We start from the raw sequence: 72,089 nt of genomic DNA, 5'->3' as shown, positions 1-72,089 counted from the left end.
CAGTATTGTAACTGACTTGGTGAGCCAGATGGACCCACAAGGCAGAAGGACCATCTTTGTGTTGACCAAAGTGGATCTAGCTGAGGAACATACAGCTTATCTTGCTAACGGAAGGATGGTGGAGGGAGACCAGCGATCGAGGTAGGTTGGGGGTGTGCTCTGCCGAGGGGGACCTGCCTGCCAGGGGGGTCTGATCCCCGTGGGCGGGGGTTGGGGGGGGTGTCTGCCGGGGGGACCTGCCTCCCAGGGGGGTCTGATCCCGGTGGGCGGGGGTTGGGGGGGGTGTTTGCCGGGGGGACCTGCCTCCCAGGGGGGTCTGATCCCGGGTTTGGGGGGGGGGGGGTCTGCCGGAGTGGTTAGCGGGTTGGTCCGCGAAGGATGGTCGAGGAGGATGGTGACTTCACAAGGGCAGAGAGGGCTTCGGAGGTTCCCCTGCAGAATAGAAATCCGCTTCGGAGTTTTATTCTGCAGGTCGCTAAAAGCGCGGATTCGGAACGGACCAGAAGACGGTAAAGTAGGATTTGGCGGTAGGGTTGGGTGTACGGTTCATTAAGTCGATTTAAATGCATGCTAATCGGGTGCAGATCATGGTATAGACCCGATGCCCAACTTTACTGCGATTTCGTGCCCGAAAACGGACGCAAAGTTTTGGTAAAATCGGGCCCTAAGAGTACTGAGTGTAAACTGTAATATTTCCTTCAGTAAGTAACAAATGGGTATCATTGCCACTGCTTAAAATCAAGGTGGAACGAAGTGAACATTGATAAATGTGTTGTGCGTGTGTGCTTTTTTTTAATTGTAGGAACGCCTGCCTGAATGAAAGCAAGTGCTTAGCATCCAAGGTCCTTTGCTTCTTTGCACCCTTTATTTAATGGTGTGTCTCACTGGGAATGAAGACACCAACAGATAATCATGTTCTCTGATTCAATCCATCTTCTTTCATCAGATGCAGTTGGTTTTGTGTGCAAACCTTCACCTTTGGAGATGGGTTGTACATTGTATTTCTATTGACATTATCTCTCCCAGTAATGTGCATTAAACGCTCTCTTAGCTCACTCAGTTGTGGCTCAACTGGAGGCTGGAAGAGTTGCCATGGCAGCAAAACACTCAGATTAACACATGCATCCACTTGGTTTTGTTTCATCTCAAGGTATTTTATTGTTTATTCTGTCGGTCTTTCAGTACCTTTAGATGGATAGAGAGCAGGCAAGCAGACTGATTACCAGCCCTCTGCCATCGACTCTGTGATATTGGCCTGCAGATATTTGAGAGAGTTCTTTCGTCTCTTCTGACACGGGGGTGACCTTACCAGAATTTGACCGAGAGTTGGTTCAGCGAGAAAAACAGCGGGGTGATCTTACCAAACAAATTCTAAGTGCCGAACAAGCGTGAAAACGGGAGAGAATTGCACCCATTTTTTGGGTGAGCTCCCAGACGCAATCGTACGGCACTCAGAAAAAATAAATGAGCCCGAGTGTGATCCTTTAAGGACGCCTGGTTTGGCAGCTTGCGTGTCTGACCAAACCTCACGGTGCAATGCTGCATCCACTGCACGGCACGGTGGCACAGTGGTCAGCACTGCTGCCTCACAGCACCAGGGACCCGGGTTCAATTCCCCGCTTGGGTCACTGTCTGTGTGGAGTTTGCACATTCACCCCGTGTCTGCGTGGGTTTCCTCCGGGCACTCTGATTTCCTCCCACAATCCAAAGATGTGTGGGTTAAGTGGATTGGCCATGCTAAATTATCCCTTAGTGTCAGGGGGACTAGCTATGGTAAATGTATGGGGTTAGGGGATAGGGCCTGGGTGGGATTGTGGTCGGTGCAGACTCAATGGACCGAATGGCCTCCTTCTGCACTGTATGATCCTATGACTCTGTGACATCAATTTCAGAAAGAGGTCTGCAGTGGACGTTAGGCCCCAGATTTGTACCAGTCGCAGGCCTAATCCTGTTTCAGACAACTACAACCTTCCCAAACCGATATGGCATGAGACATTCTAGCACCATGCACATGCATTATGATGTATGTAATATTGAGTGATTTAGTGTCTGTTTTTCACCTGGAGAAGAAGCCTGCAGAAACAACTATCAAAGCTAATGTGCCTAGCACGGAATAACACGCAATCCACATGAAAGAGCACATTTGCTGATTTACTATACTGAATACTTCTGGCCATGCAAACACTGTGCACTTAGAAAACATGGTTGGAAAATGTGGCTGCTTTTTTGTTAATTCTAATTAAGGTTCACAGCAGGTAGTTCACTGAGCAAGTTTCACATCCTCCCAAAACTAAACAGCATCATGTTGCTTGTCTGCTGCATCAGAGCTTCCTGATGAATTACAGTAAGTGCTCACTCCGTGTGGCTGGTAATCAGCACCATTCGTCTGACTCTGATGTGATATTAGTTCATTATTAATTCATACTGAGCACATAGATTGAATACTATTCATTCCCTGTTTCATTTCTAACTTTACTTACTTTGAGTGAAGTTCTGCTGTTAGATCTTAGACTAGCTGTATTCACGGTAAAACTGGGGAACAGATAAGAATGTGGTTGCAGGTGTTGTATCTGAAGGTGAAGGCAGCATGGTGGCACAATGCTTAGCACTGCTCCCTCCCAGCGCCAGGGACCCGGGTTCAATTCCGGCCTCGGGTCACTGCCTGTGCAGAGTCTGCATGTTCTCCCCGTGTCTGCGTGGGTATCCTCCGGGCACTCCGGTTTCCTCCCACAGTCGAAAGGTGTGCGGGTTAGGTTGATTGGCCATGCTAAATTGACTCTTAGTATCAGGGGATTAGCAGAGTAAATATGTGGGGTTACGGGAATAGGGCCTGGGTGGGATAGTGGTTGGTGCAGACTCGATGGGCCAAATGGCCTCCTTCTGTACTGTAGGGATTCTATGATCTGTCCAATTCAGATACTTGAACTGGCTTCTTAATCAAAGTTTTACCCAGGTGACTTTAATTATGAGTGGAACAAAATACGGACACAGATATAACACAACAAACTTTATTAAATATAGTTAACCCGTAAATTCCCCATTATGTACACAAGAGACACCCAGGATTTGGCTATATTACCTGTAAAGATGGATTGGTAGGCTGTATATCCAGTCCGTGAGTCCCTCTGGTTCATCTTCGCAAAGGTGATTCTCGCTGGCTGTTTCTTCCTTGCTTGCTTCCTTCCTTCTCTGATCTGGTCCAGTCTCGGTCAAAGAACAAAAAACAAAGAACAATACAGCACAGGAACAGGCCCTTCGGCCCTCCAAGCCCGTGCCGCTCCCTGGTCCAAACTAGACCATTCTTTTGTATCCCTCCATTCCCACTCCGTTCATATGGCTATCTAGATAAGTCTTAAACGTTCCCAGTGTGTCCGCCTCCACCACCTTGCCTGGCAGCGCATTCCAGGCCCCCACCACCCTCTGTATAAAATATGTCCTTCTGATACCTGTGTTGAACCTCCCCCCCTTCACCTTGAACCTATGACCCCTCGTGAACGTCACCACCGACCTAGGGAAAAGCTTCCCACCGTTCACCCTATCTATGCCTTTCATAATTTTATACACCTCTATTAAGTCTCCCCTCATCCTCCGTCTTTCCAGGGAGAACAACCCCAGTTTACCCAATCTCTCCTCATAACTAAGCCCCTCCATACCAGGCAACATCCTGGTAAACCTCCTCTGTACTCTCTCCAAAGCCTCCACGTCCTTCTGGTAGTGTGGCGACCTGAACTGGGCGCAGTATTCCAAATGCGGCCGAACCAACGTTCTATACATCTGCAACATCAGACCCCAACTTTTATACTCTATGCCCCGTCCTATAAAGGCAAGCATGCCATATGCCTTCTTCACCACCTTCTCCACCTGTGACGTCACCTTCAAGGATCTGTGGACTTGCACACCCAGGTCCCTCTGCGTATCTACACCCTTTATGGTTCTGCCATTTATCGTATAGCTCCTCCCTACATTATTTCTACCAAAATGCATCACTTCGCATTTATCAGGATTGAACTCCATCTGCCATTTCTTTGCCCAAATTTCCAGCCTATCTATATCCTTCTGTAGCCTCTGACAATGCTCCTCACTATCTGCAAGTCCTGCCAATTTTGTGTTGTCCGCAAACTTACTGATCACCCCAGTTACACCTTCTTCCAGATCGTTTATATAAATCACAAACAGCAGAGGTCCCAATACAGAGCCCTGCGGAACACCACTAGTCACAGGCCTCCAGCCGGAAAAAGACCCTTCCACTACCACCCTCTGTCTTCTGTGACCAAGCCAGTTCTCCACCCATCTAGCCACCTCCCCCTTTATCCCATGAGATCCAACCTTTTTCACCAGCCTACCATGAGGGACTTTGTCAAACGCTTTACTAAAGTCCATATAGACGACATCCACGGCCCTTCCCTCGTCAACCATTCTGGTCACTTCTTCAAAAAACTCCACCAGGTTAGTGAGGCATGACGTCCCTCTCACAAAACCATGCTGGCTATCGTGAATGAGTTTATTCCTTTCTAAATGCGCATACATCCTATCTCTAAGAATCTTCTCCAACAACTTCCCCACCACGGACGTCAAGCTCACCGGCCTATAATTACCCGGGTTATTCTTCCTCCCCTTCTTAAATAACGGGACCACATTAGCTATCCTCCAATCCTCTGGGACCTCACCTGCGTCCAGTGACGAGTCAAAGATTTGCATCAGAGGCCCAGCGATTTCATCTCTCGTCTCCCTGAGCAGCCTTGGATAGATTCCATCAGGCCCTGGGGATTTGTCAGTCTTTATATTCTCTAACAAACCTAACACTTCCTCCCTTGTAATGGAGATTTTCTCCAACGGTTCAACACTCCCCTTCGAGCCACTCCCAGTCAACACGTCCCTCTCCTTTGTGAATACCGACGCAAAGTATTCATTTAGGATCTCCCCTACTTCTTTGGGCTCCAAGCATAATTCCCCACTTTTGTCCCTGAGAGGTCCGATTTTTTCCCTGACAACCCTTTTGTTCCTAACGTATGAATAAAATGCCTTGGGATTCTCCTTAATCCTGTCTGCCAAGGACATTTCGTGACCCCTTTCTGCCCTTCTAATTCCCCGTTTGAGTTCTTTCCTACTTTCTTTGTACTCCTCCAGAGCTCCCTCCGTTTTTAGCTGCCTGGACCTAACATACGCCTCTCTTTTCTTTTTGACCAGTCCTTCAATTTCCCTGGTTATCCACGGTTCTCGAATCCTACCCTTCCTCTCCTTTTTTATAGGCACATGCCTGTCCTGTAGCCCTAACAACTGTTCCTTAAAAGACTCCCACATGCCAGATGTGGATTTACCCTCAGCAGCCTCTCCCAATCAAGAGCTGCCAATTTCTGCCTAATCCCACTAAAGTTAGCCTTCCCCCAATCCAACACCTTACCCTTGGGACACCACTCATCCTTTTCCATTACTATCCTAAAGCTAACAGAATTGTGGTCACTATTTGCCACATGTTCCCCTACCGAAACTTTGAAGACCTGACCGGGCTCATTCCCCAGTACTAGGTCCAGTATAGCCCCCTCTCTAGTCGGGTTATCTACATATTGTTCCAAAGAACCCTCCTGTACGCATTTTACAAATTCCTCCCCATTCAGAGTCCCAGCTCTCAGCGATTTCCAGTCTATACCAGGGAAATTGAAGTCTCCCACTACAACAACCCTATTTTTCCTGCACCTATCCAGTATCTCCCGACATATCCGTTCTTCCACTTCCCTTGGGCTGTTGGGGGGCCTGTAGTATACCCCCAACATAGTGACTGCGCCCTTCCTGTTTCTAAGCTCCACCCAGAGTGACTCGTTACACGACCCCTCTGAATTGTCTTCCCTCTGCACCGCTGTAATATGCTCTCCAACTAATACTCCTACTCCCCCACCTCTTTTGGCCCCTCCTCTGTCTCGCCTAAAACACTTGTACCCCGGAATATTCAGCTGCCAGTCCTGTCCCTCTTTCAACCAAGTCTCTGTCACCGGAACCACATCCAAATTCCTCGTGAGCATAGAAATCATAGAAACCCTACAGCACAGAAAGAGGCCATTCGGCCCATCGAGTCTGCACCGACCACAATCCCACCCAGGCCCTACCCCCATATCCCTACATATTTACCCGCTAATCCCTCTAACCTATGCATCTCAGGACACTAAGGGCAATTTTAGCATGGCCAATCAACCTAACCCGCACATCTTTGGACTAAGGATTTTGCATTAAGGCCCGATGTTCCTGTTATCCCATATCTTGTTTTGAGTTTTCCTTCCCAAGATGTCCGGAATTCCTATTTGATCCCCCTGTGGCCTTGCACTTTTTCCTTTGCGTTCTGCCAATGGGGCTTCGAGAGGGGGTGGGAGGGAATCTCAGCGCCCAATGGTCTAGTTGATGACCTGTTGACAGGACACCTGAGTCTGCTCCAGGTGCCTTGGAGTCTGGCCTCATCTAGGCTGCGGACAATAGGCTGGTGAATATCAAATAGGAGCGATGATCACTCGATGGGTTATCGATAGGGCGGATCCAGACATGCCCCGGCAGCCTGTCTGAGTTCTGCATATTCAAACTTTGGCCGGGTCCGATTTTCTGCAGGCTGGAGCTGACTGTAGTTTAATTTAGAGCGTCCAATTCTTTAATTTCAAATGTCCAATTTTATTTTGGGCTCAGCACCACACAGGTTGGGAAGCAGTGGATGCCGATTCGGGGAGGGGGGGGAATGGGTAGAGGGAGGGATGAGTGCAGTGAGGGAGCCAGGCAACACGTGTGTCAGCATAATATATAATTTGCAGAATAATGGTATGAAATATTATGCATTAGGAAAAAAAAGTTTGGATGAGGAAAAATCCACTGTCATTCCCTCAGCTTAATATACCCATAACACAAAAGCTACAACAGATGTGTAAGCATTAGTCATTTCTTTCTGTCGCCCTCTCTCTCTCGCACACACACATGAAGTGTGACATTCATGCCACACAAGTGCCAAGTAATGACCATCTCCTCTTGACCTTCAACACTGTCCCCAACACCAAATCCCTCACCATCAACATCGGAGTGGGTTAATGTATGTGTCAAATCCAGTCTATCCACAGAACTAAACTCCCTTTCTTTTTCCTCCCACCCTTTATTCTTTCATGGAGTGGGGGCGTTGCTGACAAGGCCAGCGTTTTCTGCCTATCGCAGATCGCAAAGTCTCTTTCAAAAATCTCACAATGTAAGCTTCAGCTGAATAAAGCAACTGAGCAGGAAAGGCTATACGGTTGAATAAAAACATTCCAGTGGGTTTCTCTGACTGTGTACAGTTCTGGTCACCCTATTATGGAAAGGATGAAATTAAACTAGAAAGAGTGCAGAAAAGATTTACTAGGATGCTACCGGCACTTGATGGTTTGAGTTATAAGGAGAGGATGGATAGACTGGGACCTTTTTTCCCTGGAGCGTAGGAGGCTGAGGGGTGATCTTATAGAGGTCTATAAAATAATGAGGGGCATAGATCAAATAATCAACATTTTTCCCAAAGGTAGGGGAGTCTGAAACTAAAGGGCATAGGTTTAAGGTGAGTGGGGAGAAATACAAAAGGATCCAGAGACAATTTTTTCACACAGAGGGTGGTGAGTGTCTGGAACAGGCTGCCACAGATAGTAGTAGAGGCGGGTACAATTTTATCTTTTAAAAAGCATTTAGACAGTTACATGGGTACGATGGGTATAGAGGGATATGGGCCAAATGCGGGCAATTGGGACGAGCTTAGTGGTTAAAAAAAGGGCGGCATGGACAAGTTGGGCCAAAGGGCCTGTTTCCATGCTGTAGACCTCTATGCCTCTAAATGGTACTACGTCATGCTGCAAGCCTGCATGGACACTGCACGTGCACAGATAAATATTTTGTGAGGTGAAAATAACTCAAAATGCTCAAAATCTGAAATAAACATTGAACGCTGGCCATGCACAGATGTGGGGGCAACTGCAGAGGGAGAAATGTGGCTTTCGCAAGACAGGTGTTGCCACTGTTGAACCGCGCATGTGGTCTTAATGTTTGACAGGGTAGATGCTCAAACCAGTGAAGCTGGTGCTGTGAGAACATCAACAAAGATGCAAGCTTTTTGAAATAAGAAGATACGAGCTTCTTGAAAAATATTGATTTTCATTTAATCATTCCCATTTGCAGCAAACAGAAGTGATATAACTGGCCAACATCAGCACATAAATCCATTCCCGCCCACCCTCCCACCCTGACCAGCACATATAAATTGTGTACTGAGATACACTTGACATCTCAAAAAGCATTAAAACATATTTCATACTAAAATTGTTCACATGGGTTCTAAAAGTAGAGACAGTCCGGTCGCCAAGTCTTTCTAGCTGTTTGGCGAACCAATACAGAGATACGATTTTTAAATGGCTGGAACATTCCAAAGATCATGGGTGGATAATTGCTTTGCAAGGGGCAAGCGCATGGCTTGCAATACTGCCCAAGTGACCCTCAATTCGAGTCATATTTCAATGTCCCAGAAGGTTTTCTGAGTGACGTCGGCAGGTCTTGTGAGTGAGGGCTACTTTTTTCTTTGTTTTTTTTTTGGCAAATAACACCTGAAGACCGACAGGAGGAATACTGCCTTTCATTGATTTATGCCGTTGCCATGACAACATCTGTGGCCTAAATGAACCGAATGCCATTAGGCCCAAAATGGCTTTGAACACTTGTGCCTCGATCTCTAGGGTTGCCAACGTTTCAGGGGTCTGGAGGAATTAAAAGATTGTGACCTTCAAGACATTGTCGTGGGCGACGCAGCAGAAAAAAAAATCATCTGGGGCCTTCAAAAAATGTGTTTTCTTTTTCTTTATTTTTATTTATTGGTTGCAAAAATATTCGCAACTGGAAAGAAAAAGGCCGTTTGGTCGGCAAGGTAATCAAGTGTCATCCAATTGGGTAATGAAGAACCTCATAGAATCCCTATGATGCAGAAGGCAGCCATTCAGCCCATCGAGCCTGCAATCTATTTGCCATCCAATTGATGTAGGAATGTGGTAAGCTCCAAGGTTGGGCATCTTAGGCAATCACTTGACGGCAGCAGTGTTGGGCGAGGGGTGGTTGGATGCCCGAGATCTCATGACAAAACCTCCAGGCATATGTCCGACCAGAGTTGGCAACCCGAAGCTCTCTAGTTTTCTTCTCTATTTTATTTGGACTCACAAAATATTTATCAGTGCGTCACATGCATCAAGGAACTAAACTCTGGGTTTGTGTGCAAGTTGCAACTTCAGCACACCGAAGGTGGAACTATCTTCATGAGAAAAATGATGACAATTTTTTTTTTTAGGGGGGGCGTCTTTGTTTTCCAGCACAACAATGCGAAGCACATCACAATGTCACGAGGGCTTTGTGACAAAGAGGGTGCAAGATTCTTATAATATCTGACCATATTCAGAGTTCGTGGAAGGATACAGCAAACACTTTTTGACAGTATTTTTGTAACAAAGACAGTAACCATTTAACCTTTGCCCAGGAGAGAGCTCATAAATAATCGGCTCTAAAACTGTGAGATAATCCCCTGAGGATGCGGGTCCAGGAGACATTCACGGCATGCTCTTAATTCTAAGGGCATTGCCCCGTTGAACCATGATGCTCACTACTTGCTTGGATTGGACTCTATCTGGCCACCAATTGATGTCTATTAGACAATGTTCCAAAGATGTGACTGAGCCTTGTGGTGCTCAAGAAAAGGGGCTGGAGGTTTTTGCAGGACAAGTGATCATTGTGGAGCACAAAAACCTGATTACTGGAAAAGGTAGTTTGCACTCTTCAGGACAAATGCAAGAATACCAAATTTCAAAGCAATTTATGCTGCATGAGAAGACAATGCTGATTGGTTGACAAGGCGACTCTGATTGGTCGAGGCTTTGTCATGGAGAATGCATCTGGGAAATATCATGTCCCATGCTTTTGCTTAATTCAAAAATGGCACAATGCCTGGACATGTTCCTTTTGCCTGCAGAGGACAAGTCCCTGTGTATGAATCTATGAAGTTTCTCGCAAGTGAAAGTAAGTCAAATTATGGTCCCGGCTAATGATCTTAAATTGATCTTTAGTGATTCTCAGTACACTCAGGATTGTTCAGCAAGTACTGTCCAGTTGAGGAATCACATATAATATTAAACATTATGTTCCGGGTTTTGCAAACACGCAGTACAAAAATTTGGTATTCTCACATCTGTCCTGATGTGTGCTTGACAAAGAGCTTCATTGGATTGTCGCTTTCAGTAACACCCAAGTTCTTTACTACCAATACATTATAAAAAGCTGTCCTTTACTTAGTTAAATCCTTAGCTCCTGAAAGATGTTTGGGAGGACACCATGGATAGGATTCTCTGGCCTCCCAGTCGCGTGTTTCCCGGCGCTGGAAGGTGGCACGCTGTTTGCTAGCGGCGAGGATTATCCCAATGTTGTCAATGGGATTTCCTATTGGTGTTATCCCACGTCGCCCCGACATCCAGGGGGAGGGGGGGTACGCTGCTGGCGGGACCAGAGAATCCCGCTGGCGTGAAATACTGGAGAATTCCATCTCACATCATAGAAATCATAGAAACCCTACAGTGCAGAAGGAGGCCATTCGGCCCATCGAGTCTGCACCGACCACAATCCCACCCAGGCCCTACCCCCACATATTTACCCGCTAATCCCTCTAACCTACGCATCTCAGGACTCTAAGGGGCAATTTTTAACCTGGCCAATCAACCTAACCCGCACATCTTTGGACTGTGGGAGGAAACCGGAGCACCCGGAGGAAACCCACGCAGACACGAGGAGAATGTGCAAACTCCACACAGACAGTGACCCGAGCCGGGAATCGAACCCAGGACCCTGGAGCTGTGAAGCAGCAGTGCTAACCACTGTGCTACCGTGCCGTCCACATCTCCATGTGGACATGACAGTGAATTTCACAAAGGCTTCAGCTTGCCTTCAGTGGCATCCACTGGTGGACAGCTTAATGACCACACTCATCACATCAATGCTCACATTGTCTGATGGATTATTTGTTTAGACGTAATGGAGGCTGTCCAAATAATTTATATAATTTCTGTTGGCTTCCCTTCCTCCAGAATCGGGCGCTGCAAAATGACGCAGGCTATTTCATCCATAATTGTCCACAATAACAATATTCCTGTTCGGCATCGAGTGGCTACACCAGAGTGACTTTTGCTGGACCTCCTCCCAGCTTCTTCTCACAATACAATCAACCTGAGCAGGTACAGCTTTATCATGAGACAAGACAGCAAGCCTCTGACAAGACGATGCTCTGTCTACAACGACACGCCTGCATTGTAACGTGCAAAGAGATTCAAGTAACATATATTGCATTCTAAGTGTCTAAAATATTTACAGTCACGTAACAGCGCCCCCACCTCCCCACCCTCCTCAAAGGTGAGGGGCAGGACGAAGAATATTTCTGTCACGTCGCACGAGATCATGAAAAATACAAAGTACATTTCACCTTAAATAAATGTTTTGCTTGCATTGATTTTTGCTTTGTGTCTCACCATTAGCCATTCTCACGCATTCTCAGACATGAGCAGTGAGGGCAGATTGGCCTACAGTCAAACAAGGGTAGGGTTGTTCTGTATTTCGCGTGTGAACTCTGGTTCTCCCCAGTTCCGTCGAAAATGTTGACTTTACTTATCACTTTACCTTGAAAGAGCAACTGGCCCTTTCTCAGCACCTTTGAGCAAGAGATTCGGTTAAACTCATGCTCGTCCATTTGGTGCCTCGGCTTTCAAAGTCCCATTTTGATGGTTAGCTCTCGAGAGGGAGTTAGCTGAGGGATAAGGAAACAAAAGCTAACAGGGGTTAGATGGGGTCGGCTAAGGTGGAAGGAGATCCACGTGGAGCTTAATTACCAGTGTGACGTGGGATTTAAGCACACAAGGGTTATAAAACAGGGTTAATTTATTCCACTGGCATCAAAGCTGTATAAACTTTCAAGAGAAAGCTTAACTTAAGGACAAAATTCAGTTGGGCAGTTCTCTGCATTGCAACTTTTACAGAATACAATTGTCTTGTTGAAAATCCACAGAAGTCTTCACCACAATCGAGCTGGCCAGCAGCTTTTCTCCCGAGCTCAACCTTTATCCCCCGACCGGATAACAAAAGGTAGATCATTTTGCTCTTGACCACTTGGGGCGAATGGGAACAAAGGTTATGGGGAGAAAGCAGGATCAGCCATGATCGTGATGAATGGCGGAGCAGGCTCGAAGGGCCAAATGGCCTCCTCCTGCTCCTATCTTCTGTGTTTCTAAAAAGGAAGCCACTAAGCTCTGTGCGACTCTCCTGATTCTTTGCTATCCCGATCCCAAAATTGACCTCACCTCTCCTCTGCCAACTGTTTTAAAAGTGAAGAGGTCAGTGTTGGAACTATTGGCACTCGATGTTAGCCTCAATCACTCCTGAGGTAAATGTGGAGTGATTAACTCTGGAATAATTCTTGACACTAAACAGAGAACGGTGCCTTCCATTCACCGTGACCTCCCATTTTGTACACCAGCTGATCCCGTGGCCCCTCTGAGTAAAAATGACGGAAAAAAAGCACGGGGGATTCTGGAAAGGTGAAGATTAAATAGATACATAAACTAATGTACACTTCGCTATATGCCTCGCTTGCGAGAGCTTCAGTCAGGCAGGGAGGGAAGTGATGGCCTAATGGTATTATCGTTAGGCTATTGATCCAGAAACATAGCAGGTGTTCTGGGGACCCGAGTTCAAATCCCACCACAGCAGGTGATGGAATTTGAATTCAGTAAAAAATATCTGGAATTAAGAATCTACTGATGACCATATAACCATTGTCAATTGTCGGAAAAACCCATCCGGTTCACTAATGTCCTTCAGGGAAGCAAATCTGCCGTCCTTACCCGGTCTGGCCTACATGTGACTCCAGAGCCACAGCAATGTGGTTGACTCTCAACTGCCCTCTGAAATGACCGAGCGAGACACTCAGTTCAAGGGCAACTCAGGATGGGCAATAAATGCTGGCCCAGCCAGCGACGCCCACATCCCATGAATGGATTTAAAAAAAACACCTGGGAAACTGGGGTGATCGGATCAGCTGTCTGGTTTGGAAATCTATCGATTCCAAATTCAGGAAATTTAGGCAAAGGATTTCCAACTTGGGACTAAAGAATTCGTCTCACGGAGTGAGCTGAATCTTTGTGCTTGCTCCGAACAAATTCCAAGTCGGCTCGCTAGCGAGTGCCAAGTTCAAGATAGCGGAGGCCGAGAAAGCTGCAAGGAGGCCCAACTCCCATCTGGGAGTGGTGCACGGTTACGCTGCACAGTGTGACCTGCTGCTTTTACAAAATGTGGCAATGACTTTTAATTTCCACTCCCCTGAAGCAAAGCTGGCCAGCAGCTTTCCTCCCGAGCTCAGCGTTTCTTTACCCCTGACCGAATTACAAAAGGTAAATCATTTTGCCCTCGACATCCAGAATTGGATGGCAATTCTATTGGGTGCTCCCATGCAGCAGCTCTGTCCTCCTGTGCCTGAGGGGCCAACCATGATGGCATGTTGGGTGCTGGGAACATTTGGCACAATGTCAAAATCAGACATTTGGAAACAGGATATCAAAGTGGATTCTTTTTTTTTGTTATTTGACTGTGGAAATGGTCAGGAAACCAGACCCCAAAACTGGGATCTCAGAGTCGAGAGTTCAGTACCAGAGGGGGAGGGGGGGAGGAGGGGCTGTGGTTCAGCCATTTTAATTCTATGGCGGAGTTTCCCTGAGGTGCAAGTGTCACTGCAGTGAGACAAGCTGAACTGCTCAACATTGGTGGTGCCCAATGACATCTGCCTGGTTTACCTCTCAGCCCGGATCTTATACCTTAACACAAAATAGGCTATGAGGCGCAAGGAGACAAAGAAGATCCCCAGGACGATGAAATCCAGGTAGAGTTTGCCGTGTTCCACATCGAGCTCTTTCAGAATGGCCTGCGACTTCTGGAAGTGGCAGGTCTCATCTTTCTCGCAGTGGAGATCTTCACGGTCAAGGCCGTAGATGGACAGGATGACACCCTCAAAGCCATACCTATGGGAAAGACAATGATCCTGTCAGCATCTAGGTGAATTATGGCACCACAAGAACTTAGCAAAAGCAACCTGGATTGGAGATGGCCATTCAGCCCATTAAAGGGGCCATTTCTTCGACAGATCATGAGGAATCTGGCCTCCATAGTCCCTTGCCCTAATCTTGGGCCCCCGCATCCCCCCCAAGACACTTCACAGTTAATCAAATGCAGTTCATAGAGTAGTCATTGTTGTAATATAAAAAATGTGGCAATTGATTTGCACATAGCAAGCTCCAGAAATATAACACATAATCTGTCTTAATACTATTGAGTGAGGGATAGATGTTAACCAGGACACTGTGGAGAACTTCCAACACTTTAATGTCATGTCATGGGATCTTATACTCCCACCTAAGAGGGTGGATGAGCCTTGGCTTAACATCTTTACATCTGCAGAGATGTAATTCTGAGGCTGTATAAGGCTCTGCTCAGACCCCATTTGGAGTATTGTGAGCAATTTTGGTCCCATATCTAAGGAAGGATATGTTGGCCTTGGAAAGAGTCCAGAGGAGGTTCATGAGAATGATCCCTGGAATGAAGAGCTTGAGTATAAGGAGCAGTTGAGGATTCTGGGTCTGTACTCATTGGAGTTTAGGAGGATGAGGGGGGATCTTATTGAAACTTACAGGATACTGCGAGGCCCGGATAGAGTGGTCGTGGAGAGGATGTTTCCACTAGTAGGAAAAATTAAAACCAGAGGGCACAACCTCAGGCTAAAGGAACGATCCTTTAAAACAGAGATGAGAAGGAATTTCTTCAGCCAGAGAGTGGTGAATCTGTGGAACTCTTTGCCGCAGAAGGCTGTGGGGGCCAGGTCATTGAGTGTCTTTAAGACAGAGATAAATAGGTTCTTGATTAATAAGGGGATCAGGGGTTATGGGGAAAAGGCAGGAGAATGGGGATGAGAAAAATATCAGCCATGATTGAATGGTGGAGCAGACTCGATGGGCCGAGTGGCCTAATTCTGCTCCTGTGTCTTATGGTCTTATCTCATCCCAGAGATAGCAGCTGAGAGAGCAGCTTAGTGGCGTATGGACATCGTCAACTTAGATTATGTCTCATGTCTCTGATGCGATTCAGAGCTATCACTGACTTATGGCTGACACTCTATCATGACACAAGGACCCTTTCCCACCAATCTGAAGCCACCTGTCCCTTTCCAGCCAGACACTGACAGACAATGGCTGGAATTCTCTGGCCGTTCACGCCGGAGGGATTCTCTGGTCCCATTGGCAGCGCACCCCCCCCCGCCCCCCCAACCCCCCAGTGGGTTTCCCACTGGTATGGGGTGATGTTAATTGGAATTCCCATTGCCAGCAGCGGGTCCAGAGAATCCCGAGCAAACAACGCGCCACCTCCCATTGGCGGGAAACACGCGGCTAGGAGGCCGGAGAATCTCGCCCAACATCTCCCTACATCTCCCTGTCAGGATCCCATTGATAGTGAACCCTCACTATTCAAACCCCTCCGATAGGGACAGCCCTGCCTTAGGGCTCCTCCAATCAACAGTCTCAGCACAAGGTTCCATCTTAGAGTCTCATTATTAGGACTTGTGTTTAACCATCACAACCCCTCCTACAGAAGGAACCCTGCCATTGCACAGAACCGAACTCAACTGCCCGAATATTTACACTGGACTCTTAAATAAATCTGCTATGCTAGCAGCAGTTTGGTTTGTAAATAAAGGAGTGTCAGTAGTGATATTCCCTCTTTCATGTCGAAAGCATTACTGTGGTTGAGTTACCTGACGTAAGAGATATATGACATCCACTGGAGGTACTTGGGAATCGTGTCGAAACTGACAAAGAATCCGGAAAACAGCAACACCGGAATGGCAGTGACAGGGCCTACAAATGTTGCCACCTGCAGACAGAAGCACAGAGGTCAATTCACAATGATATTAACACACTGCTGAATTTGGGGCAACATTCTTCACCCACAGGGGATGTCAACAAAGATTTGATGGTGTGACAAATGAAAACATGGTGGAGATGATGAGAAAAGGAATGCCAGCTATCATTGCATAATGCAGGGTGGCACGGTGGCACGGTGGTTAGCACTGCTACCCCACAGCGCCAGGGACCCAGGTTCGATTCCAGCCTTGGGTGACTGTGTGGAATTTGCACTTTCTCCCCGTGCCTGTTTGGATTTCCTCCGAGTGCTCAGGTTTCCTCCCACTGTCCAAAGATGTGAAGGTTAGGTGGATTGGCCATGCTAAATTGCCCCTTAGTGTCCCAAGATGTGCAGGATTAGCCATGGTAAATGTGTGCAGGTTACGGGAATAGGGTGGGGCAGTGGAACTGGGTAAGATGCTCTTTTGGAGAGTCAGTGCAGACTTCTGCACTGTGGGGATTCCATTATTCTGGATATATTGCCGTTCCTTCACTGGGTCAAAATCCTGAGACTCCCTCCCTAACAGCACTCTTGGTGTACCTATACCACATGGACTGCATTCCAGGGGTTCAAGAAGACAGCTCACCACAACCTTATCAAGGGCAATTAGTGATGGACAATGCTGAACTCTGGAGGGATGCCCACATCTCAGCAATACACAAAAAACTCAGCTGTTTGACAAGAGTTAAGAAACATCCAATTGGGTAATCAAATGTCTGGTTGTTTCTACTTGGCTGAGAAGAATAACCATAGAGGAGTCAGGCAGTTGATTAAAGAATAAAAAATATCTGATGCTTCAGCCAGTATTTGTAGCATCAATACTGATGTTGTGTGTGGCTGCACCACCATGACATTAATCCAAGCAACAAACGGGTCTATTATTCATACAAGATAAAAGCAAAATGCAGCGGATGCTGGAATCTGAAACAAAAACAAAAAATGCTGGAAAATCTCAGCAGGTCTGACAGCATCTGTGGAGAGAGAATAGAACCAATGTTTCGACTCCGGATGACCCTTCGTCAGAGCAGCTCTGACAAGGGGCCATCTAGACTCGAAACGTTGACCTATTCTCTTCCCACAAACACTGTCAGACCTGCTGAGATTTTCCAGCATTTTTTGTTTTTTGATCTAATATTCATGTTTGGCTCAACTCCTCAGGTGATGCTCTAATACATTAGCTGCGAGCCACATAAGAACGTAAGAAACAGGAAAAGGAGTCGGCCATTTAGCCCAAGATCCTGCCCCACTGTGCAATAAGATCATGGCTGATCTCCTACATCAACTGCCCTTTCCTACCCGATCCCCATAATCACTTGATTCCCTTTATGCCCAATACTCTATTGATCTCAGTATGGAATGGCCTGAATGACTGAGCAGCCACCGTTCATAGAATCATAGAATTCCTACAGTGTCGAAGGTGGCCATTCAGCCCATTGTGCCTGCACTGACTCTCCAACAGAGCATCTTGCCCAGGCCCTATCCCCTTTGTCTCTTTTCAACTTTGAGCTGTGGGCACCCTCCACTTCCCTTTCCAAGGCACTGACAGATGTGTCTTCAGCTGCCCAATAGAGAGAGAGGCAGAGAGAAAGAGACAGAGAGAATGAGAGAGAGAGACAGAGAGAGAAAGAGAGAGAGACACACAGATAGAAAGAGACAGAGAGTGAAAGAAACAGAGAGAGAGAGAGAGACAGAGAAAGAGAGAGGTGAGGAAGAAAGTGGGAGGTGAGAGAGTGAGAGAGAGAGAGAGAGAGACCATGAGAGAGAGAGAGAGGGAGAGAGACCACGAGACAGAGAGAGCGAGAGAGAGATCGAGGGCAGGATTTTCTGGCCATGCTCGCCTCAGACAAGAAAGGCAGAGGCAGAGACAGAGGCAGACTGAGATATAGACAGATGGACAGTATCTTCCACAATCAAACAGATACACTGAATGATTCGGCTGTTATAAGGGATCCAATCAGTGACCTCTGACCTGGAGGGACGTCGATGCTGCTCCAATCAGGAGACCCAGAGATTGGGCCACCAGTGATGTCATCGTCCCTAAAGCTGCAAACAGAATGAAGCGGAGAGCGTCGCACGGTTGTGATGTCATCCAGTAAACGATGCTGCAGTAGGCCACAGGAAACATTACCTACAAAACCAAATGGAAGCCATCAATTGCCAACATAATCCCATTGTCACGAGTCAGTCCCTCTATACTTTGCTTTTAGGTTCGTGTAAAAACTACCCCCCCCCCCAAGATATCTTCTCTTTTCCAACAAGATTCAGAATTCCTGCAGCTGGGAAGGAGCAGAGAGGTGATATGAGAAGCGGAGTGAGTTACCAGTAAAAACAGGAGATACCTGGCCTAATCAGCCCTGAGGGGGTGGCACGGTGGCACGGTGGCACAGTGGCACGGTGGCACAGTGGCACGGTGGCACAGTGGCACGGTGGCACAGTGGTTCGCACTGCTGCCTCACAGCGCCAGGGACCCGGGTTCAATTCCTGGCTTGAGCCACTGTCTGTGCAGAATCTGCACATTCTCCCCATGTCTGCCTGAGTTTCCCCCGGGTGCTCTGGTTTCCTCCTACAGTCTAAAACACGTGCTGGTTAGGTGCATTGGCCATGCTAAATTCTCAATCAGTGTATCCGAACAGGCGCCGCAGTGTGGCGGCTCGGGGATTTCCACAGTAGCTTCGTTGTGGTGTTAATGTAAGCCTACTTGTGTCTAAAAAGTAAACTTAACTGAGTTTCTATCAGTATAGATGATAACAAATGATAAAGTATTGCTTCAAAGTAGACTGACTATAGAAATAGTGCGGGGCGAGGGTTGGCTAGAGAAGCAGATTCAAATAAGTAAAAAAAGTAAAGTCAGCACTGACTCGAGGAAGATCAGGAAGTTTTTCCACAAGGAGTGATGAATGTGCAGAATGATTCCCAGGTAGTGTGGTGGGGATCATTTAGGAAACAGCTGGCTGCTACTGTGAGAGGACACTTTGCTTGTTCTGTGATTAATGAGGACAGGTGAGCTACAAACTCGCTTATTCATCAAAGCTATGCTTTGTAAACTAGGCGATACAGCGGCTCCCCATTGTCATTCCTTCCTTGGACTCTACCTCAGTAGGGGAGGGATGTGGGTGTGAGCCCCCATGTCCTGCAATTCTCAGGACCTGAACTCTGGTCATCCATTCACAAATCTTAACACTTTGCCTTTTCAGGTGTTCTTTGGCATCTGGTTGCCACTCTTCACAAGTGGCTGGACAGTCATTGGCAACTGATAGCCTGATGGGACGATCCCTGGTAATGCCTCTACCGCCCCCCGCCCCCCCCAACTGTGAGCAGCACATAGACCTGGAATCTTTCTGATAAGTCTGGCACCGCAACCCAACTGCTGTTAACCTGGTCCAAGTCTGTAAAAGACAAGCTAACAGAATTCTAAATTTGTCACAGGGTGAATGTGTCATATTCAATGGTTAGCACTGCTGCCTCACAGCGCCAGAGACTCGGGTTCGATTCCCGGCTTGGGTCACTGTCTGTGTGGCGTCTGCACATTCTCCCCGTGTCTGCGTGGGTTTCCTCCGGGTGCTCCGGTTTCCTCCCACACTCCAAGCTAGGTTGATGGCCATGAAAAATTGTCCCTTAGTGTCAGGGGGATGAGCAGGGTAAATACATGGGGGTACAGGGACAGGGCTGGGTGGGATTATTGTTGGTACAGGCTCGATGGGCCAACTGGCCTTCTTCTGCACTGTAGGGATTCTACGATTCAATTGTCCTGTGTTTGATTATGTGCGTCTGGTAACTGATCCATGCTCAATGTGCTTGATTAATTCAGCCTAGATGTTGACTCAGGGAAAAAAAACAATAAACAAACACCACAGAAGGAAGGAAAAAAAGTTTAGGCTTTTTCATTAGAGCAGTGGAGGTTATGGGGTGATAGGACAAAAGTGTTTAAAATTACAAAAGGAGGAGAGAAGTAGATATGCAGAGAGTATAGTAGAGCAATGATTGTGGAAGTGAGCTGGCAATCCAGTGAAACCTAATGCCATCAGAGAAATGGGATTCAAGAAGGGCCGATGCCTCTTTCCCTACCTGGAAGGGAACATCTGCCATCGTCTTTGCTAAATAGTAGGCCTTCAGGCTGTACCAGTAGTTAAGATGCTCCCGAAGGAATACCCCCATCTCCAGCGGAACTACATGAAAGAATAGCAACACAATCAGATTGACCCAGCTGCCACACTCGGGCTTTGAAACAGCTTACGGCTGACCGACTCTTCTCCCGTAACTGTTAGCATCACTCTCAGTTTCTGAGCTGTGGGATGTTAACTATCGGGTTCAGGGCTGAACTTCTCCTTATGACAGTGAGGGTTGGTGGAAAATTCCTTACAATGACACACGACCATAGCCAGATGAATGCACGGTGGCATGGTGACACAGTGGCTAGCACAGCGTCAGGGACCCGGGTTCGATTCCTGGCTCAGGTCACTGTCTGTGTGGAGTTTGCGCATTCTCCCCATGTCTGCGTGAGTTTCCGCCGGGTGCTCCGGTTTTCTCCCACATTCGGAAAGATGTGCTGGTTCGGTGCAGTGGCCCAAACAGGCATCAGACTGTGGCGACTAGGGGAATTTCACAGTAACTTGCAGTGTTAATGTAAACCTTACTTGTGACTAATAAATATACTTTTAAAAAAATTATCCTACTGTTAATAGTGAAGGAAACCGGCATTCTGTCTTTTGATTATTGGGAGAGGACTTCCAGCAATTTCCTTTCCTCAGGTTACACACTGACAGCCGAGTTTTGAAGATGGAAATCACACCTTTCAAGAGTTATGACTCTGAAACCATTTAACAATGGCAAGTCTTGATGTGCACTTTAGCAAAACATGCAATCAGAAATCTCCCTTAAAAAAAAGCTGTTCCGACATACAGGAATTGAAAGAAACTGTTCAAAGAACGAATTATAACCTCATAAAGAGGTCACCTGCCCCCTATGAACTGCTCCCAGGGTCAGCCTGGAGGCAACCTCTGACAGCAGGCCGAGGGGTTAGCTGAGCCTCCTTTGAACCAATTCTCCCCCATCTCCTCCCACCCCTTCTCTCAGCCCTATTCCCCCTCTCACTCACTGCCCCTCCACAATGATGAACTGACAGCTCTGGTCTCACTTAGATTTCACCATTTCACAAATCTTCAGTGGGCACCTCCATTTTGAGGCATCTTCATGATTTGCTACCTGCATTGGCAGTGCCCCTTCTCTCGATACGGCTGCTATAGCTACCCAGGAATTCAGGCATTCCAATTGGCCCTCTCCCCTGTGTTCTGATCCTAATTGAATGGGGCTCCCATCCAATCGTGACTCGGACACCACCTGAGTGAGGATCCGCATATGGTCCTGACATCAGGGTCCCAGTGCCTGCTGGGAAATTCAGCCAATGTGTTAGAAAAACCGCAATCAGTAAATTAATTAAATAACTCTGAAATTAAAAGCAAAAGCCAGTGTGCGTAATGGTGATCCTGAAACTAGATGATCAGACCATCCACAAATGTCCTTTCACCATGGAAATCAGCCATCCTTAGCTAGCCTGGCCTACAATCAGACCCAGAGCATTGTAGTTGACTCTTGGCACAGTGGTTAGCACTGCTGCCTCACAGCGCCAGAGACCCGGGTTCGATTGCCGGCTTGGGTCACTGTCAGTGCGGAGTCTGCACATTCTCCCCGTGTCTGCATGGGTTTCCTCCAGATGCTCCGGTTTCCTCCCACAGTCCAAACGATGTGCTGGTTAGGGTGCATTGGCCATGCTAAAATTTCCCTCAACGTACCCGAACAGGAGTGTGGCCACAAGGGGATTTTCACAGTAACTTCATTGCAGTGTTACTGTAAGCCTACTTGTGACACCAATAAATAAACTTTAAAAAAACATGAGGTTTCAGACCCACAGCAATGTAATTTGACTCTTAACTTCCTCTGGAATGTTCTAGCAAACCACTCAGCTGTACAGGGATGGACAATGAATTGTCCACATTCTGTGAATGTATGCAACAGACAACGTAAGCCTAAAGAGTTCTCACTCAGCTAGAGTGACCAAGCCTTCAGAGACAAGATACTCACAGGTAAGGACAGTTGGCATGAGTGCTGCGAACATCAGGAAGAGCATGGAGAAGAAGAGGAAGCCAGAGTTGCTCAACACTTTCTTTGCCTCGTTCCCAATGCCCAGGTACAGCAACCCAATCAGGAGCCCGATCCCAATGTGCGAGGTGATGCGGAGGTGAGTTAGAACCTGGTGGAATAAAGAACGTGCTGTAGGCCCATTATGGGGGGAAATAAAAATCAATAAAGGCGGTGTACGCTTCTACTATCACAGCAAGTTCAAATAGCAACAGGAGCCCTCAGATTTAGAATCTTAGAATCTTAGAAACCCTACAGCACAGAAAGAGGCCATTCGGCCCATCGAGTCTGCACCGACCACAATCCCACCCAGGCCCTATCCCCATATCCCTACATATTTACCCACTACTCCCTCTAACCTACGGACACTAAGGGACAATTTTAGCATGGCCAATCAACCTAACCCGCACATCTTTGGGCTGTGGGAGGAAACCGGAGCACCCGGAGGAAACCCACGCAGACACGAGGAGAATGTGCAAACTCCACACAGACAGTGACCCAAGCCGGGAATCGAACCCAGGTCCCTGGAGCTGTGAAGCAGCAGTGCTAACCACTGTGCCACCGTGCCGCCCTTATTTTTTTTTAGTCCCAATTTTGAGAGCGTGGCTGGGATTTGCTGGGCTCACTGTAATGGGATCTACTGGGGGCAATGCAACAGGCCAGCTAAAAGCACATTGACTTTTCGGAGGCAAAGGCCAATCCCAACACAGGCATGGCTGGAACATCCCACCCCCTAACTCTCAATTTACAGTCTATGAAAACTTGGATTAATGCTTGTAAAAAGAATCCCTTACTCAGCGACAGTGGGTGGCCTTCTCACGATCTCCTCTCTTCACCCACCCCACCTCCTTTCCTCCACATCGACCAGGGGCCGGATATCCCAGCTATGCTCACCTCAAAACTGGAAAATCCCACCCGAGGTCAACGGACTTTTGCATGGTCTCCCCCCCCCCCTCCTCCCGCTACGATTCCTGGGGCGGGCAGGACAGGAAAACTCCCTCCAAGGTGACTCTAGGCTGGGATTTCGCAGGTGCAGTATAACGTAAAACTCACTCATGAGTCCAAAGTCTGCAAAGATCTATTGTGTGAGTTATTAGTTGGTCACAGTGGCCAGGTAAGTGGGGGGTGGGGTGGGGGGGGGGGGGGGGGGCGGGGGGATGGGGTCTCAGAGAGGGGATCTAGCTCCAACAACGAGAAGAGTTTATTCAACTAGCATAATTATTTATACACTTAGGACGGGACTTCCCGGTTTTGGGCCAGCATGGCCGGAAAATCCCGAGGTCAACGGACCTTTGCATGGTCTGGGTCCCGCCCAGCAAGGGTGGTTGCAGAGGGAAGTGGGATCGGCATCAAAGGGGTTGGGGTGGTGACTCTCAGTGTTCTTTCCCTCACTGGCAGTGGGTCTATCGATCAGGCACCAAGTCCCTTTGAGGCCTTCCCACCTTCAACTTAATCAGCACAGTAAGAAGTCTCACAACACCAGGTTAAAGTCCGCGACAGGTTTACTTGGAATCACGAGCTTTCAGAGCGCTGCTCCTTCCTCAGGTGAGTCTGACTTCACCTGATGAAGGGGCAGCGCTCTGAAAGCTCGTGATTCCAAATAAACCTGTTGGGCTTTAACCTGGTGTTGTGAGACTTCTTACTGTGCCCACCCCAGTCCAACAATGGCATCTCCACATCAAATGTAATCGGGGCAGAGGCAGGAGGAGGCAGTATCCCAAACCAATACTCTCTTGCCAAATTAAAGGCGCTCTTTAACCTCTGAACTTGTCTTGGGGAGGACATTGATTTTCCCCCCCATTCTTTTTGTTGTGTGTTCAGGCCTCCCTGACACTTTTTCATGGGATCTTGGCTAAGCAGACCTAGCATTGCTAGATCTTGTATCGTAACGTGCAGCTATGTGCCTAATTTTCCACACCCTCGGCCACATAGCTACAATCCCATTGACTCTTAAAGTGAACAAATCCCTTGTCTGTAAAGATTTGGCAAAGTTGGGCCAGAAAATCGCACCCAAAAAATAATACTGGAAATGCTCAGCAGTTCAGGTGACATGCGTGGAGAGTAACAGAGCTTCGGGATGACGGCCTTTTATGGTGTGATAACGTGGCCCCTTTCAGGGACAATCCTATGTGGGCCACGGGAATCGTAGCGGGCGGGACCCAGACCATGCAAAGGTCCGTTGACCTCGGGATTTTCCGGCCATGCTGGCCCAAAACCGGGAAGTCCCGTCCTAAGTGTATAAATAATTATGCTAGTTGAATAAACTCTTCTCGTTGTTGGAACTGTATTGAATCACCTCCAATCTTTTACACGTGGGAACACCAATTCATCGACCTGAAATGTTAACTTTGAGAGATTTTCCTGAGGCAAGGGTGCTAAGATGGATCGATGGAGTTAAAATACAGATAAACCATGATCCAAATGGATAGCAGAAGAGGCTTGAGGGACTGAAGGTCAACTCCTGTTCCTATATCCCAAGTCAATGAGAGTTGTTACTCATTCATGACATTCTTGAGTAATTCAGACTGCCGTTATACACAAGAACATAAAAAATAGGATCAGTGGCAGACCATACGACCCATCTATTTGCTCCATTGTTCAACATGATCAGGGCTGATCCTGGGCTTCAACTCCAGTTTCCTGCCCACTCTCCATATCTGTTGATTCCCTGAGAGACCAAAAGTCGGCCTATCACAGTCTTCAATATATTCAGCGATGGAGCACCCAGAACCTGGGGTCGAGAATTCCAAAGATTCACAACCCTTTGAGCGAAGTAATTTCTCCACATCTCTCATTCCTTGATCTGCCCCTTATCCCAAAACTGCGTCCCTGTGTTTTAGATTCCCTGACCAGGGGAGACATTCCCTTAGCATCCACTCTACCCGTTTTGAATCTTGTATTTTAATGAGATTGCCTCTCATTCTTCTAATAGAGAAAAGAGACCCAATTTACTACTAATTATAGGACAACTCCCTCATCCCAGGTACCAACGTTTTCTGTATTGCCTCCAATGCAAGTATATCCTTCCTTAAATATAAAGACCAAAACTGCACACGGTGTCCAGGTACGGACTCACCAAAGCCCTGTATGATTGTAGCAAGACTTGTTCCCCAGTATCTCAGAGCACTGCTATTACTGAGCATTGGACAGTGTGGTTGTTGCTGGATAACATAGTAATTACCCAATAACTTGGAGCCCAATAATTGTTCATAACCATAAAGCGGAAGTACTATTATTACCGAGTCTCTCATGATGCTGAGGAAGGTCCTTTTGAAGAGAATGCAGAACTGGGTCAGGCAGCTGGCAGAGAAACTATGGCAACCTTCTGAGGGAGATGGATCCTGTAAAACAGAAAGACCAATCTCAAGTGATGTTTAAGTATTATTTCCCGCCATACAACCCTTGACTCTCGCCTTTCATTAGAAAGGGAACTGTTTATCAAGACAAAACATTGTGGCTCTCTTCCAGTCCCAATATCCAACACGTTCAGGTCAGGTACAGAGGTAGGCCTTGTGATCCAGTGCGTTAACACACACTGTGATAAGACCCACTGATTCCCACTTACTGCAATACTGTCTGAATCCAATGCACAGCGAAAATGTCAGTATCTAAGCAATTAAAATAAATCCCTCACCCAATGAATAAAGAATTTTGACTATAATGTAACAGTTTCACCTCTATTTCACCCCCAAAATGTGCCTCATCCCTAACATATACAACAGGGTATCTCTCAGTTAATTTAGTGGAGATGAAGGGCCTTTTGGCCATCAGTGGAAAAGTTGGTGAGAGGGGTGGTAGGAGAATCTCTTTGCCTCCTTTGGGGATTTTGTGCCACTCAGACAATTTACAGGTCACTGGCCTGACTTCCGCAGGGTCAGGGCGCCTGGGCTGGGAAGCCCCACTCGAAAAATCAGTGGTTGGCAGCTCTTTTGCTCAGCAGTGTCACTGAGGAGGCGGCGGGAGAGGTTTTGCAGGGTGGGGATCACAGGGTGAGGATAAATTGGGGTGGGGGAGGTGGTCAGCAGCAAGAGCCAGGGTGTGGCTGTCATTGAGACCACCAGCCTACCCAATACTGGGTTCTTCCATCAGGGACCACCCTGGGAGACCACAAGTAACCTGCATAGCTCTCCCATCACTAAGTTAATACCACCAGAGGCAGAAGGAGGACCTTGGTTGGGCATTAATTGCCCCTGTAAAGTCTCAAATGGAGGCAAGAAGGTGGATGGAGTCCTCCATCCTCCTGGTTGATTAAATGCCCTTCTCATTGCCACGAGGTGAACATAAAGCCCAGTCTCAGATATCCTCTCTGTATGCCTCTGTGATTGAGTGCGAGTTAGAGCGAAGTCAGAAGCAGTTTTACACTGTGCCTACTCTTGCCCACTGACAACAAAATTGCACCAAATCAAATTCTTTCACAAAGCAATGAACTCTAATCTAATTATTGGCCCTATAGATCCCTCCCTTGCCTCCTCACTCAAGACTGGAGGCTTAACATGTGGAGACTAGTCCCTCTGCAAAACTCTGCAGTTGGCACTTTAGTACGCCAACAACATGTGCCCGTTGGGCATCGCAAGTACAGTGACTTTACGTGCAAGTTTAATTACCAAAGAGGGGCATTGGGGGAAGGGGTTGATGGTTGCAAGAAAGCAGACACTAGTTTTTTTAAAAATTCATTCATGGGATGTTGGCATTGCTCGCTAGACCAGCATTGCCCACTCAGCATTTTTAGCTGAAAATTCTTGCAAATGCTTGGCTTTTGCACTGATGTGCTGCGCTCCCCCTTCATTGGGGATGGGGATATTTATGGATCTCCTCCTCCAGTGAGTAGTTGAATTGTCAACATCAATCACGACTGGATGTGCTAGGACTGCGGAGCTTAGATCCGATCCAAAGAATCAAAGCAAATTACTGCGGATGCTGGAATCTGGAACCAAAAGAGAAAATGCTGGAAAATCTCAGCAGGTCTGGCAGCATCTGTGAGGAGAGAAAAGAGCTGATGTTTCGAGTCCAGGTGACCGCTTTGACGAAGGGTCATCTGGACTTGAAACGTCAGCTCTTTTCTCTCCTGACAGATACTGCCAGGCCTGCTGAGGTTTTCCAGCATTTTCTCTTTTGGTTTTAGTTCTGATCCATTAGTTGTGGAATTGCTTAACTCTATCATTTGCTGCTTATGCTGTTTAGCACACAAATAGTTCTTCATCAGGTTAAAGCCTCAGTTTTAGGTAGGCCTGGTGTTACTCCATGGAGAAAACAACACAGCAAAACCTCGGCCAATCCGAGTCACCTTGACAACCAATCAGCACCCCGATCTCCTGTAGTATAAATAGTGGATTAATTTGACAGTTGCCATTCTTGTGTTTGTCCGGATGAGTGCAAGTCAAAAAGCTTTGGCAACATGTCTGTCTTTTCAGCAGTATTGAAATACTTCACTGTTTGGGGTCACCTTACCTCAACAGATGGTCTGTGCCAGAGGAAAGGGTTCAGGTCCTTGTCTTCATTTTCATTTGGTTTGCAGTCAGTGTCGCACTTCCCATCCTGCACTGCTTTCACCAGTCTGGGGTTCTGCTCCCCGTACTCACCGGATGCAATCTCCATCACTATGGAAACAAGCGTGATGTATTAACGTGCGTTACCATCCCAGCTCCCGCGAGATAATTGATTGCATGTGCAGCGCCAGCAGCAGTTGGAGACTGCACCTGAGAGAACCAGCGCATCTGAGAGATCCAGCCCACCCTCCCCGCAGCACTGTGGGAGGCTGATTTAAGTGTTAATTCCATCATGGGGATGAGACACTTGGAAACACCGATATCTGCAAACACACTGGAGTCAGTTCCATGTATATTTAACTGTTCCCAACCCTTCCCGCCCATCTCTGGGGGCAAGGGGGAGGTTGACGGGCATGCCTGCGTTTAATAGAAAGGCCCAGTATCTCTGAGTCAGAAGGTTTTGAGTTCAAATCTACTCCAGGGATTTCAACACCAAATCGAGATTGACACTCCAGTGCAGTCCTACGGGAAGTCTGCACTATTGGAGGTGTCCACTTGCAAACAAGATGTTAAACCGAGGCCTTGTGCGTCCTCACGGGTAAAATATCCTAAGGCACTATTGTGAAGACAAATCAGAACATTCTGTGCACAGCATCAGTTCATACCAAAGTCAGCAGGGTTGTGGTAGGTTGGACAATGCAGGCCAATCTCCTTGAGATATGGGACAAGACTGCACACATTTCCACGGTAGATGCACTGCCCCTGGCTCAGGACGTAGAGCTAAATAAAAACAAAAGAACAACACCATATGAATAACTGTCATCCACTCTGTCAAGTCTCAAGTCACTGATCATTACTCAGTTCGAAATGAAAAGGATAGCCGATTTTGTTCCACTTCACTCCATGTATCTTAGAATCACAGGGTCATAGAATGATTACTGCACAGAAAGAGGCCATTCAGCCTGTCTTGTCCATGTCAGCTCTCTGCAAAAAAAACTCACTTAGTCCCACTGTCGCAACCTTTCCCCTTAACCCGACAATTCCTGTCTCTTCAGATAATGATATAATTCTCTTTTGAAGGCCATGATTGAATCATTCTGGATCCTAACCACTCACTGCATAAAAAACACCTCATGTCGCCATTGCATTTTTTGCCAATCACCTTAAATCCGTGCTCTCTGGTTCTTGATTCTTCCGCCAATGAGAACATTTTCTTCCTATCTGCTCTGTCCAGACCCATCGTGATTTTGAACACTTCTATCAAATATCTTCTCAATCTGCTTTTCTCCAAGGAAAACAGTCCCAACTTCTCCAACCTATCCACATAACTGAAGTTCTTCATCTCTAGAAACATTCTCATCAATCTTTTCTACACCCTTTTTACCTTCACGGAGATGAGGAGACATTTCTTCACCCAAAGAGTGGTGAGCCTTTGGAATTCATTACCACAGGAAGTAGTTGATGCCAAAATATTGAATGTATTCAAGAGGGGGCTGGATATAGCAATTGGGGTGAATGGGATCTAAGGTTATGGGGAGGAAGCAGGATTAGGCAATTGAGTTGGACGATCAGCCATGATTGTGATGAATAGCAGAGCAGGCTCAGAGGGCCGAATGGCCTCCTCTTGCTCCTATCTGCTATGTTTCTATGTTTCATAACCTTCTGAAAGTGCACTGCCCACAGTTGAATACAATACTCCAGCTGAAAAGGAACCAGTGTTTTGTATTGGTTCATTACAACCTCGCTTTCTGATACTAATAATCATGGAGGAAAATAATAGTCATCTTAATAACTTTGTCCTATGAAAGGGTTAACCGAGACAAATCACAAAAGCCCACACAATGTTTAACTGCAGGATAGTAAGCAGCTAATTCCGGACACCTGACCTTCAGATGAGAAAGGGAGAAAGATACTATGCTGGGAGAAGGCCATTTGGACAAGGAAGTTGATTCATGTTTTAACATCCAGACATAGCTGGAATGGTTAAAAGATAGTTGAAAACAATACTTAGTTGAGGCAATTAAAAATCTCATGCTAATTGGATATTATAATTAAGTAAGTGTAAGGTGATTGTGATTGGTTTTAAAAGCTGTACTTTTATATGATGTAACCTTAATTAATAACAATGATTGGATAGAGATAACTCCCATCAGGGGGGCACGGTGGCACAGTGGTTAGCACTGCTGCCTCACAGCGCCAGGGACCCAGGTTCAATTCCTGGCTCGGGTCACTGTCTGTGTGGAGTCTGCACGTTCTCCCTGTGTCTGCGTGGGTTTCCTCCGGGTACTCCAGTTTCCTCCCACAGTCTGAAAGACGTGCTGGTTAGGTGCATTGGTCATGCTAAATTCTTCCTCAGAGTATCCGAACAGGCGCCGTAGTGTGGCGACTAGGGGATTTTCACAGCAAGTTCACTGCAGTGTTGATGTAAGCCTACTTGTGGCACTAATAAATAAAAACTATTCTTTTATTGATATATGCTAATTACTCGTAATCGAAGTTGAGACTGTAATTTTTTTATTTATTAGTCACAAGTAAGGCTTGCATTAACACTGCAATTAAGTTACTCTGAAATTCCCCTAGTCGCCACAGTCCAGTGCCTGTTCGGGTCAATGCACCTAACCAGCACGTCTTTCAGAATATTTGCCTATGGAATAATTGCCTATGTATTTCTGAATTTTTCACTCTGAATGGTCTGAATGATTTCATTCAGAGCCCTATAGCTATGTTCTTCTTTTAATAAATTCATCTTGAAACCACTCCGTGACTTTGCCTGGCTACTTGAGGGGAACGATAGTTTTAATACAAGAAGAACCATCGTACCAGCCCTGTAACACTCTCTGTCCCATAAATAGTATGCGGTTGGTTTTGTGGCTCATGAACCTCCTGCATTTCTCCACAAATTGACAGTTCCATCCTAATAGTCCGTGAACAACATTTAATCGACAGACCAACATACTCCTGTCCATAAGCAAACAGGTGCAAGTGGAGAAAGCGGGAGAATGGGATTGAGAAACTTATCAGCCATGATTGATTGGCAGAGCAGACTCAATGGTTTGAATGGCCTAATTCTGTTCCTATATCTTATGATCTTATGGCGCTTTCTTAATTACAGAGAGACAGGTGCCAAATTGGGCTGATTTGTTGTGCAGTGTTACTTATTCTAACAAGGTGAGAGACATTGAAACATAACACAGCTATAGCATTCAGCTGCCAAGCAGTAGGTGCCACCAGCATGCATCCCCTTTCACTGGCACTATCACTGGCAGCGAATCAGGGAATCAAGCCAGGAACAATATTTAAGGCAAAAGTACTTAGCTCATCAAATTCACTCCTTGGAAAGATGACGAGTCAGCAAGCAGCATCATCACAGGTGGAGGCTTTTTTTAAAGACTGTGTTATGTCACAAGCTTGTGTAAGATGGCACCCGTCTCTCACTCTGCCCTGGAAAGAATCCCAATTCTCTAGCTGGTTTGCCCAACTTTGGCAGGCAAGGCTGCAGCGATATATATGATCTTCCCCATTGCTTTAAGGGACTTTGCAGAATCGTGTGTCACAAGGAGGATTATCACTGGCACCTAGAGTTAGCCCCGGGACAGACGGCGCTAAGCGGTGTCTTGGGCGCCAACACGACAATGCTGACTGAGGCGGCTTTGTCATTTTCAACCAAGATGAGCAAGTGTCAGGTGACAAAGCCATTGTCAAACAAGATTACAAGTGGGGATTGTTTCCAACAGAGATTTGTAACCACAGGATAATAGTGAAAAGAAAACCAAGGAGGGCTATGAAGAGTGATATTTCAATGCAGCAACACATTTCTTGGTGGGATGGTTGAAGCAGATTTATTAGTAATCAGCCAGGATTCCCATTCTCCTTTTCTGAGGAAGGATGTTCTCGCTCTCGAGGGAGTGCAGCGAAGGTTTACCAGGCTGATTCCGGGGATGGCGGGACTGATGTATGAGGAGAGATTGACTAGGTTAGGATTGTTTTCGCTGGAGTTCAGATGAATGGGGGGGGGGGAGGGGGGGATCTCATAGAGACTTATAAAATTCTAACAGGACTAGACAGGGTAGATGCAGGGAGGATGTCCCCGATGGTGGGGGAGTCCAGAACCAGGGGTCACAGTCTGAGGCTTCGGGGTCGACCATTTAGGACAGTGGTGAGGAGACATTTCTTCACCCAAAGAGTGGAATTCATTACCACAGGAAGTAGTTGATGCCAAAACATTGAATGTATTCAAGAGGTGGCTGGATATAGCACTTGGGGCGAATGGGATCAAAGGTTATGGGGAAAAAGCAGGATTAGGCTGTTGGGTTGGATGATCAGCCATGATCGTAATGAATGGCGGAGCAGGCTCGAAGGGACAACTGGCCTCCACAGGTGCTATCTTCTATGTTTATTCCTCCAGTGACTCTTGACCATAAGACCATAAGACATAGGAGCAGAAGGCCCTTACAGACTATAAAATCTCACAGATGACAATGAAATGATCGACCAGTTAACTGAATTGTTTCAGTGAAATTGGTCAATGGGAAAAATAGTTGCCTCTGCGCTCCTCAGCTTATCGCATTTCTCTACAACAAAGTCTACCAAATTTCATGATTGTGTTTGGGCCAAGGCTGGATTTTCATTATTGCCGGTAACTCAATGGCTGCAAATTAACACCAGTCCAAAAATGCCAACTCACACCTTATACAGTTTTAGCAAGACTTCACCTATTTTTATACTCCTAAGTGTACACTCATGAATCATAAGCAAAGAATAACCTACACTGTTAACAGCCTGTTCCCACTCAAGGTCAAAGTTCACACCAAAAAAACTGGGCACTTTGTCAAACACTTACCACAGCTTGAATCAGCGCCTTCGAGGAGGGAGTTGACAGAATCACTTCTCAAGGGTTTTACATAAATTGGAGCAGTGACATGTACTCAAAGTCAGTAAGTGGCCATCAATCAGTCACATATAATGTTGGGGTAAGGTCCCAAGATTTTCTCTATCAAATAACAGAGTGAAAATACATTTCTTACCTTGTCAAACAGCTCAAACAGTTTGGCACTGGGCTGGTGTATGGTGCAGATGACAGTTCTCCCACCCTGTGCCAAAGATTTCATCTGAGAGACTACCTGGAAACAAGATGAACTGTCCAGGCCACTGCAAAACAATGGATGATGAGATTAGGCAAGTGAGAGGGTAATATATTAGATTATCGCTTCAGAAGGGCAATGTGCAGTGCCCCACCATGGCAACTCATAGAATTATAGAACCCCTACAGTGTAGAAGGATGCTAGTCAGCCCATCGAGCCTGAACCAACAGCAATTCCACCCAGGCCCTATCCCCATAACTCCACACATTCACCCTGCTTTTTAACCAAGGGGCAATTTACCATGGCCAATCCAACTAACCCACACATCTTTGGATTGTGGGAGGAAACCAGAGCACCCGGCGGAAATCCACACAGACATGGGGAGAATGTGCAAACCCCACACAGGCAGTCACCCAAGGCTGGAATTGAACCCGGGTCCCAGAGCTATGAGGCAGCAGCGCTAACCACTGCGACACCGTGCCACCCAGGTATCTCAGGTATAAACCTACATTCCAGTATTCTGGGACTCCAATCAAATCAGGAGTATGCTGAACTGTATGCTTTGAGTATGCCTATAAGGTGACTCATCTCTGCATTAATAGCCAGGAGCATTGGTTGCTCATTCCACTACACTTAACATTTAACTTTGTAAAAGAAAGAATTTAGCACCATATCGCATTCCTCGGGAGGCATTTTACATCCAAGTAAATTGTTAGTCAGAGCAGCCATTTTACATACTGTAAAATCTCACAGAGAGCAATAAAATGAATGATGAGTTAACTGAATTAATTTGCACATTCTCCCTGTGTCTGCGTGGGTTTCCTCCGGGTGCTCTGGTTTCCTCCCACGAGGAAAGACATGCTGGTTAGATGCATTGGCCATGCTAAATTCTCCCTCAGTGAACCCGAACAGGCGCCGGAGTGTGGTGACTAGGGGATTTTCACAGTAACTTCATTGCGATGTTAATGTACGCCTACATGTGACCCTAATAAATAAATTTTTATAAATTTAAGGATTGTTTCAGTGAAGCTGGTCAATGGGAAGAATATTCCCCACTGCGTTATTCAGCTTAAAGCATGTCTCCACGGCAACATCCACCGACTGCATCATTGTATTTGGACGAGACTGGATTTTCAGTATTGTTGCTAATCCAATGGCTGCAACTTAAATCCACTCCAAAAGGGCAGCCCACACCTCCACCACAACACACTCTTTTAAAACTGTTCAAGGTCTCCAGAACGCTTGCCTTAAAACAGAAGAGGAAAAGCAAAGGTACCTGGTAGGCTCGTCAAAAAACATGACAGGAGGATTGTTGACCAGCTCCAGGGCAATGGCAAGTCGCTTGCGCTGACCTCCGGAGAGGCTGCCAGTCCGGGTGTTAGCGCATTCCAGCAGGCCGAGAGCTGTTAGAATCTCCTTCACCTGTCAACAACAGACGTGATGTCACAAGAGGTCAGATCATCAGGCCGCCTGTTCACTTCACACAAACCTCTTCAGTGTCAATTTTTAAAGCAAGACCATAAGGTGAGAATGGATCAGGAAGACCTGTCTTAGCTGAACTCGATAGTGCATGGAGATGTCCCGAATAAACTTTCTATCATCTGGTGAGTAAGATAGTGCAGCCACTACATCAATTTTTTTTATTCGTGGGGTTTCTGGCTGGTCAGCATTTATTGCCCATCCCTAGTTACCTGAGAGCAATTAAAAAGTCAACCACCTTGCTTTGACTCTGGAGTCAAAATCGAAATGAGGGGACTGAGAGCGAGGAGGTTAGCTCGCAAATAGATAAGGAATGTAGACAGGGTAAGAGGGAGGTTAGACGAGTGAGGGAGAAGGGAAGTGCTCAGGCTGAAGGTCTGAGATGTGTCTATTTTAATGCCAGGAGTGTAGTGAATAAAGTGGATGAGCTTGGAGCGTGGATTGCTGCTTCGAATTGTGATGTGGTGGCCATTACGGAGACTTGGATGTCTCAGGGACAGGACTGGGTGCTTCAGGTGCCGGGTTTTAGATGTTTCAGGAAGGACAGGGAGGGAGGCAAGAGAGGGGGGGGAGTGGCACTGTTGATCAGGGATAGTGTCACGGCTGTAGAGAAGGTGGACGCCGTGGAGGGACTGACTACGGAATCTCTGTGGGTGGAGGTTAGGAACAGGAAGGGGTCGGTAACTTTGCTGGGTGTTTTCTATAGGCCGCCCAATAGTAACAGAGATGTTGAGGAGCAGATGGGGAAACAGATCCTGGAGAGATGTAGGAATAACAGAGTTGTCGTGATGGGAGATTTTAATTTCCCAAACATAGATTGGAATATCCCTAGGGCTAGGGGTTTGGATGGAGAGGAGTTTGTTAGGTGTGTCCAGGAGAGTTTCCTGACACAGTATGTGGATAAGCCTACTAGAGGAGAGGCTGTTCTTGATCTGGTGCTGGCTAATGAACCTGGACAGGTGGAGGATCTCTCGGTGGGTGAGCATCTTGGGGATAGCGATCATAATTCTATCTCCTTCACGATAGCATTGGAAAGAGATAGGGTCAGGCAGGCTAGGAAAGTGTTTCTCTGGAGTAAAGGGAAATACAGTGTCATCAGGGAGGAAATTAGACGGGTAAATTGGAAGGAGGCATTCTTGGGGAAAAGTGCCGAAGGAAAGTGGAGGATTTTCAAGGAATGTTTGTCTGGAGCTCTGCATGACAACGTTCCGATGAGACAGGGGGGTGTTGGTAGGGTACGGGAACCGTGGTGCACGAAGGTTGTGATGAACCTGGTGAATAAGAAAAGAGAGGCGTACAGAAGGTTCAGAGAGCTAGGAGGTGTTAAGGATTTAGAGGAGTATACGCGATGTAGGAAGGAGCTTAAGAAGGAAATTAGGAGAGCGAGAAGGGGTCATGAGAAGACCTTGGCGGGTAAGATTAAGGAGAATCCCAAGGCTTTCTACAAATATGTCAAGAGTAAAAGGATGAGATGTGAAGGCATAGGACCCTTAAAAGGTGAAGGGGGAAAAGTTTGTGCGGAACCGTTAGAAATGGCGGAGCTGCTTAATGAATACTTTACCTCGGTATTCACGGTGGAAAGGGATCTGGGTGGTTGTACTGCTGGATTGCGGAGGACAGAAAGGATCGAGCATGTGGACATAAAGAAAGAGGATGTGTTGGAACTATTGAATGGCATCAAGGTTGGTAAGTCGCCGGGACCGGATGGGATGTACCCCAGGTTACTGTGGGAGGCGAGGGAGGAGATTGCGGAGCCTTTGGCGATGATCTTTGCATCGTCGATGGAGACGGGAGAGGTTCCGGAGGATTGGAGGATTGCGGATGTGGTCCCTATATTCAAGAAAGGGAACAGGGACAGCCCGGGAAATTACCGACCGGTGAGTCTAACCTCAGTGGTTGGTAAGTTGATGGAGAGGATCCTGAGAGACAGGATTTATGATCATCTAGAGAAGTTTAGTATGATCAAAAGTAGTCAGCACGGCTTTGTCAGGGGCAGGTCGTGCCTTACGAGCCTGGTTGAGTTCTTTGAAAATGTGACCAAGCACATTGACGAAGGAAGAGCGGTGGATGTGGTCTATATGGACTTCAGCAAAGCGTTCGATAAGGTCCCCCATGCAAGACTTCTTGAGAAAGTGAGAGGGCATGGGATCCAAGGGGCTGTTGCCTTGTGGATCCAGAACTGGCTTGCCTGCAGAAGGCAGAGAGTGGCTGTGGAGGGGTCTTTCTCTGCATGGAGGTCAGTGACCAGTGGAGTGCCCCAGGGATCTGTTCTGGGACCCTTGCTGTTTGTCATTTTCATAAATGACCTGGATGAGGAAGTGGAGGGATGGGTTGGTAAGTTTGCTGACGACACCAAGGTAGGTGGTGTTGTGGATAGTTTGGAGGGATGTCAGAAGTTGCAGCGAGACATAGATAGAATGCAAGACTGGGCGGAGAAGTGGCAGATGGACTTCAACCCGGATAAGTGTGTAGTGATCCATTTTGGCAGATCCAATGGGATGGAGCAGCAGTATAAAATGAAGGGTACCATTCTTAGCAGTGTAGAGGATCAGAAGGACCTTGGGGTCCGGGTCCATAGGACTCTTAAATCGGCCTCGCAGGTGGAGGATGCGGTCAAGAAGGCGTATGGCGTACTGGCCTTCATTAATCGAGGGATTGAGTTTAGGAGTCGGGAGATAATGCTGCAGCTTTATAGGACCCTGGTTAGACCCCACTTGGAGTACTGCGCGCAGTTCTGGTCACCTCATTACAGGAAAGATGTTGAAGCCATTGAAAGGGTGCAGAGGAGATTTACAAGGATGTTGCCTGGATTGGGGGGCATGCCTTATGAGGATAGGTTGAGGGAGCTTGGTCTCTTCTCCCTGGAGAGACGAAGGATGAGAGGTGACCTGATAGAGGTTTACAAGATGTTGAGGGGTCTGGATAGGGTGGACTCTCAGAGGCTATTTCCAAGGGCTGAAATGGTTGCTACGAGAGGACACAGGTTTAAGGTGCTGGGGGGTAGGTACAGGGGGGATGTCAGGGGTAAGTTTTTCACTCAGAGGGTGGTGGGTGAGTGGAATCGGCTGACGTCGGTGGTGGTGGAGGCAAACTCGTTGGGGTCTTTTAAGAGACTTCTGGATGAGTACATGGGATTTAATGGGATTGAGGGCTATAGATAGGCCTAGAGGTGGGGATGTGATCGGCGCAACTTGTGGGCCGAAGGGCCTGTTTGTGCTGTGGCTTTCTATGTTCTATGTTCTATGTTCATATGTAGGCCAGACCGGGTAAGGACAGCAGATTTCCGTCCCTGAAAGGCATGAGTGAACCAGATGGGATTTTCCAACAATCACCAATGGTTTCATCGTCATCAGTCAATTTTTAATTCCAGATTTTTTTTATTGAATTCAAATTCCACCAGTTGCCATGGCGGGATTCGAACCCGGGTCCCCAGAACATTAGCTGAGTTTCTGGATTAATAGTCAAGCAATAATACCACTTGGCCATGGCCTACAGCAGATATGTAGGCCATTTGGTCCAAAAGCTCTATAGTAGTGTTTATATACCACACAGGTCTCCTCCCACCCATCTTAATCTAACCTCAGCAGCATAATCTCCTATAACTTTCTCCCTCATGTGCTAATCCAGCTTCCATTTAACTGTATCTAACCACACTCTTTGTAAAGAAATTGCCCCTGCATTTTCTAATTTTGATTATTTTACATCGATGGTCTCTAGGTTTGGACTTTGCCAAAGCAGAAATATCTTTGCTATGCCCACCCTACCAGACCTTTTCATAATCTCTCAGTCACCCCCTAAGCCTTCCTGTTTCCAGAGAAGGCAGCCCTGTCTGTTCAACATTTCCTGAAAAGTAAACGTCAAATATGTTCAGAATGCAGCAAAATATTGAACTGACTGACATTGTTATAATGGGTCAAACATCCTTTCCTCATCCTTGATCCATTTCTTCTATTCTTTCACCATCACAGTGGATCTGACACATTGTGATGCCTCCTGTGCAAAGTCATCTGTGGTCCGATGACCCATGACCTCCAGGATTGTTACAGAAATATTGATATTTTTCCTGAACCAGCCTCCCATCCATTGACTCTGTCTACACTTCCCGCTGCCTCGCCAAAGCAGCCAGCATAATTAAGGACCCCACGCCCCCTGGACATTCCCTCTTCCATCTTCTTCCTTCGGGAAAAAGATACGAAAGTCTGAGGTCACATACCAACCCACTCAAGAACAGCTTCTTGCCTGCTTTTGAATGGACTTAACTTGCATTAAGTTGATCTTTCTCTACACCCTAGCTATGACTGTAACACTACATTCTGAACTCTCTCATTTCCTTCTCTATGAACAGTATATTGTGTCTGTATAGCGCGCAAGAAACAATACTTTTCACTGTACGTTAATACATGTGACAATAATAAATCGAATCTATTAAATCAAATGAGCATAGATAAAAACTCAAAATGTGGAAGCCAAGTTTAAATCTGGCCGCACTCTGCAATTTGCAAACTGCAGAGGTGGAACAGACAGTATTCCGGCAGCCAGGCCTTGGACAATCAACTTTCCGTGGAATCCAGACAGGCCTGGAATTGCCTGGCCAGGTGCTAACGGCCATATTGTTTCAGAACGAACCATTGTTTAGACCTCCAGTGAACCCCTGCTTTGTTGAAAGAATGTTACACAGACTTGGTGGTACCCGTCTCAGTTGGAGGCTAGAGGTATAGTGTGACAAGGACAGCACTTGATAGTTGAAGGTTCAAGACTATGTTCTGCAACCCCCAAATCTGGAACATAGTCACCTTATTGGATCTTCTTGTCCCCGCTCAATGCTAGTATTGGACACCTGCCACGGAATCTTCGAGAAGGGCACAAAGAGGGGTATGAAAGGGACAATCTGGTGCTCCAGCTCTCTCTCTTTGCTTTTCCATGCGAATGAAGTCATTTAAGTCGATCAAATGGACAGAAACCATTTGAAGTATTTTTTAAAAATGCCATCCAGGCTTTTGGCTAAGATGAAGCTCAGATCAAGCACTGGAGGGGATGTAATGCCTGCTCCAATCAGCTTGGATCTTGTTGATCGAGCCCAAGACAGGAAGAATGGGCCCTGTCTTGTCAGCTTGGGTCTGTAATATTTCTCTTGTAGAGATTTTGATTGGACCAATTTAGTTTTTGATTGAATACAACTAAAAAAATGGACAGAAACCAAATACAAATGGAGCCATCAGTCTGATTTTTCAGTGTTAGACAGACTTAGAACATTGCCCCAAAGTCAGGCTGCTGCAATAAACCAATATAGATGATATAGCTATGGTCAGTGCATATGTGCACTGTGTTCGAGCCAGTCTCAAGGAATAGATATTGGATATTTGAAAAAGAGAAGACCATGTCTGGCCAGCATGAATGGATAAAGACACCCCTTCTGATCTATTAGCTAAGCATAAATAGTTAAAATCTATGTTTGTATACTTGTTATAGTAGACATGATGCGGAGATGCCGGTGTTGGACTGGGGTGGGCACAGTAAGAAGTCTCACATCACCAGGTTAAAGTTCAACAGGTTTATTTGGTAGCATGAGCTTTCGGAGTGCTGCTCCTTCATCAGGTGAATGAAGAGTTGGATTCACAAACAGGGCATATAAAGGCACAGACTCAATTTACAAGATAATGGTTGGAATGCAAGTCTTAACAGATAATCAGGTCTTTACAGGTACAGACAATACAGACAATTCACACCTCTTTAACCTCTGCTTAATCCTATTTCCACTCGCACTGTCTGTACCTGTAAAGACCTGATTATCTGTTAAGACTCGCATTCCAACCATTATCTTGTAAACAAAGAACAAAGAACAATACAGCACAGGAACAGGCCCTTCAGCCCTCCAAGCCTGCGCCGCTCATGTGCCCAACTAGACCATGCGTTTGTATCCCTCTATTCCCAGTCTGTTCATGTGGCTATCTAGATAAGTTTTAAACAATCCCAGCGTGTCCGCCTCAATCACCTTGCTTGGCAGTGCATTCCAGGCCCCCACCACCCTCTGTGTAAAATATGTCCCCCTGACATCTGTGTTGAACCTTGCCCCCCCCCCCCCCCCCCACCTTGAACCCGTGACCCCTTGTGTTCGTCACCTCCGACCTGGGAAAAAGCTTCCCACTGTTCACCCTATCTATGCATTTCATAATTTTATACACCTCTATTAGGTCACCCCTCATCCTCCGTCTTTCCAGGGGGAACAACCCCAGTTTACCCATAGCTAAGACCCTCCATACCAGGCAGCATCCTGGTAAACCTTTTCTGTACTCTCTTCAAAGCCTCCACGTCCTTCTGGTAGTGTGGCGACCAGAACTGGACGCAGTATTCCAAATGTGGCCTAACCAATGTTCTATACAGCTGCAACATCATATGCCAACTTTTATATTCTATGCCCCGTCCAATAAAGGCAAGCATGCCATATGCCTTCTTGACCACCGTTGTATCAAGTAAATTGAGTCTATGCCTTTATATGCCCTGTTTGTGAACTCAACTCTTCACTCACCTGATGAAGGAGCAGCGCACCGAAAGCTCATGCTACTAAATAAACCTGTTGGACTTTAACCTGGTGTTGTGAGACTTCTTACTGTGTTATAGTAGACTTATAGGGGAATAGAAGCATTGATTCGTGAAAGAATGTCAGAGAGTCAGTCTTGTAGCAGTCGGAAGTATTTTAAAGTGTTGTTACATTTTCCTAATAAAGATGTGATTTGATTTAAAGATAAAGTTTTTGTGCCTATCAATTAACTGGGGCAAGAGTTTCAATTCCTTCGCAGTCGCTGGGTCAAAATCCTGGAATTCCCTCCCTTATAGTATTGTGGGTCAACCCACAGAACATGGACTGCAGCGATTCAAGACGGCAGCTCACCACCACCTTCTCAAGGGCAACTAGGGATGGGCAATAAACGCTGGCAAGCCAGCGATGGCCATGTCCCACGAATGAATTTTAAAAAGTTAACAGAAGTGGATAGCTAGTGTAGATTTGAGACTGTTTACTTCAAGATCTGTTTGAGACTGTTTACTGAAAAATCCTGTGAAGAGATTGAGAGAGTTTGATAGAGTTGAATTAAAGCACAATAGTAGAGTCTGATAAATATGTTTTTTTCTTGACAATGTGTTCAATGAAGTTGTGTTGGATCATCATCTGACTCTTGTCCCCTTTGTCTATCTCAAAAGTAACGCGCCTGAGTTAAAAAGGGTTACTGCCAACTGGTCAAAGTTAGTCAGGGTACATTTACTCACTTTTCACTTTACAACGCATAAAAATAACGAAAGATAAATGAAAAACAGTCAGAAAATCTGTCTCAAAATCTCACCATTTCTTTCCGACCTTCGTCTTTCTCCTGGAGCTTCAGATTAGCTGAGACCTGAAAGATAACAAGTGCAAAATTGCAGACATACTTAGACATCAGCATCGGTAAGGGGCAGTAAGTACCATGCCAGCAGACCAAAGCTAAACTGCAGAGGGTGCAAACCCAACTCAGTATAAGGCAGCTTTTAGATGGGACCTTGCTTGACTTGCCATATGTGTGTTTAACCACATCAATCCACGCCAGATAGCTACCCACATCATTGCAAAAGTGGTGGGATAACTGCAGCCTTAGAAGCGATGCATCATAAAAGCAAAAGTATGAAAAGAATGAGGTTCAATATTAAATTGAGATTGTATAGAGCCTTCAAGATAGAAAAGTGGCCGCCTTGGGGAAAATCAGTATTGTAGCAAGTAACTGAGGTAGGCTTTGGGCCTCTTATTTGTACATACAAACAACCTAATACCCGCTCCAGGCAGGGGAAACTTGTTTGCCCTTAGCTAATTTTCCAGTTGACATACTTGTGATCCTAAGGATATACATTCTTGCTGCCATATTTTAGGGCCTGAGGAGACCAGATAATGCCTGCAAAATGGGCTGTGAGTGGCCTAAATTTAACCCCTGAGAAATTTTGTTCTCTGGTGAGAGAATCCAGAATGTGGAGGCATATTCTTAAATGTGGACACTTTGGAATCAGGAAGAATTTGCTCCTCTAAAGGTTATGGATGCTGGAGGACAATCCAAGTCATCAAGACAGAAAAGGATAGATTGTATAGATCCTTGATGAAACCGCACCTGGAGCATGCAATTTTGGACTCTTTTCCCAAGGAAGGATATACTTGCCAGAGAGAGAATGCCAAAAGGTTTCACCAGACTGATCTCTGGGATGGCAGGATTATTCTATGAGAACAGACTGAGGAAACTGGGCCTGTTTTCTCTAGAGTTTAGACGAATGAGAGATGGTCTAATTGAAGAATTCAAGATTCTTACACAGCTCGATACGTTAGATGCAGAAGAATGCTTCCCCTGGCTGGGTGGATCGAGAACCCGAGAGCAGAGTCTCCGAATAAGAGGCAAGCCATTTAGGACTGAGATGAGGAGGAATTTCTTCAGTTAGAGGGTGGTAAATATTTGGAATTCTCTATAAGGGCTGTGAGAATTCAGTCATTAAGATCTTTGGGACAGAGATCAATAGACTTCTTGATATTAAATATATAGAGAAATTGTAGGAGAGATCAGCCAAGAGTGAATTGAATTTTGGAGCAGGCTTCTGCTCCTATGTTCCTCTGTTTGTTCCTATATTGCCTCTATAAAGATATTGAGGGATATAAAACAAAAGAAATGTAAATGGAGTTGAGATTGAGATCCATTCAGAGATCCAACCAGAATGTAACTGACTATATATCATAGGATCATAGAATCCCTACAGTGCAGAAGGAGATCATTTGGCCCATCAAGTCTGCACCGACCACAATCCCACCTAGGCCCTATCCCGTAACCCCACATATTTACCCTGCTCGTCGCTCTGACACTAGGTCAACTTAGCATGGCCAATCAACCTAACCCACACACCTTTGGACTTGGGAGGGAACTGGAGCACCCAGAGGAAACCCGCATGGGGAGAATGTGCACACTCCACACAGGTAGTCACCCAGGCCCAGAGTTGAACCCGGGTCCCTGGCGCTGTGAAGCAAGAATGCTAACCATTGTGCCACCACATCACCCGAGCATCTTCAACGTGATCAAACATCCCAGAGGCTCTTTGGTACATTATCAGACAAAATGTAACACTGAGACATATGATATATGAGATGTACAAAAGATTGAGAAATGGCGTTCAAACCCCATTGATGAATTTAAGAAAAAACTTTTGGTTGGATTTTACGCTGAGGGCAGGCTCCCCACACCCCAGCATAAACTTCGGGGCTGCGCCCATTTCCACACTGCCAGCTCACCTGCTTTAATTTTCCAGGCAATGGTCCTTTATTTTGTCGGAGCTGGGACTTCTGTCCCACCTCATAGAGCTGCCAGCCAGTCAGAGGCCAGCTGCTTTGGACATAGGTGACACAATGGCACAGTGGTTAGCACTGCTGCCTCACAGCGCCAGGGACCCAGGTTCGATTCCCGGCTTGGGTCACTGTGCAGAGTCTGCACCTTCTCCTCCGGGTGCTCCGGTTTCCTCCCACAGTCTGAAAGACGTGCTGGTTGGGTGCATTGAATCATAGAATCCCTACAGTGCAGAAAGAGGCCATTTGGCCCATGGAGTCTGCACCGACCACAATCCCACCCAGGCCCTACCCCCATATCCCTACATATTTTACCCGCTAATCCCTCTAACCTACGCATCCCAGGACACTAAGGGGCAATTTTAGCATGGCCAATCAACCTAACCCACACATCTTTGGACTGTGGGAGGAAACTGGAGCACCCAGAGGAAACCCACGCAGACATGAGGAGAATATGCAAACTCCACCCAGACAGTGACCCAAGCCGGGAATCAAACCCAGGTCCCTGGAACTATGAAGCAGCAGTGCTAACCACTGTGCTACCGTGCCGCCCTAGCATTGGGCATGCTAAATTCTCGCTCAATTACTCGAGCAGGCGTTGGAGTGTGGCAACCAGGAGATTTTCACAGTAACCTCATTGCAGTGTTAATGTAAGCCGACTTGTGACACTAATAAATGAACTTCAAAAAAACCTTACACCAAGCAGAAGCAGTGGCCACTGATGGTACTGCAGGGAGGCCATGGAGGTGGCATTCAGTGAACTTAAATAAATTCACGATTCTGCTGGAGCCTGGCTGAAATTTCCTCATTATTTCCCTCCACTCCTAGATGTAACCTATTCACAAATCAATCCATGGGATCACCCAATTTTCACTGCTCCATCACTGGCAGCCATGCCAACAGTCGCCAAGGCCATAAGCTCCATAATTCCCCCAGTAAATCCCTTTGCCTCTTTACCTCGCTCTCTTTTTCTTTAACAAGATCCTTAAACCTCCCTCCCTTCTTTAACCAAACTTTGGTCATTTGTCCTAATATTTCATACAGAATCATGGAATCCCTGCAGTGCAGAAGGAGGTCATTCGGCCCATCGAGTCTGCACCGACTCCCTTTCAGAGTATCCCATCCAGGCCATGTCTCTGAAACCCCTTGTACTTAGCCCGCTAATCCCCCTAACCTACGCATCTTGGGACACTAAGGAGCAATTTAACATGGCCAATGTACCTAATCTGCAGATCTTTGGAGTGTGGGAGGAAACTGGAGCACCCGGAGGAAACCCACGTAGATATGGGGAGAATGTGAAGAAAACTCCACTCAGAAACCCATCCAAGGCCAGAATCGAATCCGGGTCCCTGGCGCTGTGAGCCAGCAGTGCTAGCCACTGACCCGGTGTCAAATCTGGTCTGACAATGCACCCACAAAGCGACTTGGGATAGTTTATATAGCGCCTTTAACACAAGTTATATCAGTCGTTGTTATTTGTGTTGTTGTTGTACTGAACCACATCATAGGCATACCATCATTGCCTCCTGAACAGTGAGGTGAGGCAGCAGCATATCATCCTGCATGATGTAACAGGATACTTTCCGAAAGGAGCGGAGATCCCGGGGGTGTCCATTGATCAAGAGTTCGCCTTTCATTCCCGTTTCTCTGCAGTAAGCACAAAATCAAGGTAGATCAGTGAAAAGAGTAACCGCACAACAATTCACTCCATGTGTTTCCTCACAGGCGCTTTAATCTCAACAAGGTGAGGACAAGTCGTTTACACTTCGCTTACATTTTCCTCCCAGGAACAGCAGTGACTAAATGCAGAATAAAGCTCCCTCCATTAAGGCAGCTGAATTCTTAACACCATCACTGAAAAGAATTACCCCTGTCAACTATTAGGAGTTTTAACAACACCAGGTTAAAGTCCAACAGGTTTATTTGGTAGCAAACTCTTACTGTGTTCACCCCAGTCCAACGCCGGCATCTCCACACTATTAGGATTGTCAACCCTTCAGCATTGCCCTAGTGGCTCCAACCATTAGAGACTAATCTCCTGAACAAAACAGCATGGGCAGCACAGTGGTTAGCACTGCTGCCTCACAGCGCCAAGGACCCGGGTTCAAGTCCGGCCTCAGGTCAATGTCTGGGTGGAGTTTGCACGTTCTCCACGTGTCTGTGTGGGTTTCCTCCGGGTGCTCCGGTTTCCTCCCAGACTCCAAAAATGTTCGGGTTAGGCTGATTGGCCATGCTAAATTGATCTTAATGTCGGGGTAAATTTGCAGGGTAAATGTGTGGAGTTACGAGAATAGGGCCTGGGTGGGATGTTACGAAGGGCCTCCTTCTGTACTGCAGGGGTTTTATGATTCTATGAAAACCAGGAAAAAGGAGCACTTTTGGTTATCAGCTCCCAAGATATAGGAAATGGCAGGAAGGCGAACAGCCAAGTCCCATCCAATTGGGGCAACAAAGTGCCTATTCACTTCCAGTTGGCCACAGCACATGAGGGAATTGGCATGCTGCATGACGAAACATGACATGCCAATGAAACGTGTGTTGGGGCAGGGAAGTTGACGAAGGGAGGTCACATGATTAAACCTCCTGGGACATATCCAACTACAGTTGGCAACTCCTGCGCCTACCCCAACTTAACTTCTGCATTTCCTCCACCAGCGCCAGTTGTACCCTCTCTGAAACTGGTAACCAGTACCAATTCTGTGTTCATGTCCATGAGGAGCTGGGCAAATGTCACCCAGCCCCATTTCATGTTCAGACCTTTCCAGAGGCAGGAGACCTTCATCACAAGAGGCGAAAGGACAGTGGAAGAGTTCAATGCATCATCCAACACCTCAACATAACACATCTACTAACCAGTAGGACACCTCCATCTCATGTCCAATGTAGTTTGTAAGTCACACCTCCTTAAATGTTTTATTGATCTTCTCATAAATAAAGGGATATTTTGTTTTGGCCCTATTGAAAGGCAAATTGAACCAGAATTGTCCACTGTAAACAAAATTCAGGCAAGTGAGCTTTCACTTCAGTTTCTGCATACTTTTTACATTGATAGCATCTTTAGTGCATTTTCGACCTGTGCATTAACGCATTACCTCGGCCATCACCAAGCCGTTGTTGATTTTCTCCCTCTTTTAAAAGCTCTGCTTACCTTCCACTACACAAGTGCTGACAGTCCTCAGGGATCTTCTGCTCAATGGTAATTCCTGATATGTTAGCCCAGAGAGTGAGGGCTGGCTAGTTATTCATAAGGCATTACCGCCTACACATAAAAGCACCCACTTTCCGACAGGACAATTGAACAATTATCAGGATGTCGGTGTTAAGTGTGCTGGATATTTTCAGGGAAATATGCTGGTTGTAATGTTGAGAGGGTTGCTGGGTTTCTCATCAGCTGGCCTATTTTCCTCTTACCTGTAACCTGCCAGAATATTCATGAGCGTTGACTTCCCAGCTCCTGAAGGACCCAAGATAGCAATGAGCTCCCCGCTGCTAAATTTGCCTGAGATGCCCTTCAGTAAAGTCTTGCAACCTATTAAGGCAAAGATATATGGAACACAAATGTTAATACACTGAGATACATTGCAAAGATTTTTAGATTTATTGCAAAAGTCGAGAGTATAAAGTAGAGAAGTGTTGTTACAATTGTATAAGGCATTGGTGAGACCACACTTGGAGTGTTGTGTTCAATTTTGGTCACCTTCTTTGAGGAAGGGTGTGGTGGCACTGGAGGCGGTTCAGAAGAGGTTCACTAGATTGATTCCAGGTTTGAAGGGGCTGTCGTATGAGGAGCGCTTGAGTAGCTTGGGCTTGTACTCGCTGGAGTGCAGAAGAATGAGGGGGGATTTGATTGAGGTATATAAAATATTCAACAGGATTGATCAAATAAATGTTAACCAAATGTTCCCCTTTCTAGTCTAGGGCAAAAGGTCATAGTTGTAGAGCAAGAGGGGGGAGGTTCAAGAGATAAGGAGCAGCTCCTTCTCACAGAGGTCTGTGAATTTATGGAACTCACTGCCCCAGAGTGCAGTTGATGCAGAATCAATCAATGGATTCAAGAAAGAGATAGATAAATATTTGATCAAAAGCGGGATAAAGGGAAGGAGATCAGCCATGATCATATATTGGCGGAGTGGGCTCAAATTGCCTACTTCCGCTCCTAATTCCTATGTTCCTACATTAGAAATGTTGGTTAATTTGCTCATTATCGAGATGACAGAGGTCAGTACTGGCGAATGAAATATATTTCTATAATTGACACAGGATTTTGCCCTCAGGGTTGGGACAGCAACGTCAGGGTCAAATGGGAGTCTCCCCCCCCCCCCCCCCCCCACCGCCCCCCTCCCCCCCCCCCCACCGCCCCCCTCTCCCCCCCCCCCCCCCCCACCGCCCCCCTCTCCCCCCCCCCCCCCCCCCCCCCAACCAGTCTACAACTGAGCAGCTGCTTCCAGGCAGATGGCTTAGACCCCAAAATCTCAGGGGCCTGAGAGCTGACTGGAAAATTCCAATGGGCTTCGATCGGGCCTTGAAACATCCTTAAGTGGCTGCCCACCCTTTTCAAGTGGGTACCCCTGCAAACTCCTATCCTGCCTCAGAGTAAATGTCCCAGGTGCCACTGGATTGAACCAGCAAACTGGTACGTCGGTAGGTGACACCAAGCTGTGCAGCTACCCGCACCAAGCTCAACTCACATGGGGTTGTAAGTCCTGCCTCCAGTGTCTGTCTCAAGCATTTCCAAATCAGGTAGAATAGAGATCAATCACAAAGTCAAAAGATGTGCAAGTTAGGTGCATTAACCATGCTAAATTGTCCCTTACTGTCCCGGGATGTGTTGCTTAGAGGGATTAGTGGGGTAAATATGTGGGGTTACGGGGGTAGGTCTTGAGTGGATTGTTGTCAGTGCAGACTCAATGGGCTGAATGGCCTCCTTCTGCACTGTAGGGATTCTACAAAGTACAATTATCCTCAAAGGGCAGGTTCAAACAGACCAGGTGGTCTCTGTTGAACCTGCTCTGCCCTCACGATGCCTGACACAACTTGTTTAGGCTCTTCCCAAAACCACTCCCTGCAGCACTGTCTCCTGGGACAGACAAAAATGCAGACAAAAAGCCATGATATTTATGGCAGAAAATATCTGGAAAATCTTCTCCAAATCCCACTTCCAAAGAGTAAAGCTCCCCCTTCCCCTACACCAATAGAGGACAAGAATATGCTATATGTCGAAAATCATAAAATTATTCTAATACTACGGATGATGGAAATCTGAAATTAAAAATAAAAAACTGCTGGCAAACACCCAGCAAGTCTGGCAACACATTGCCAGTTACTGGTCTGGATTTTCACTGAGTCGGGAACCCCTTACAAATGGTGGGTGGGTTCTGATTAGGACTGAGTTGAGGAGGAAATTCCTCACCCAAAGGGTTGTGAATCTGTGGAATTCCCTGCCCAGTGAAGCAGTTGAGGCTACCTCATTGAATGTTTTTAAGGCAAGGATAGATACATTTTTGAACAGTAAAGGAATTAAGGGTTATGGTGAGCGGGCGGGTAAGTGGAGCTGAGTCCACGAAAAGGTCAGCTATGATGTTATTGAATAGCGGAGCAGGCTCGAGGGGTCAGATGGCCCACTCCTGCTCCTAGTTCTTATGTTCTGATGTTCTGATTTCTTATCGCAAAATGATCAGACTGCCAGAGCAAGGAATGGGAAGAGAATTGGATGGACGGGTATATTTATTGAGAATATTGGAGTATAAGATATATGTTGTAACTTGTGTAAACCTGACAAATCTGTATATATCTGTATGAAGACATAACTGGGGTGAAGGAGTTGTGCGTTAAAAGTTAAGGTATTCTTGAACCAGCTCCAGGGTCCCGGGTTCGATTCCCGGCTCGGGTCACTGTCTGTGTGGAGTTTGCACATTCTCCTCGTGTCTGCGTGGGTTTCCTCCGGGTGCTCCGGTTTCCTCCCACAGTCCAAAGATGTGCGGGTTAGGTTGATTGGCCAGGTTAAAAAAAAAAAATTGCCCCTTAGAGTCCTGGGATGTGTAGGTTAGAGGGATTAGTGGGTAAAATATGTGGGGGTAGGGCCTGGGTGGGATTGTGGTCGGTGCAGACCCGATGGGCCGAATGGCCTCCTTCTGCACTGTAGGGTTTCTATGATTCTATGATTAATAAATGTTTTATTCTTTTGTTACATGTTCATGGGCAGTCATGTGAGTCTGCTCATCCAAGTCTCTAAACAAACAATAAAAGTTAGGATCTAACAAGCCAGATTCCATCCTAGGACCTGACCTGTCCAGCAGTAACAGCAGCTGGTATCGTAACCCCATATTTAAAGGACTCCACTGTTGTTGTTATTTATGAGTGTCACAATTAGGCTTACATTAACACTGCAGTGAAGTTACTGTGAAAATCCCCTAGTTGCCACACTCCGGCGCCTGTTTGGGTTACACCGAGGGAGAATTTAGGATGGCCAATGCACCTAACCAGCACGTCTTTCGGACTGTGGGAGGAAATCGGAGCACTCGGAGGAAACCCATGCAGACACGGGGGGAGTGTGTAAACTCCGCACAGACAGTGACCCAAGCTGGGAATCGAACCCAGGTCCCTGGCGCTGTGAATCATAGAATCCTACAGTGCAGAAAGAGGCCATTCGGCCCATCGAGTCTGCACCAACCACAATCCCTCCCAGGCCCTCTCAACATATCCCTACATATTTACCCACTAACCCCTCTAACCTATGCATCCCGGGACACTAAGGGGCAATTTAGAATGGCCAATCAACCTAGCCCGCACATCTTTGGACTGTGGGAGGAAACCGGAGCACCCGGAGGAAACCCACGCAGACATGGGGAGAATGTGCAAACTCCACACAGACAGCGACCCGAGCCGAAATTCGAACCCGGGTCCCTGGAGCTGTGAAGCAGCAGTGCTAACCACTGTGCCACCAATGCCGCCCTAAGGACTCGTTCTTCTTGCTGTATGCTGAGAATGGTAAATTCAAATAAAAAACCACGAGAGATTGGTGTGTAAATCTCCAGGTTGGTTTTAATTCCTTGCCTATTTGGTTCCTATTGGGAATGCTAAGCTGAAATTGCCCTGGAAGTGCACACAGCCATCCAAACAACAAGTCATCCGGTCCACCACCCACCCAATCCCCTAAAAGCCGGGATCAGATGTTTGATGAGAAGAGTTTTGGAAACAATCCTGTGTTTGTAGGCGTCAGCAATGGCCTAATTGATGGTTATCTTGTCTTTAAACCAAGAAAGCTGAAGGTTTAAATCTAGAAATAATCAAAGCTGCAACACCAATGTGATACTGAAGGAGTGCTGCACTGTTTGAGGGACTGTCTTTTAAAAGAGATATTAAGCCAATGCCACGCTTGCCCTATCAGATGGACATGACAGATCTCATGAAACTATCGGAAGGGGGGCAGGGGAGATCTCTCCATTACCCTGGCAAATATTTATCCCTCAACTAAAACCGATAAACAGATAATCTGGTTACATTGCAGCTTGTGGGATCTTGCTACGTGCAACTTGGCTGCCACATAGAATCCTTGCAGTGCAGAAGCAGCGATTCGGCCCAACGAATCTGCACCGACCACAATCCCACTCAGGCCCTCTCCCCATATCCCACGCATTTGCCCTGCCAGTCCCCCCCGAGTATCAGTACTCATCAGTAATTTCTCCCCATTGCCAGAATACCACAGCGTCTCTGAAGTGCTTCACAATCACAGTTTTCCTTTAGAGATGAGAAGGAAAAAATAAGAAGCCCAAGTTTTCCAAGGACAAAGTAAATGGAAGATCATTCGGTGCTACAGGACGAATATGGGGGACGTGAAGGAGCTACGGACACAATTTTGGCAGTCTTGTGGGAATGCTGAGAAACAATGTCACAAAATTCCTTGATAGATTATGCAGAAAAAAAATCCAATTAAACCTCAACATCCTTTAATCTCTCGGCTGCAATCAGGCAGCCACAGGTTTACTACAGTTCAGTGACCTGGTTGTCTCCAGTGCAGCCTGTGTGTTAACCTGTTCACGCTGCATAGCATAAAGGGATGACTCAGTAACTCACATCATTTACACAGTGAGTTTTCACAGAATCATAGAATCCTACAGTGCAGAAAGAGGCCTTTCAGCCCATCGAGTCTACACCGACCACAATCCCATCCAGGCCCTATCCCCATAACCCCTTAACCCTAGCTAGTCCCCCAGACACTAAGGGGCAATTTAGACTGGCCAATCCACCTAACCCGCACAACTTTGGACTGGATCGTTCAAGAAAGTCCCCAAAGTGATCCTCGCCTTGTGTAGGCTGGCTGATCGCACTTCAGGGCAGTGATGAGGGTGCAGTAAACAATAACTTCAGCTTTCCTCAGATAGGGAAGAGAAAATAGTCTAGAGATCCCCCTCCCTCCCCCCCCCCACCCCCGACCTCAGGCGAGAAGGGTAAAGGTGAAGATTTTAGCTGAAGAAAGATTGGGCTCTGTTGTGATACCCCCACTTAGCCAAAAAGCCAACCAATCACAGTCAAGACTCACATCTACTTGGAGAAGACCAGCACCAGTAAGAAATCAACACCTCCGGGAGATAGCCGGTGGAAAAGAACTGAAAATAATGGTTGAAGAAAGTAGACTTGGAATTTCAATTGATATCATTGGCTACTTCTGGAGGAACCCTCGTTCTATTTCAGAAGACCATAAAATATAGGAACAGAATTAGGCCATTCGGCCCATCAAGTCTGCTCCTCCATTCAATCATGGCTGAAAGTTTCTCAATCCCATTTTCCCGCCTTTTCCCCATAACCTTTGATCCCCTTACCAATCAAGGACCTACCTATCTTTGCCTTAAATATACTCAAATATTCCATGCTTTAGTCATTTCTTCATGCCCCTGCACACATCCAGTAGAAAACCAAGGGAAATAGGGACAGGCAACAAATGTTTATTATTATTTTATTTATTAGTCACAAGTAAGGCCTACATTTACACTGCAGTGAAGTTACTGTGAAATTCCCCAATGCTGAGGCTGCCATCAATGCCCACAACTCATGAGACAATAAATGAACTACTTTTCCATTTTATTGCAATCAATTCCTCGATCATTCTAAATATGTTTTAGTCAACTGACGCCATCCAGTATGTAACCAAAGATACACCAGTTTGCTACTGCAAAAATACCATCTGTGTTATGTGGAGCAGAGTTTCACAACTGGATATGTGACACACATATACACACACACATGGACTTTGTCACTGTATCCATACAGGAAATCTCCGGTCATGTCAAGGTAATACAGTGGTTAGCACTGCAGCCTCACAGCGCCAGGGACCGGGGTTCGATTCCCGGCTTGGGTGACTGTCTATGTGTAGTTTGCACGTTCTCCCCGTGTCTGCCTGGGTTTCCTCCGGGTGCTCCGGTTTCCTCCCACACTCCAAAGATGTGCAGATTTAGTGGTTTGGCCATGCGCCATTGCCCCTCAGTGTCCCAAGATGTGTAGGTTGGGGGGGGGGAATTAGTCATGTAAATGCGTGGGGTTATGGGAATAGGGCAGGGGGTGGTCCTGGGTAAGATGCTCTTTCGGAGAATCAATGCAGGCTCGATAATATTTTTGTAAGGACCCTTGTTTTTTACCCCAACCTCTGCAGAAGGTTTTGTTTGACTGCCCAAGAACTGGTTTCCTTCCAGTGCCTTAACTGAGTGACCTTTTTGCAATGGAGAGCCCTCTCCTGCCCTATTGAACTTTGGGGAGCTGGGGCGGGGCGCTTCGCAACCCAACTTAGGGCCGTTTGCAACCCAGGTCTGCACATGCATCCTTTCCCAACAGGAGCTGCTCAGTGCTGATTAGGAGCAGAAATTTTAGCTTGATGTTACATTTTGGCCTCCTCGGGTGTTGTGGCCAATATTGCAACACCGCAGTTCCGAACAGCCAACTCAGCACACGCCAAAGATCAAAAGGATCGTGAACGAAGCCCAGTCCATCTCGCAAACCAGCCTCCCATCCATTGACACAGTCTACATTGCCTCGGCAAAGCAGCCAGCGTACTCAAGGACCCCACTCACCCCGGACATTCTCTCTTCCACCTTTTTCCATCGGGAAAAAGATACAAAACTCTGAGGTCACGTACAAACCGACTCAAGAACAGCTTCTTCCCTGCTGCCATCAGACTTTTGAATGGACTGACTTTGCACTAAGTTGATCTTTCTCCACCTTAGCTATGACTGTAACACTACATTCTGCACTCTCTCCATTCCTTCTCTATGAACGGTATGCTTTTCCTGTATAGCGCGCAAGAAACAATACTGTTCACTGTATTCTAATACATGTGATAATCATCAATCAAATGAAATCAATTCTTTTTCAAGTTTTTTTATTAGTCACAAGTAAGGCTTACATTAACACTGCAGTGAAGTTACTGTGAAATTCCCCCTAGTCGCCACAGTCCGGCGCCTGTTCGAGTTAATGCACCCTAACCAGCACGTCTTTCAGAATGTGGGAGGAAACCGGAGAACCCGGAGGAAACCCATGCGGACAAGGGGAGAACGTGAAAGCTCTACACAGACAGTGACCCAAGCCGGGAATCGAACCCAGGTCCCTGGTGCTGTGAGGCAGCAGTGCTAACCACTGTGCCACCGTGCCGCCAAATGCAAACCTTATCTCGATGAAATAGCATTGACTGAGGACGAGCACATCCCTTTAAGGAGTGAGGCAAACGCTTGTCACTGGGTTTTCCCTGTGGTGCCCTGGATGTTTTGAGACCTATGATCTGCCTGGTTGTTTACTGTAAACAATCAATGTTTTGTGAACACAGGTCAGTGTAAATGACCTTTTTCTTTCCTTGTCTCAGCTGCTTTGAGCCAGTCTCAATGCCTTCTATGTTAATTCCGTGACCCCACATTAGGCATGCCCATTGCTGCTTTTAAGCCTATTGTATTGTGGTCCACGCTCAGTCTGAATAGGTTCTGCTGATTTAATTAATCAGATTTCACACACTGCCTGGCAACTTGACAGACCCTGACGCGGCTTAAAGCCATGGTGGAACAGCTGGCAATTAAACCTATATTTGTGGTAGCTTAACAGGGCTGATGCATATGTTACCCTTCCACAGGGCGATGTTATACTTGAGGGATGAGGTATGCACTATTTGCATAACCGGCCCATGCACAATAATGAGTTTATTGTAGAGGAGGCATAATATGACATTTTGTGCTCATTACATTGAACAGGGCAGCGTGGTAGCACAGTGGTTCGCACAGCTGACTCACTGCTCCAGGGATCCGGGTTCAATTCCGGCCTTGGGTGACTGTGTGGAGCTTGCACGTTCTCCCCGTGTCTGCGTGGGTTTCCTCCGGGTGTTCAGGTTTCCTCCCACACTCCAAAGATGTTCAGGTTAGATGGGTTGGCCATGCTAAATTGCCTCTTAGTGTCTCAAGGTATCTAGGTTAGATGGGTTAGCCACGGCAAATGTGTGGAACTCCGGGGATAGGGTCTGGGTAAGGTGCTCTGTCAGAGAGAGTCTGTGCAGGCTCGATGGGCTGAATGGGCTCCTTCTGCACTGCAGGGATTCCATGGTAATATGCCCTGACCCCACTTGTCAGGGGATGCTTTATCCTAAGGCCCACTCAACAGGCCTTTCCACTTGATAATGGCTGCAAAGGACACCTATACAGTGCCAGGTTTGTCATGGGCCTTGTTTGCATTTGAATGAGGTGGGGAGGGGGGTCACCAGGACAAAGCTGGAGCTTCTGAGCAAGGTGCACGACACTTCTTTACAAGGGCCATCTCCCCACACCCCATCAATCTCCCTCACCATCTCGACAGGTGACTTCTCCCTGCAGCTAATCCATCAAAAGGCTGTGATGAAAGGTCGCTGACTCGGAATGTTAAGTCACTGTCTTCACTGCTACACCAGCTGGGTATCTCCAGTAATAAAAGCAGATCCACCCCCCCCCCCCAACCCCCCCCCCCCCCCCCCCCCCCCACCCCCACCCCCTCCCCCACCCAATGGCATTAACAGCACTTTAGGTTTGCAATTGGTTTACAAAGGGTTGTGAACAAAGCCCAGTCCATCACGCAAACCAGCCTCCCATCCATTGACTCCGTCTACACTTCCTGCTGCCTCGGCAAAACAGCCAGCATAACCAAGGACCCCACGCACCCCGGACATTCTCTCTTCCACCTTCTTCCGTTGGGAAAAAGATGCAAAAGTCTGAGATCAAGTACCAACCGACTCAAGAACAGCTTCTTCCTGCTGCCGTCAGACTTTTGAAGGACCTACCTTATTTAAGCTGATCTTTCTCTACACCCGAGCTGTGACTGTAACACTACATTCGGCACCCTCTCCTTTCCTTCTCCCCTATGAACTCTATAAACAGTATGTTTTGTCTGTGTAGGGCACAAGAAGCGATACTTTTCACTGTATGCTAATGCATGAGACAATAATAAATCAAATCAAATCAAAAAGATGAATGAGTTTCTCTTTAAATATGCAGATCAGGGTGCAATGATGTCATTTTCTTTCCCCGCCTCCCAGCCCCCGGCCCCGCAAGACCCTGTCTGTAATTTTATCTTTGACCGGTTCAGGGATGTCATTGAGACTTTAGCAGCTGAAAACAATGGGAAGAATATTGTGAGTTGAGTTAATTCAGGCCAGAGAGGCAGAAGGGCCCCCGAGGGGAGTTTAGATACAACTATATCCACCGCCACACACCCAAGGCCCCGAAACACCTTTTCATCATGTGAGAGCCTCCCAGAGAAACCCCTCTTCTCTACACCACCTACCTTCTTGGTGGTGAATTATTACTTGATGTTGCTGCGCATTAACCTGCGCCCCAAATCTCTACTCCGAGCCACTGGGCCCGCTGCCTCTGGAAGGCCAAGCAGATAAAGAAAACAGCTCAGGCCTCACCTGCTGAGTCATAGAGTTATCGAGCTTTACAGCATAGAAAGAGGCCCTTTGGCCCATCGTCTCTGCGCCAGCCATCAAGCACCTATCTATTCATGTCCAATTTTCCAGCACTTGGTCCATAGCCTTGTAAGGGCGCCACGGTGGCACAGTGGATAGCAATGCTGCCTCGCAACGCAAGGGACCCGTGTTCGATTCCCAGCTTGGGTCACTGTCTGTGTGCGGCTGGCACGTTCTCCCCGTATCTGCGTGGGTTTCCTCCAGGCGCTCCGGTTTCCTCCCACAGTCCATAGATGTGCGGGTTAGGTGGATTGGCTGTGCTAAATTGCCCCTTATTATCAGGGGGACTAGCTAGGGTAAGTGTATGGGGTTATGGGGATAGGGTTTGGGTGGGACTGAGGTCGATGCAGGCTCGATGGGCCGAATGGCCTCCTTCTGCACTGTCGGGATTCTATGATTCTATGCTATGGCGTTTCAAGTGTTCATTTGAATGCTTCTTAAATGCAGTGAGTTCCAGATTCCCACCACCCTCTGGGTGAAAAAGGTTTTCCCAAATGCCCTCTAAATCTCCTGCTCCCTACATTAATATATGCTCCCAGGTTATTAACCCCTCTACTAAGGGGAAAAGTTTCTCCCTCTCTATGTCCCTCATAATTCTGGACACCTCATCAAGTCCCCCTTGAGCCTTCTTTACTCGAAGGAAAACGACCCCAGCCTCGCTAGCCTCTCTCAATAGCTGAAAAACTCCAGCCCAGGCAACATCCCGGTGAATCTCCTCTGCACCCTCTCTAGTGCAATCACATCCTTCATATAGTGCGGCGACCGGAAAGTTTGGCACTCGCTCTGCCTCCCCCGCACATCCCCCAGCCCCTCGACACATCCCCCACTCATCTGAATCCCACTCTCAGCTAATGTTTCCAAGATGGAGGATTTAAAACAAGAACGTGGAGATACAAGATGAAATGTAATTGATTTAGGGAAAAGGTTGAGAGGTTGTGGAGTGCAAGATCAGAGGCAGTGGTTGAAGCAGAGACCAGGCCAACATTTAATAACAGTTTACATAAGTGGTTGAAGGGACGGACAATAAAGGGATATGGCAATCGGAAGGGCCCACGGGATGAGGCCTTCTCACATGGAGGATAAACACCATCATCCACCGGTTGGGTCGAAAAACTCTTTTTCCATCTTGTAATTCTACGAGTGTTGAATTAATCTCTTTCGAACAGACCAATTAGTTTGGGATGATTCATAATCGTCTCATCCTTTGTGCTGTTAAGTTCAAATCTTCCACAATCCAATACCATATTTAAAAACACCAGCGCACATAAAACATGCACACTGGCTGATAACAAGAGTGGGATAATGAGAGGCTTGAGACTATTCCCATTGGAGAGCAGTAGGTCATGAGGATTTAATAGAGGTTTTGAAAATTGTGAAGAGGTTTTGACGAAGTGATTAGGCGATGATGATTTCTCCCTGTTGGGCAGGAGCTAACTGACTGATGGAATAGGCGCAAGAGGCTGAATGGCTGGCTTCTGTCCCAAGATGCTCACCCACAGAGAGCTCGCTTGTCTGTCAGGTGTCATGTCATCTGTCAGCAAACACAGCTGAGTGTAATTTATTACACGTTGTGGCGACAATGGTCCCAAGGACAAGACAAAAGCGTTGAAGGATAATGAATGAGCTGCAGTCTCAGGAGCCCAAGTCAGAGATAATGTGAGGGCAGATGGTTGGCAGGATTGTACACAGACACCCCAATCACATACTCAGGGATAGCATCCCATTTTACAAATCCCTCTCACTTGCACTGCTCTGATTTTAATGATTTAAGGGAGGCGTTGGCCAAGTGGTATTATCGCTAGACTATTAATCCAGAAATTTAGCTAATGTTCTGGGTACCCAGGTTCAAATCCCGCCACAGCAGATGGTAGAATTTGAATTCAATTTTTTAAAAATCTGGAATTAAGTATCTACCGATGACCATGAAACCATTGTCGACTGTGGGAAAACCCATCTGGTTCACTAATGTCCTTTAGGGAAGGAAATCTGCTGTCCTTACCTGGTCTGGCCTACGCAGAGGGACCTGGGTGTGCAAGTCCACAGATCCTTGAAGGTGACATCACAGGTGGAGAAGGTAGTGAATAAGGCATATGGCATGCTTGCCTTTATAGGATGGGGCATAGAGTATAAAAGTTGAGGTCTGATGTTGCAGTTGTATAGAACGTTGGTTCGGCCGCATTTGGAATACTGTGCCCAGTTCTGGTCGCCACACTACCAGAAGGATGTGGAGGCTTTAGAGAGAGTGCAGAGGAGGTTTACCAGAATGTTGCCTGGGGATTCCTGGTTTTGAAGAGCAATACAGGCACACAGCCTATGGTTCCCTGCAATGCACCCCCATTAAGTGGAATCACCCTCAGGTCTACGTATTGTGTGACAGTGCCCAGCCTAACTGACTCACGGCTAGTAGGAAAGGAACACTGTATTGAAACAGGAAGATTCGAAAGTAGATAATGTGCATAAATCTCCCCAATCATCATCACCTAACGCTCCTATATCTATTTCTTTCCCCATGTTTTAAATTCATCCTCATTGAGGAGGTTAATTAACTCTATTTTTCTCAGTTTTGTCCAAGGTTTAAAGTTAAAGTTTATTTATGTACTCGTTGGAATTTAGAAGGCTGAGGGGGGATCTTATAGAGACATATAAGATAATGAAGGGGCTGGATAGGGTAGAGGTGGAGAGATTCTTTCCACTTAGAAAGGAAGCTAGAACTAGAGGACACAGCCTCAAAATAAAGGGGGGTCAGTTTAGGACAGAGTTGAGGAGGAACTTCTTTTCTCAGAGGGTGGTGAATCTCTGGAATTCTCTGCCCACTGAAGTGGTGGAGGCTACCTCGTTGAATATGTTTAAATCACGGATAGATGGATTCCTGATTGGTAAGGGAATTAGGGGTTATGGGGATCAGGCGGGTAAGTGGAACTGATCCACTTCAGATCAGTCATGATCTTATTGAATGGCGGGGCAGGCTCGAGGGGCTAGATGGCCTACTCCTGCTCCTATTTCTTATGTTCTTATTTATTAGTCACAAGTAGGCTTACATTAACATTGCGATGAAGGTACTGTGAAAATCCCCTAGTCACCACACTCCGGTGCCTGTTCGGGTACACTGAGGGAGAATTTAGCATGGCCAATGCACCTAACCAGCACATCTTTCGACTGTGTGAGGAAATCGATGCACGCAGAGGAAACCCACGCAGACCCGGGGAGAACATGCAAACTCCACACAGACAGCGACCCAAACCGGGAATCGAGCCCGGGTCCCTGGCACTGTGAGGCAAAAGTGCTAACCACTGTGCCACCTCTTACTACATTGTAAATATATATTGTAAAATTTTATAATTAATTCATGGGGTGTGGGCATCGCTGGCTGGGCCAGCATATATTGCCCATCCCTGAGGACAATTAAGAGTCAACATCTGGAGATATATGTAGGCTAGGCCAGGTAAGGCGGCAGATTTCCTTCCCTAAAGGACCTTAGTGAACCAGATGGATTTTTCCAACAATGATTTCATGGTCTTTTAATTCCAGATTTTTTTTTATTGAATTCAAATTTCACCATCTGCCATGGTGGGATTCGAACCCGGGTACCCAGAATTACTAGTCCTTGGCAATACCACCACACCACTGCCAAAGATATCCTTTAGGTTTTTTGTGTATTTTTAAGATTTTGTAGTTTTATTTCAGGCTTCCAGTGTTGCTATCCACAGTGTAAAATAAGTTTAATCTGATGTCAACATTAGCAAAACTAGGGTTTGGTTTTTTTAAAATCAGGAAACAGATCTTATCTGCTGTTTTTGAAAGTCGATAATTTAAAGGTTACAGACAAAGGGGCGTACTTTCCGCTCTGTCTAAAGTTAAAGGAAGATTGTTTCATTAATCTGTTATTATAGTTAAGAGGCAGAGCAGTATAAGATCTTTTTCTCCCCATTTCCTGTATATGAAAACGTGCCTGAGTTTCAAAAACAGGAATCCCCCCCGAAATCGAACAGTTTCAAAGGGACAAGACATATGATCCTGTGACATCTGCCATAATATTGGCACAGTGGTTAGCACTGCTGCCTCACAGCATCAGGGACCCGGGTTCGATTCCCGGCTTCGGTCACTGTCTGTGCGGAGTCTGCACGTTCTCCCCGTGTCTGCGTGGGTTTTCTCCGGGTGCTCCGGTTTCCTCCCACAATCTGAAAGACGTGCTGGTTGGGTGCATTGGCCATGCTAAATTCTTCCTCAGTGTACCCGAACAGGTGCTGGAGTGTGGCGACTCGGAGGATTTTCACAGTAACTTCACTGCAGTGTTAATGTAAGCCTACTTATGACAAAGATAAATAAAACTAAAAAACAATCCTGTGAATTTCGATATTTATTATGTCTGGCAGTGCTCGCTGTCTGGGTACAGAGAGTTAAAAAAGATGCAAAGGTAGAGAAGCAGGAGTAGACATTTCAACCCCTACTATCTGTTCATCAATCAATGAGGTGACATGGTGGCACAATGGTTGGCACTGCTGCCTCACAGCGCCAGGGACCCGGGTTCGATTCCTGGCTTGGATCACTGTCTGTGCGGAGTTTGCACATTCTCCCCGTGTTTGCGTGGGTTTCCTCTGGGTGCTCTGGTTTCCTCCCACATTCTGAAAGCCATGCTGGTTAGGTGCGTTGACCCAAACAGGTGCCGGACTGTGGTGACTAGGGGAATCTCACAGTAACTTCATTGCAGTGTTAATGTAAGCTTACTTGTGACTAATAATTTAACTTTATTAGGTCACAAGTGATGAGATCTCATTGCCATTGACCTGTCTTTCTTCCTTATCTCTGGAATTTTAAAAAATTCTCACCTTGTTTTCTGTCCCTCCCTCCATGGCCTCATCCCCTCCATATCTCTGTCATCTTTTTAGCCCGACAAACCTTTAACATTACCGTGATCCTCCCATGACCTCTGGCACATATCCGATTTTAATCACCCCACTATTGGCGGCCGTATACCTTCAGCTGCCTGCACCATTCACTCTGGAATTCCCTCCCTGAAGCTCTCCATCTCTCTCACACATTAAAACAGAAAATGCTGGGAAAACCCAGCAGGTTGGGCAGAATCCGCGGAGAGAGAAAATAGTCCGTATGACTCATCATCAGAACTCTCCATCTCTCAACCTCGCTTTCCTCCTCAAAGGATTGATTTATTATTTCTAAAATCTACCTCGTTAGCCACGTTTTTAGCCACCCACCTGACTATTATCCAAACATGTGCAGGTTAGATCGATTGGCTATGCTAAATTGCCCCTTAGAGGCCAAAATATGTAGGTTAGGTGAATTGGCCATGGTCAATGCATGGGTTTACGGGGTTCGGGTGGGGGATGGGGCCTAGGTAGGCTGCTCTTTCAGACGGTCAGTGCAGACTCAATGGGCCGAATGGCCTCTTCAGCACTGTAGGGATTCTATGATTTGATTACGTTTGGCATGTCAGCTACGATTCTCACCACCTGTTACAGATCCACCATAGAAAGCATTCTCTCTGGTTGTATCACAGCTTGGTATGGCTCCTGCTCTGCCCAAGACTGCAAGGAACTACAAAAGGTCGTGAATGTAGCCCAATCCATCACGCAAACCAGCCTCCCATCCATTGACTCTGTCTACACTTTCCACTGCCTTGGAAAAGCAGCCAGCATAATTAAGGGCCCCACGCACCCCGGACATTCTCTCTTCCACCTTCTTCCTTCGGGAAAAAGATACAAAAGTCTGAGGTCATGTACCAACCGACTCAAGAACTGCTTCTTCCCTGCTGCCGTCAGACCTTTGAATGGACTTACCTTGCATTAAGTTGATCTTTCTCTACACCCTAGCTATGACTGTAACACTACATTCTGCACTCTCTCGTTTCCTTCTCTATGAATGGTATGTTTTGTCTGTAAAGCGCACAAGAAACAATACTTTTCACTGTATGTTAATACATGTGACAATGATAAATCAAAGCAAATAAAATCAAAAAGTCGCCTGGCTTGATATCAAATTTTGTTTGACAACCTTCATTTAGTGTGAAAACAATTTTTCGTGTGAAGAGGTGTTTCCTGATCTAATTTGAGGATTATACCCCTTGTTCTGGACTCCTGCTGGTCTATATGCAAATGTGGAAATAATAAGGGAAGCAATGATGGACTTGACTGTGATGCTGCTGCAGTTCAATAGCCTAATGGCAATAGGAATGGCCCTATAGGCGAGGCACTGTGATCTGCTGGACAGTGTATGCGTGATTGTGTCAAATTTTGCTCATTGGCACTTATGTGATGTGATTTTAGGACGTTTTTGTCACATTGAAGGTGCTATACATTGTGCGAACACATGTGTGCGTGTGTGTGTGATTTCTCTTTTCCTTCAGTTCTCTGCCTGAAGGCAGGTCCAGCCCACAGCATCACGACCCCCTCCCCCTACCACGGGTAGGGCAAGGAGGCAGGTTGCGAATCCGCCCAGCTGGCACCAATCTGATCCACACTAACCCACCCTCCCTCCCCTGTACCCCCCCCCCCCCGCTCCCCTCCCCAACACACCAACAATGTCTAACCAAGATGACGCTGGAGCAAGGCGGCTTCTTGCGAGCTGTCCCCGACATACCTTCTAATTCTATCTTTTACTCTCATTACTACATCCTGCACCCTCTCCTTTCCTTCTCCCCTATGTACTCTATGAACGGTATGCATTGTCTGTATAGCACGCAAGAAACAATACTTTTCACTGTATCTCAATACATGTGACAATAATAAATCAAATCAAATCCAAAGAAGCCTTCAGAGCGGGTGACTATCCTAATTATCTTCTCTTTAAAATATCTAACTGAGGGCTAATCAGATTTGCTTCCTCTGTAATGATAAGAAAGTTGAATGGGAATTCAATGTCAGATTTAGCTTTTTGAGCCCAAAATGAATTTGTTACCCAGCAATTCAAAGATATATCCTTAAGCGAAATAGGGATTCGTTGCTGAGGTAAACCGTAATCCAAATTGTGCATTATTGTAACTGGCACTGTGGCACAATGGTTAGCACTGCTGCCTCACAGTGCCAGGGACTTTACTTACTTAATTTCTTCTTGAAATCACACAACATTTTGACCTCAACTACTTTCTGTGTTAGTGAATTCCACACATTCACCATCCTCGGGGTGAAGAAATTTCTCCTCTCCTCAGTTCGAAAATGTTTAGCCCCTTGGCTGGCAAGGTGGCACAGTGGTTGGCACTGCTGCCCCACAGCGCCAGGGGCCCAGGTTCAGTTCCACCTCGGGTCACTGTTTGTGCGGAGTCTGCACGTTCTCCCCGTGTCTGCGTGGGTTTCCTCTGGGTGCTCCGGTTTCCTCCCACAGTCTGAAAGACGTGCTGGTTAGGTACATTGGCAGTGCTAAATTCTCCCTCAGTGTAACCCGAACAGGTGCCGAAGTGTGGCGACTGGGGGATTTTCACAGTAACTTCATTGCAGTGTTAATGTTGCACTAATGTGACACTAATGCATAAACCCTAAATATGTCCATCAGTGAAATAGGAATTTGGAGCTGAGATAAACTGTAAATGCAAATTGTGGAAATTGGTATTACATTAGGAGTGTGACAAGAGCTTTGCAACGTTCCTCCTCATGTCAACCTTCTCGTTCAGGACATGCCAAGAATAACGGGGTCAAGTTCACAGCTGAGCACAACAGTGAGATTAACTGAACTCGTGACGTGGTCGACCTCAGTAACTGTAATGCAAATGGAGTTGTGATAGTGCCAGCAGGTGCAGTCACTGAGTCCCGTTCCTCCTGCAATTCAAACATAGCATGTTCCTCCCCCTCTCCCTCTTTCTCTCTCTGTGTACAGCAATATCTTTCCCCTTTCCCTCACTGATGATGATACCATGCAGTCTTTTTCTGTCATGTGTAGTTTTATTTTTTCACTGGCGGAGCAGAATTTAAAAAAAAACCACACCACCAGCCCGTGGGGGCGCGCACACGTTGATTTTATATAAAAATAAAAATCTCATCCCTCTCCATGCGCATCCTCATATCTCTTTCTCCCCGGCAACAGCGCAGAGGAGCCAATCAGCTCCACAATGCTTGCCAAGCTTCAGCTGAAGGTTACTATCAGGCAATGACCAACAGTAACCGGCAATGGAAGCTGCTATGTTATATTATGCTGCAATGCACCTGGTTACAGCACCAGCTCTGGAGGACGTTTTTGCAAGTCTTTTTCATCTCAAATTTGAAATTATAAATAGCTGTAAGACTAAAAACTCGCAAAGGCCACAAATACAATCATTTCACCACCACAGAAGGAGACCTTTGTGGGTATGTACGCAAATCCCTAAGGGTGACTGACGCAGCAAGTTGATAAGCTGGTTAAAAAAAAAACATATAGATTACCAGCACGGGTGAATAGAGTAACAGGGTATAAATGAAAAGAGGTCATGCTAAACTGATATAAATGGCACAGTGGTTAGCACTGCTGCCTCACAGAGCCAGGGACCCGGGTTCGATTCCCGGCTTGGGTCACTGTCTGTGCAGAGTTTGCACATTCTGCCCATGCCTGCGTGGGTTTCCTCCGGGTGCTCCGGTTTCCTCCCACTGTCTGAAAGATGTGCAGGTTGGATGCATTGGCCATGTCAACTTGCCCCTTGATGTCCCAAGCTGTATAGGTTAGATGGGATTAGCCATGTATGAGGTTACGGGGATATGGCAGGGGAGCGGGCCGGAGTAAGATGCTTTGTCAGAGAGTCAGTGCAGACCCGATGGGCCAAATGGCCTCCTTCTGTACTGTACTGGGATTCTATTCTATGACATACTGTTTAGACCTCAGCTGTGGTGGTATTGTGAATAATTCTGGGCACCAGACTACAGGAAAGGCCTTTGGAAGTGGAGATTTAGCAGGATGTAACCAGGCTTAAGGGGCTTCACTTATGGGGGGTCAGTTGGAAAAGATTAGGGCTGTGCTTCTGGGAAAAGTGGAGGTGAAGAAGTGACCCACTGGAGGTGTTAAAGATGAAAAAAGGGCCGGAACTTTCCAGCCGTTCATGCCAGCAGGACCTTCCAGTACGGCCAGTGGCGCACCCCTGCTGCGGGTTTCCCTGTGGTGAGGGGTGCATTCAACAGGAAACCCTGTTGACAATGGTGGGACCAGAAGATCTTACCACCGGCCAATGCTGAGCTGCCTCTGCCATGGTAAAATAGGTTGCGTGGAAAATCCCGCCCAAGATCTTGACAGAGAAAAACTATCCTCGCTAGCGACTGGGTCAACGGCCAGAGGCCATCAAATCAAAAGCATTGGCAAAAAGTCTGGCGGGAAGATGAGGAGAAATATTTTGACACAGAGTTGTTGGGATCTGGAACACTATCTGAAAAAGAAGTGGGGCAGGATTCTTCGGCTGTCCACACCAGCGGGATTCTCCCGTCCGCTGCAATGAACGGCGATTTGGCTGAGCACCAAATTTACCATCCCAGCTGGCAAAAGCAGCGGGGTGTCAACGGCCGGAGATTTCCGGCTGTGAATGCTGATTCCTTAAAGGGGAGTTGGAGAGATAATTGAGAATGTGCAGAGTTATGGACTAATGTCTGTGATGTGGGGCGACTGATCGATATGCCAGAAATAGTGGGATGTGGAGTTAATGCATGGGTCAGTATGGGCACAATGGGCCAAATGGCTTCCCTCTGTGCTGTGCAAATGGCCAACACAAAGAAGTTCTCAACGTGGGAGCTCATTTTCACCTGACTCACACAGGTTTAAAGTGCGTGGGAAAAAGTTAAGAGGAGATGTGTGAGGCAAGTTTTTACACAGAGGGTGGTGAATGTCTGGAACACGCTGCCCGGGGAGGTGGTGGGAGCAGGTACGATAGCGGCATTTAAGGAGCATCCAGACGAATACATGAATAGGATGGGAATGGAAGGATACGGACTCTGTAAGTTTAGACAGGCATCATGTTCAGTGCAGGCTTGGAGGGCCGAAGGGCCTGTTCCTGTGCTGTACTGTTCTTTGTTCTTTGGAAGCCCAAAGGATCAGCTGGGACACCAGTTTTACACTCCACCCAACATTCCTTTCTACTGACTTCAATGGAGAGTAACATCGGGTGGGAGTGAAAGCTGCACTGCTCCCAATTACCAAAGCCTCCTGGCGCTTACAAAGAGTACTGATCAGGATTTCCGGCACTGTCGGACTTGCAACTTACACTGGGTTTTCCACAAAGCAGAATGAAACAAAATGCTGCAAGGTTGCTGTGTCCAAATCCCTTTTCAAGGCACGGCAAAGTTACTAACAGACTTGCCTTAGAAATACGGCCTTCAGCTCCAACCTTAGGAACACTTGGAAGGTCTGAGGAACAGTTGAGGAATGTGACTTTCTGATTTTGTTTATAACCTGCCTCGGTTCCTTACATTACGTCAATGATTTTCCACTTTTCTTTGAAGGACTCTGGGAGGTCTGAGGTTGTGACCGACACTACATCAATGCATGAGCTTTCACTGTTTGGCTGATTTGATAGCATTCATGTCACCAGGGTCTAACCTCCTCCACCTGGCTCTGGGACACGGAGTGAGGCGGTGGGAGTGGGGTTGATTTTCACACTGGAAGGTCAGTGCTAATGGGATGCTAAGGGCCAACAATTGTGGTCAATAGTCTGAGGAACCCATACAATCAACCACTGTAACTTTCACTGGGGGCCTATTGTCAGGCAGTTTCTGATCAATCTGTTGCCCACACAAATCCTACAGATGTGGTCAGGATCTTTCTTATAATTTAAATAACAGGCGGACGGAACCCTCACACCATTCTCCTTGGGAAATGGTAAAAAAAATGCAATTTTCTTTTGTTAAGCTGCAAGGAATGAAAGTACCTCCCTGGCATTGCAAAACAAGGAACATTTCCCTCATCATGCCCCCCCACTCCAAGCACCTCACTGCAGGGGCTCTCCATCACCTCAACTCCCTCCCCGCAGCCCAAACACTTCCCTGTGGGACCTTCCTCTCAGCCAGCCGCCCCAAGCACCTCCCGAGCCCTCCCGGCACCTTAGCCAACCAGCAATCCTTAAGGTCAAGAGTGCCGAATTTAGGGGTGCGAGGGACAATTCACACCGGTTATCCAGGGTGACGCTCTTGAGCTCTTCTGAGGAGATGTACTTTTGATTGAATCTTATGAGATGGACAAAGAACAAATAATCCCGTGTTCCTGGCTGAAGGAAAGCTGCGAGCCTGTTTGGGCAGTATTATTGTTTTCAACCAAGGGCATATTAAGTGGTTAGTCATCAATCTCACTTGCGTTTGGCTGCATAACAATAGTCACTGCACCTCAGGAATGATAAACTGATAGTGAAGTGTTTTTGGGTGTGAGCGGATAATTGTAAGTGCCATCAAAGCTAGTCATAGCATTGGGAAAGAGTGTTGGAGTTTCAGTCAGGACTGTAATAAAGATATAACTAATATATGTAAGCCCTTCCATAGTATAGAAAGGTACATAGATGCTGCTCTAGATCATTAATGTAGACTCATTGTAATTCAGTATGGCCAACACTGCTTGATTCCCACTGGTACCCAACTTTCACTCAATGTTTCGAGGCAATGTGCTTACTTACCCTTCTTCCTCCACCACGGGCCCTCAGAGACAGAGTACGAAAGGTCCTTGAACTCGATCGTGACTGCAAGCCGCCGCGGCAGGTATGAGAAGCGGTGGGCCTCTGTCACCCCATTCTCCACTTTCTTTAAGTGCATCTGAAACATGGGGGCATGTTGCGTTGCCATTCCGTTCGAGACCACCTCGTCAACCGAGACACACACTGACTTGGGATCCGCCATGGATTCGGAGCAGAGAGTGTTCTGCAATAACAGCAAGAGGGCACTTGGTCAGATTCAATACTCCATAAAAGTTGATTGAGTTATTTTTGTTTAAATTTTCCACGTGCTTTACTTTTCATAATTCGTGGAATGTGTGTGGCAGTGGCAAGGTCAGAGGTGGCACGGTGGCACAGTGGTTAGCACTGCTGCCTCACAGCGCCAGGGACCTGGTTTCAATTCCAGCCTTGGGTGACTGTCTGTGTGGAGTTTGCACTTTCTCCCCGTGTCTGTGGGTTTCCTCCGGGTGCTCCGGTTTCCTCCCACAGTCCAAAGATGTACTGGTTAGGTGGATTGGTTGTGCTAAATTGCCCCTTAGTGTCCCAAGGTGTGTAGGTTAAGGGGATTAGCAGGGTAAAGACGTGGAGTTATGGGGATAGGCTTTGGGTAAGATGCACTATTGGAGAGTCGGTATAGACTCGATGGGCTGAATTGCCTTCTTCTGCATTGTACGAATTCCATGAATCGATGAATTAATGTCTCTCCCTAATTGCACTTGAGCAGGTGATGGTGACAACTTGGCGGTTTGCTAGGCCATTTCAGAGGGTAATTAAGAATCAACCACTTTGCTATGGATCTGGAGGCACGTGTAGGCCAGACCAGGTAAGAGCAAAAGATTTCCTTTGTGGGAGGAGATGACTGAGCCAGATCGGATTTTGAGATCAATCCAGCAGTTTCATGAGCACTGTTACTCATAGCAGTTTTTTATTCTATACTCACTGAATTTAAATACCCTAGCTGCCATCTTGGGATCTGAACTCACATCCCTGAATTTTTAGCCAAGGCTCTAGGTCACTAGTCCGGTCAGCAGCGAGCTGTCCCTTCCTGTCCATGGGTTTTAGGAACCCTTGAATGGTCCACACCCATGAACCAGGCACTGAGACTCACTCCAGGGCAATTTGACTGGTGACTCAATTGCCCAACCTTCTCTCCAGGAATATTACTTCCCCCTCCCCCCCAACAGATACCCTGGCTGACACTAGATCTTGTTCTGTAGGATGAGGTGGAGGGAGGAGAGCCTCCCAATCTGTGCTGGCAGCACCACACTGCACAGATGTGCTGGCATCACCATATCCCCCCCACCCCCACAAGGCAAATGTCCTTCTTGTGCCAACCCACCCTGGGGGAAGCCTTGAAAGCTCCCACCGACCAAACATCTTGCAGAATTCATATCACAAATTAGAATCCTAAGCAGCAACAAGGTTTATATTTACATTGGGGCAGCACGGTGGCACAGTGGTGAGCATTGTTTCCACACAGAGGGTTCAACTCCGGCCTTGGATGACTGTCCATGTGGAATTTGCACGTTCTCCCCGCGGCTGCCTGGGTTTCCTCCAGGTGCTCCGGTTTCCTCCCACATTCCAAAGATGTGCAGGTTAATTGGATTAGCCATGCTAAATTAGTGTCAGGGGGATTAGGCGGGTAAATACGTGATGTAACGGGAATAGAGCCTGGGTGAGATTGTTGAGGGTGCAGGCTCGAAGGGCTGAATGGCCTCCTTCAGCACTGTAGGGATACTATAATTTTTTTAAAAACATTTTTAAATACGAATTCTCAGTACACTTGATGAATTATCATTTATCTGAGGGGCAATGATCTCTGTCTTCGGTTCACACGTTGATGGACAACACCAAATGTGGAATTGCAATAATCACTCCTCATCTATTTGGGAATTTTTATCTGTATCAGTAACTGTTTCCCTTTTCCTTTGCAATGAGGTGCCAAGTGCTCACTTCTGCCTCCTGGTGAAAAAGAGAATAGCAATAACAATCCTCTCAACCTCAATGCAAACAGGAGCGAAGGTTACTATCGGTCACAGCAGCTGAGGATGAATCTTCATGGGATATAAACAGTGGGACTGACAAACGTATAATACCAGAGGCAGCCTTTTCTATCCGATTATTAATAATCGCAATATATATATATATTTGAATGCAGCAACTTTGATTATTTTCAATGATTATTTTTGTAAAATAAACACAAAATTAAAGGATCGAGTCCACATTCATCAGTATGATGTTCCAAAACTTGATTTTAATTGGAAATACACAAATGTGTCAACAAATAATATTGCTTGATGGAATGAAGTTATGCAGATCTATTCAAAGTCTGTTTTTATACTGGAGAGAGAGGCAACAAGATCTCCCGATTGTTGACATGTCTCTGCTTATTAAAAGCTGTAATTCCAATCTTACCATTCCTTTACTGCAGGAAACTTAGAGCAAAAACTAACTCCGACATCAGCTTCACTTCACTCGGGATTTTCAAGCAGGAATTAAATGGCACTTTAGTTGGTCGCATTCATCACTAAAGCATTTAAAATTTGTCCTTGGCAACCCATCGCAGCAAATTACTGTCTCCCGACAAAGACTTGACTCAGCGATGTTAATGTTCCACAATGTTATTTCACAAAATCTCAATACTTCCAGAGTAAAACAGAGAGAGATTGCAAAAATAAAACTCACCCCGTTTCGCTTCTCTTGTCCACAGCGCAGCTGAGACGCGTTGGCAATAAAACAGAAAGCAAGAAGCTGGGAGTGCCTGGCAAGGTGCTGCTTGTTCGGTCCCGCAGCCAAAGGGGGATGCGAGCGCTTGGCTGGTTGCAGGGATGTTGCTGGTGGCAGCCTCCGCTCTTGTTAGGGATGCAGGGAGTTCAGGAGCGGGGACTGGTACCCAATGAGCCTCTGTGTGTGTCTCTCTGCTCCGTCTGCCTTTGTTTACTGCACCTCAGCACCACATTCACTCTGTGTCCTGGGCAAGAGAGGCGGAGACTAATCACCTTCTAATTACTCTTCTATTTCCTATTCTCTTCTCCCCCCACTTTCCTCCCTCGCTCCCTCCTTCCTATCTCTCCTCCCTCCCTCCTATCTCTCCTCCCCTTCTTTTGATTTGATTTGATTTATTATTGTCACATGTATCAGTTATACAGTGAAAAGTATTCATAGAATCACTACAGTGCAGAAGGAGGCCGTTCGGCCCATCAAATCTGCACCAACCAGAATCCCACCCAGGTCCTATCCCCATAAGCCCCCCATCCCCATATGGTTAGCACTGCTGCGTCACAGCTCCAAGTACCCAGGTTCGATTTCCGGCTTGGGCCATTGTCTGTGTGGCATTTGCACATTCTCCCCGTGTCTGCATGGGTTTCCTCCCGCACTCCAAAGATGTGCGGGTCAGTTTGATTGGCCATGCTAAATTGCCCCATAGTGTCACGGGATTAGTAGGGTAAATAAGTAGAGTTATGAGGATAGGGCTTGGGAGGGGATTATGATCGGTGCAGACTCGATGGGCTGAATGGCCTCCATCTGCATTGTAGAGATTCTATGATTCTGTGATAACCCCATGGATTTACCCCAGCTAGTCCTCCTGACATTAAGGGCCCAATTTTACCATTTTCATTCTCAGTGCTGGGTGGACTTGAAACTGGGAGTGTTTCAGATCCGACTTTTAGACCCGTTCTCAGAAACCCCCATACGCACTCTGCCTGCAAAAATATCAGCAACTCTGAATCGTGCTGCAGAAACCTGTGGGTGGGGCTTAACGCGCCCAAAACCCTGCAGCTCCCATCAGCACCTCCAACTGCGCATGCACACAAAACTGCTAGAATGCTGCTCCCCTGCCACATCGTTCCCTGGCCGGATAATGGCGTTCCCTGACCGGATAATGGCTCCCCCTGGCCCCACAGACATTGCCCCACCCCCACAACATTAATGACCCCCTTATCCCCCCACCCTCTCATTACCCAGTCCGATCATGGCCCCCTTTCCCTCACTCACCCCCCCTCCC

At 46.8% G+C, this 72,089-nt stretch overlaps 1 protein-coding gene across 1 annotated transcript; it reads right to left on the bottom strand.

Moving 5' to 3' along the window:
• Positions 1 to 11,924: 11,924 nt before the first annotated feature.
• Positions 11,925 to 71,049, bottom strand: abcg1 (ATP-binding cassette, sub-family G (WHITE), member 1). Its single transcript, XM_078232067.1, has 15 exons — positions 70,769 to 71,049; positions 68,048 to 68,288; positions 46,935 to 47,052; positions 45,038 to 45,170; positions 41,524 to 41,574; positions 33,984 to 34,129; positions 32,651 to 32,774; positions 28,292 to 28,406; positions 27,589 to 27,737; positions 25,380 to 25,481; positions 22,084 to 22,252; positions 20,071 to 20,171; positions 17,975 to 18,133; positions 15,857 to 15,975; positions 11,925 to 14,072 (listed from the first exon to the last, which is right to left on the bottom strand). The coding sequence occupies exons 2-15, from the start codon at positions 68,265 to 68,267 to the stop codon at positions 13,844 to 13,846; spliced, it is 1,935 nt and encodes a 644-aa protein (XP_078088193.1). The 5' UTR covers positions 68,268 to 68,288; positions 70,769 to 71,049; the 3' UTR covers positions 11,925 to 13,843.
• Between the last annotated feature and the right edge of the window lie 1,040 nt (positions 71,050 to 72,089).

This window comes from Mustelus asterias, chromosome 17 (assembly GCF_964213995.1).
Source record: "Mustelus asterias chromosome 17, sMusAst1.hap1.1, whole genome shotgun sequence".
NCBI lineage: Eukaryota > Metazoa > Chordata > Chondrichthyes > Carcharhiniformes > Triakidae > Mustelus > Mustelus asterias.
The sequence above is the reverse complement of the archived record's forward strand: the minus strand, read 5'-3'. Positions and strand labels throughout refer to the sequence as shown.

Bases quoted from the DNA above. Each gene is read 5' to 3' on its own strand.
- abcg1 (XM_078232067.1), bottom strand. From the start codon at position 68,267: ATGGCGGATCCCAAGTCAGTGTGTGTCTCGGTTGACGAGGTGGTCTCG. The intron at 45,171-46,934 runs GTAAGAGGAAAA...TGCTTACTGCAG, and splicing joins AATATTCTGGCAGGTTACAG to AGAAACGGGAATGAAAGGCG. The intron at 41,575-45,037 runs GTATGCCTATGA...GTTATCTTTCAG, and splicing joins CTGTTCAGGAGGCAATGATG to GTCTCAGCTAATCTGAAGCT.